General features: G+C 49.3%; 5 protein-coding genes and 1 non-coding gene across 12 annotated transcripts in view; 2 read left to right on the top strand and 4 right to left on the bottom strand.

Annotated features, from left to right (window-relative positions):
• Window positions 1–31,897: 31,897 nt before the first annotated feature.
• CD2BP2 (CD2 cytoplasmic tail binding protein 2) lies at window positions 31,898–34,449 on the bottom strand. Of its 5 annotated transcripts, none has more exons than XM_077760369.1 (7): window positions 34,356–34,449; window positions 33,701–33,804; window positions 33,263–33,401; window positions 32,973–33,130; window positions 32,430–32,865; window positions 32,236–32,342; window positions 31,898–32,147 (listed from the first exon to the last, which is right to left on the bottom strand). In XM_077760369.1, exons 2-7 carry the CDS (start codon window positions 33,776–33,778, stop codon window positions 32,037–32,039), a joined length of 1,029 nt encoding a protein of 342 aa, XP_077616495.1. In that variant the 5' UTR covers window positions 33,779–33,804; window positions 34,356–34,449; the 3' UTR covers window positions 31,898–32,036. The 5 variants fall into 5 exon arrangements, with proteins under 5 accessions (XP_077616495.1, XP_077616494.1, XP_077616497.1 ...); XM_077760368.1 differs by having other exon boundaries at window positions 33,701–33,905; window positions 34,356–34,447; XM_077760371.1 differs by lacking the exon at window positions 34,356–34,449 and adding an exon at window positions 34,203–34,317.
• Window positions 34,450–34,521: 72 nt separating this feature from the next.
• Window positions 34,522–36,279, top strand: LOC144228536 (sesquipedalian-1-like). 2 transcript variants are annotated; one of them, XM_077760375.1, is made up of 3 exons: window positions 34,523–34,891; window positions 34,997–35,139; window positions 35,451–36,279. In XM_077760375.1, exon 3 carries the CDS (start codon window positions 35,475–35,477, stop codon window positions 36,093–36,095), a length of 621 nt encoding a protein of 206 aa, XP_077616501.1. In that variant the 5' UTR covers window positions 34,523–34,891; window positions 34,997–35,139; window positions 35,451–35,474; the 3' UTR covers window positions 36,096–36,279. The 2 variants fall into 2 exon arrangements, with proteins under 2 accessions (XP_077616500.1, XP_077616501.1); XM_077760374.1 differs by having other exon boundaries at window positions 34,522–35,139.
• On the bottom strand, window positions 36,270–49,178 carry TBC1D10B (TBC1 domain family member 10B). Its single transcript, XM_077760545.1, has 10 exons — window positions 49,161–49,178; window positions 46,069–46,967; window positions 42,598–42,697; window positions 42,244–42,351; window positions 42,046–42,152; window positions 38,966–39,080; window positions 38,774–38,839; window positions 38,384–38,573; window positions 37,885–38,039; window positions 36,270–37,797 (listed from the first exon to the last, which is right to left on the bottom strand). Exons 1-10 carry the CDS (start codon window positions 49,176–49,178, stop codon window positions 37,153–37,155), a joined length of 2,403 nt encoding a protein of 800 aa, XP_077616671.1. The 3' UTR covers window positions 36,270–37,152.
• TRNAK-CUU (transfer RNA lysine (anticodon CUU)) lies at window positions 47,627–47,699 on the bottom strand. Its single transcript has one exon. It is a non-coding gene; the product is annotated as a tRNA-Lys (tRNA).
• Window positions 49,179–51,257: 2,079 nt separating the features above from the next.
• MYL11 (myosin light chain 11) lies at window positions 51,258–52,744 on the top strand. Its single transcript, XM_077760277.1, has 6 exons — window positions 51,258–51,333; window positions 51,584–51,659; window positions 51,860–51,964; window positions 52,071–52,149; window positions 52,456–52,504; window positions 52,594–52,744. The coding sequence occupies exons 1-6, from the start codon at window positions 51,298–51,300 to the stop codon at window positions 52,696–52,698; spliced, it is 450 nt and encodes a 149-aa protein (XP_077616403.1). The 5' UTR covers window positions 51,258–51,297; the 3' UTR covers window positions 52,699–52,744.
• Window positions 52,745–52,997: 253 nt separating this feature from the next.
• The window catches only part of SEPTIN1 (septin 1), a 3,715-nt gene continuing 712 nt past the window's right edge, over window positions 52,998–56,000 (bottom strand). For both annotated transcript variants that reach the window (XM_077760275.1, XM_077760276.1), the window contains exons 4-11: window positions 55,672–55,795; window positions 55,226–55,360; window positions 55,012–55,129; window positions 54,371–54,472; window positions 54,149–54,248; window positions 53,760–53,925; window positions 53,428–53,518; window positions 52,998–53,323 (exon numbers count right to left, since the gene is read on the bottom strand). In XM_077760275.1, the coding sequence (XP_077616401.1) occupies window positions 53,237–53,323; window positions 53,428–53,518; window positions 53,760–53,925; window positions 54,149–54,248; window positions 54,371–54,472; window positions 55,012–55,129; window positions 55,226–55,360; window positions 55,672–55,795 (923 nt within the window). In that variant the 3' untranslated portion in view covers window positions 52,998–53,236. The remainder of the gene's footprint in view (window positions 53,324–53,427; window positions 53,519–53,759; window positions 53,926–54,148; window positions 54,249–54,370; window positions 54,473–55,011; window positions 55,130–55,225; window positions 55,361–55,671; window positions 55,796–56,000) is intronic.

Here is a 56,000-nt window from a genome sequence, read left to right as displayed (position 1 = left end):
AACAAAAAACAGAAAAAAAAAAAAAAAAAAAAAAAAAAAAAAGGAAGGGGGATGATTATTCAAGATATAACGTAAGACACTCATTCAGCTGAAAAACATGCATCTTCAGACTGATATGCCCATCCTGATAAAAGACTACTTGGTTAAATTTATTCCTATGTATTTTACCCCTTTTGATTCAATTTATTTATTTATTTATTTTGAGGCGGGGGGAGAGAGAGGGAGAGAGACAGCAAGCAAGGGAGAGAGAATTTTAATCAGGCTCCAACCCCAGTGCAGAGCCTGACACAGGGCTTGCTCTCACACTGTGAGATTATGACCTGAGCTGAAATCAAGAGTCAGATCCTTAACTAATTGAGCCACCCAGCCACCCAATAAAAGAAGACTCATGCCCAGACATTTCACAGTCCCAAAGATACCACTGATGGCTTACAGCTTTCCTAAGGAATGAGAGGAGGCAGTTGAGTCCCAAAAACATAGATGAAACCAGAAATGAAAAAGGAGACATTAAAACTGATACTACAGAAATACAAAACATCTTGAAAGACAACTATGAAAAATTATATGCCAACAAATTGAACAACCTAGAGGAAAGAGATAAATTCCTAGAAATATACAAACTATCAAGATTGAATTGTGAAGAAATAAAAAATCTGATCAGACTGATCACAAGAATGAGATTGAATCAGTAATTAAAAACCTCCCAACAAACAAAAGTCCAGGATCAGATGCCTCCACTCCTGAATTCTACCAAGCATTTAAAGAAGAATTAATACCAATCACTCTCAAACTCTTCCAAAAAATAGAAGAGGAAAGAATACTTCCAAACTCATTTTACAAGGCCAGCATTACACCAATACCAAAATCAGACAAGGACACTACAAGAAAAGAAAATTATGGGTCAATATCCCTGATGAACATAGACACAAAAATCCACAACAAAGTATTAGCAAACTGAATTCAATAATACAATAAAAGGATCATATACCATCAACAAGTGGGATTTATTCCAGAGATACAAGGATGGTTTAACATACACAAATCAGTCAAATGATACACCGCATTAACAAAATGAAGCATAAAATTTTTTGACCATCTCATTAAATGTGGCAAAAGCATTCAACAAAATTCAACATCCATTTATGATAAAAACTCTCAATAAAGTGAATATGGAACATAATATCTCCACACAGTAAAGGCCATAGATGACAAGCTCACAGCTAATATCATACTCAATGGTGATAAGCTGAAAGCTTTCCTTCTAAGATCAGGAACAAGGTAAGAGTGCTCATTCTCACCACTTTTATTTAACATACTATTGGAAATTCTATACAGAGAAGTTAGGCAAGAAAACTAAATTAAAGCCATTCAAATTGTAAAGGAAGAGATAAAACTCTCTATTTGCAGATGACATGATATTATATGTAGAAAATACCAAAGGCACCTGGGTGGTTCAGTCATTCAGGCATCTGGCTCTTCATGTCAGGTCATGATCTCATGGTTGTGAGATCGAGCCCCACATTGGGCTCCATGCCGGATGTGGAGCCTATTTGGGATTCTCTCTCTCCCCATCTCTCTCCACCCATTAACTCTCTCTCTCTCTCTCTCAAAATAAATAAAATTTTAAAAAAGAAAATACTAAAGACCACCAAAAAGCTGTTAGAACTCATAAATGAATTCAGGCAAGCTGCAGGATACAAAACAAATATACAAAAATCAGTTGTGTTTCTTTTTTTAAATATTTATTTATTTTGAGAGAGAGAGATAGAGACAGAGAGACAGAAAGAGAGAGAGAGAGCACGTGCATGAGTCGGGGAGGGAGAGAGAATCCCAAGCAGGTTCCACACTGTCATCTCAGAATCAAACATGGGGCTCAATCCCACAAACTACAAGATTATGATCTGAGCTGAAATCAAAAGCCAGATGTTCACTGACTGAACCACCCAGGCACCCCAAATCAGCTGTGCTTCTATACACTAACAATGAATTATCAGAATGAGAAATTAAGAAAACAATCCCATTTACAATTGCATCAAAAAAATGCATAGGAATAAATTTAATGAAGTAGGTGAAAGACCTCTACACTGTAAATTATAAGACATTGATGAAGGAAATTGAAGATGACACAAACAAATGAAAAACAATGGGGTCTGGGTGGCTCAGTCAGTTAAACATCTGACTTTGGCTCAGGTCATGATCTCATGGGTTCGAGCCCCACATCGGGCTCTGTGCTGACATCTCAGAGCCTGGAGCCTGCTTCAGATTCTGCATCTCCCTCTCTCTGCTCCTCCCCTGCCCACACTCTGTCTGTCTGTCTGTCTCTCTCTCTCTGAAAAATAAATAAACATTAAAATTCTTTTAATAAATAAATGGAAAAACAGCCCATGCTCATGGATTGGAAAAATTAGTATTGTTAAAATGTCCATATTACCAAAACAATCAACAGATTCAATAATTACATTGAAAAAATTCCAATGGCTTTTTTCACAAAAATAGAACAAAGAATCCTAAAATTTGTATGGCCACAAAAGACCCCAAATAGCTAAAGCAACATTGAGTTAGAAGAACAAAGCTGGAGATGTTGCATCATGCTTCCTGATTTCAAACAAAGCTGTAGTAATCAAAATTATATATTGGCATAAAAATAGACACTTAGACCAGCTGAACAGAATAGAGAACCTAGAACTAAACCCACACACATATGGTCAATTCACTTATGACGAAGAAGCGAGACTATGCAAATGAGGAAAGGATAGTCTCCCAATAAATGGTATTGGGGAAACTGGACAATCACATTAAAAAGAAAAAATAGGGACACCCAGGTGGTTCAGTCAGGTTGAGCATCCAACTATTGATTTCAGCTCAGGTCATGATCCCAGAGTCATGGGCTTAAGCCCCGTGTCAGGTTCTTCACTGAGCATGGAGCCTCTCCTCTTGATTTCAGCTCAGGTCATGATCTCACAGTTAGTGAGATGGAGCCCCATGTCTGGCTCTGTGCTGACAGCGTGGAGTCTGCTTGGGATTCTCTCTTTCCCTCTCTCTCTGCCCCTTCGCCACTCATGCGTGTAGGTGCGCGCTCTCTCCGTCTCTCTCTCTCTCTCTCTCCCTCTCTCAAAATAAATACATAAACATAAAAAAAGATCCTCTGTCTCCCCCTTTGTCCCCTCACAAGCTCTCTTTCTCTCTCTAAAATAAAAATTCTAAAATAAAAATGAAAGAAAGAAAATAGACCCTGATCTTATACCATACATAAAAATCAACTCAAGGGGCACCTGGGTGGCTGAGTTGGTTAAGCTTCTGACTTTGGCTCAGGTCACAATCTCATGGCTCTGCTTGTGGGTTTGAGCCCTGCATCAGGCTATCTGTTGTCAGCACATAGCCTGCTTTGGATCTGCTGTTCCCTCTCTCTCTGACCTGCTCTCTCTCTTTCCCTCCTTCTTTCTCTTGCTATCAAAAATAAACAAACATTTTTAAAAATTAAAAATTTTTAAAAATAAAGAACTCATACAACTCAATAGCAAAAACAAAACAAAAACAATTCAGCTAAAAATGAATAGAGGAGCACCTGGCTGGCTCAGTCTGTAGAGCATGCAACTCTTAATCTCAGGGTCATGAGTTCGAGCCCCACACTGGGTACGGAGCCTGCTTTAAAAAAATGGACAGAGGATCTGAATAGACATTTTTCCAAAGAACATATACAGATGGCCAATAGATTCATGAAAAAGTGTTCAACATCACTAATTGTCAAGGAAATACAAGTCAAACCCACAGTGAGATATCACCTTGCACCTGTTAGAATGGCTATTATAAAAAAAAAAACAAGACAAAGCAAAACACCAAGAATTAACAAGTGTTGGTAAGGATGTTAAGAAAAGAGAACACTTGTGTGCCATTGGTGAGAACATAAATTGGTGAAGCCACTATGGAAAACAGTACAGAGATTTTTCAAAAACCTAAAAACAGAATTATCATGTGATTCACCAACTCTTCTTCTGGGTATTTATCTGAAGGAAATGAAGACACTAATTTTAAAAGACATCTGCACTGCCATGTTTATGGGAGCATTATTTACAATAGGCAAGACATGAAACCAACCTAAGTGTCTGTCCATTAATGGATGAGTGGGGAAAAAAAGTATTACATGTATCACACACACACACACACACACACACACACACGAATATTATTTAGCCATAAAACAAGAAGGAAATCTTACAATTTGTGGCAACACGGTTGGACCTTGAGGGCATTATGCTAAGTGAAATAAGTCAGACAGAAGACAAATACTATATGGTCTCACTTACAGGTGGACTCTAAAACAAAACAAAATAAAACAATGAATTCATTGATACAGAGAACAGATGGGTGGTTGCCCAGAGGTGGGGGAAGGAGGCAGCAGACTTGTGGTAGTTTCACAATATATACAAATATTGATTGACACATGATATTGATACAACTATGCTGTACACCTCAAACTAACATAATATTGTATGTCAATTTTGTTTCAACTAAAAAAAAGAATAGATGATGAGGTTAATGAGAGAAAAAAAAAACTGAGCCTAATAAAGCACTAAGAGAAAGACCAACAGCGCATTTGACTAGCAGCTTCCTGGGGCTAACCCAGGAAGGGACAATTTACATGATGAGATGGTTAATCAGAAAGGGGGAAACACAGTAGTTAGTTCCTCAGAAGAGTCCAGTGTTTTCCTGGTACTCACTTTTAAAATGAGTTTTCTGGGTGCCTGAGTGGCTCAGTTGGTTGAGTGTCGGACTCGACTTTGGCTCAGGTCACAATTTCACAATTTGTGGGTTTGAGCCCCATATAAGCTCTGTGCTGACAGCATGAAGCCTGCTTGGGATTCTCTCCCTTTCTCTGCCCCTCTCCCACGTGCACTCTCTCTCTCTTTCTGAAATTAATTAATTAATTAAAAAAATAAAAATAGTTTTCATGTGAGAACATACTTCATGCCAGTTGATGTCATGGTTGTAATGGCCAATGGACGATGCATCAGTCATGAGTAAGGGCCTGGGTTTTGGAGTCAGACAAACTAGCTCAAAGGCGACTCCGCCAGCCAAAACTGTGTGCACCAGGCACGTTTCTGGGTCTAAGTCTTCCTGTCCTTTAAAGTGGAAATAAAGGATCTATGTCACAATATTTGTTCATTTATTTCACAAATATTTGTTGAATACTAACCATGTGTCAGACATAGGGTATAGTAACGAACTAAATAAAGTGCAACTCACGTGTCTTCCTGGAGGTGACCTTCTCCTGAGGTGAGACTGACTCTAGAAAAATCCATACTGTTAGGTATTATGGAGGAACATAAAGCAGTAAAGGGGTGATAGGAATCACTTGTTTCTATAGGAAAGCCTCTCTGGGAGGGTGACATCTAAGAAGAGACCTGTGGGCAGTGGGGGTCCCAACCATGTGATCCCTGGGGAAGGGAATTCCAGGGAAAGGCAATGCCAAGTCAAAGGCCTTTTTTTTAAATATATATATAGTTTATTGTCAAGTTGGTTTCCATATAACACCCAGTGCTCACCCCAACAAGTGCCCTCCTCCATCCCCATCACCCATTTCCCCCTCGCCCCCACCCCCCATCAACCCTCAGTTTGTTCTCAGTATTTAAGAGTCTCTCATGGTTTGCCTCCCTCCCTCTCCTTAACTATTTTTCCCCTTCCCTTCCCCTATGGTCCTCTGTTAAGTTTATCTTGTTCTACATATGTGTGAAATANACAACTATCTTCTCCCATTCCGTTGGTTGCCTATTAGTTTTGTGGGATAAACCACATCTTCTTGATCCATACATCAGCTGATGGACATTTAGGTTCTTTCCATGTTTTGGCTATTGTTGAGAGTGCTGCTATGAACATTGGGGTACATGTGCCCCTATGCATCAGCACTCCTGTATCCCTTGGGTAAATTCCTAGCAGTGCTATTGCTGGGTCATAGGGGAGTTCTATTATTAAATTTTTGAGGAACCTCCACACTGTTTTCCAGAGCAGCTGCACCAGTTTTCATTCCCACCAACAGTGTAGGAGGGTGCCCATTTCTCCACATCCTTGCCAGCATCTATAGGCTCCTGATTTGTTCATTTTAGCCCTCTGACCAGCGTGAGGTGGTATCTCAGTGTGGTTTTGATTTGTATTTCCCTGAAGATGAATGACGTTGAGCATCGTTTCATGTGTCTGTTGGCCATCTGGATGTCCTCTTTGGAGAAGGTCTGTTCGTGTCTTCTCAAAAGGCTTTTTTAAAATTGGGTCATGCTTTGTATCCTCTGAGAACCCAGAGGAGGCCAGTGTGGCTTGAGCAGGGCACACCACAGATGCAGGTTAGGAGGGGAAGCCAGAGAGGAAACAGGGCCATATCCTGTGAGGTTATCTTTTTCTTTTCATTTTATTTACTTATTTTGAGGAGAGAGAGAGAGCATGCACACAGGCATGAGCAGGGGAGAAGCAGAGAGAGAATTCCAAGTAGGCTCTGCACTGACTCTAGGCTCGACCTCATGAAACATGAGATGAAACCAAGAGCCAGCGATTTAACAGACTGAGCTGACCAGGCGCCCCCTGTCAGGTGATCTTAAGGACTTTGCTCTGAGTCAAAGGAGAGATGTTGACAGGCTCCATCTTTGAAAAGGCCTCCTCTGGGGCGCCTGGGTGGCTTAGTCGGTTAAGCGTCCGATCTCGCGGTTCGTGGGTTCGTGCCCCGCGTCGGGCTCTGTGCTGACTGCCAGCTCAGAGCCTGGAGCCTGTTTCAGTCTGTGACTCCCTCTCTCTCTGACCTTCCCCTGCTCACGCTGTCTCTCTCTCTCTCCTAGAAATAAATAAAACATTAAAAAAAAAAAAAGGCCTCTGGCTACCTCGCGATGTGGGGTCGGAAGGGCTGTGGGAGCAGGGGCCAGTGAGGAGGCTCCTGCACCGGCCAGGAGACAGACTGCCAGGTCCAAACCAGGATGATGGGGGATGTGGAGATAAGTGGTCATTGCCGAATATCTTTTGAGTTAGAAGCAACAGGGTTATTTTTAACATAATGGATACGGGGGTGCAAGAGAGCGGATCAAGAACAACATCAGGGTTTTTTGGCCTGACAAACTGTAGGAATGGAATTGCATTTTCTGATATGGGAAGCCTAGGGTGGAGCAGGTTTGGAGGAGAAGATAAAGAGTTTATCCGGGAACATGTTAAGTTTGAGAAGCCCATTAGATATCCAAGTGGGGGGTATCAAGTAAGCAGTTCCAAAGCTCATAGAAGAGGCCTACACCGCAGATGTAAATTTGATGAACATAAGCATTTGTGTGGTGTTTAAAGCCATGATCCTGAACGAGTTCACCTTAAAAGTGAGTGTGGCTTAAGAGAAGGCCCAGCATTGACATGTGAGATGGGTACTGCTCCAATTACAGAGAGGATCATAGGGGCTCAGAGAGCTCATGTGATTTGTCTAAGGACACACAGCTTGGAAGGGGTAGAAGCTTTGGGGCTTGTTGCCCTAGGCTGGTTGTCAGGTACCTTCCACCCCCCAGATGCGTCCTCTGCTCTATTCCATGCCTCCAGGTTCTTTGGCGCTCTGGCTTCCATTTGGGTTTGGCTAATGGTAGGATGGGCTGGAGATTAGAGGGATAGCAGAGCAAAGACAGGACATTTCTTCCCTGCTTCCTTCCTAATTGAGTCACATCTCTGGCACTGGCTTCATCACCAACCCATGTCTAGCATCTGTCAGGTGGCCTCCTGTGATATTGGGAATTGTAATAAGGAATATATATTTAGTCTCCATCCCCATTTCTGGCACAAAACTCCCCAAACCACACACACACACACACACACACACACACACACACACGTGCGCGTGCACACACACACTGGAGTTGATGATCAGGATTTTACCCTCTCCTCTGCATCTCCAGCTTTCATGATTTCCACCCTTCCCAGACAGCCCTGGGGATAGTAACGGCTCTCCATTGTGACTAATCCCCGAATGCTTCCACATTCCTTGTAGGTTCTTCTAACTATCCCCACCTCTACATAGAGTCCTAATATTAAAGCCTCTAAGAACTGTGTTGCCCAATATGATAACCTCTAGCCACATGTGGGTATTTGAATTCAAAGGACTTAAAATTAAATACAATTTAGAATGTGTTTCCTCCATTGCACTAGCCACATTTCAAGTGTTCAATAACCAATGTGGCTAGTGGCTACCATTTTGTTTAGTGCAGATATAGACATTGCAGTCATTACAGAAGGTTCCGTTGGATGGCACTGCTCTAAAAACCATAGGAATTGGATTCTGTCTCCTTCTGGAACTAACTGGTACATGCCTCACGTCTGTCAAAACCAAGGCATTTTTATCCAGTTTACATATTTGCAAATCCACTTTCAATTGTCATTGACCCTCAACCATTCTAAGAGCTATTCAAGGCATAGTGTTTAATCCTCATACACTGCAGAAGGAACCTGTAATTGTCCAGCTGCTCAAAATGGTAAAACGTGCTTTCCTGTATGGTCATGACCATATATGACCCAAAAACTCCACTCCTAGGCATGCACCCATGAGAACTGAAAACATAGCAACTTATACACATATGCAAACTTGTTCACAAAGCAACATTATTTATCATTGCAAAAAAAGTGGAAACAATCTACGTGGCCATCAACTTATGAATGGATAAACAAAATGCAGTGTTGCCATACAGTGGGACATTATTCAGCTTTAAAAGGGATGAGGGGCGCCTGGGTGGCTCAGTCAGTTAAGTGTTTCACTCTTGATCTCTGCTCGGGTCTCTATCCCAGGGTCATGAGTTCAAGCCTTGTGTTGGGCTCCACAATGGGCATTAAGTCTACTTATAAATAAACAAACAAACAAACAGATAAACAAACTATAAAAGGAATGAAACACTGATACCTGCTACAGCATGTATAAACCATAAAAATATCATGACAAGTGAAACAGGCCAGGCACAAAAGACCACGTATTGTATAATTCATTCATTTGAAATGTCTCAAAAGGGCAAATCCATAAAAAACAGGAGTAGACTGGTGGTTGCCAGCGACTGGGGAGGTAGGAGAGAAATGGGGTACAGGGTTTCTTTTTGCAGGGATGGAAATGCTCTAAAATTATTTGGTAATGACTGAACAGCTCTGTGAATGTATAAGATAATCATCGAGTATACACTTTAAATGTGTGAATTACATGGTATGTGACTTTAGCTCCATAACATAATTATAAGAAAAAGGCACAATGTCTAAAAGCAATGAAGTAAAAACCAGTATCTTATTAGAAAACATGGAGGTGTGGGGCCCCTCGCTAACTCAGTCTGTGGAGCATGCAACTCTTGATCTCAAGGTTGTGTGTTCAAGCTCCACACTGGGTATAGAGATTACTGGAAAAAAAAATCGAAAGAAAGGAAGGAAGGAAGGAAGAAACATGGAGGTAAATACCAGTAGAAACAGCTCAAGAGAGTTTTGAGTAGTTGTACAGGAGGGAGATTGGTGGGAGAAAGTGCAAAGAATTGCTTTTTTCAACGTAAGCCTTGGAACGCTATTTGAATTCTTAAAACTATATGTATTATTATTTTGATAGGAAAACAAACTTTTTATTATTTTATTTTATTTTATTTTATTTTATTTTATTTTATTTTATTTTTAGAGAAAGAGTGAGCACTCAAGCAGGGTGAGGGGCAGAGGGAGGAGAGAGAGAATCTCAAGCAGGCTCCACACTCAGCGCAGAGCCTGACAATGGGGCTCAGTCCCACAACCCTGGAATCATGACCTGAGCCGAAATGAAGAGTCAGATACTCAACCAACTGAGCCACCCAGGTGCCGCAAAAACCATAATTTTAAAATAAAACAAGACTTTTAAAAGAGGAGTTTGCATCAAAAACAACTCCTTTAAGGAGTTAGCTCAGAAAACAGTATGGAGGTTACTCAAGAACTTAAAAATAGAATTACCATATAATCCAGTAATTGCACTCTTCAGTATTTATCCAAAGAAAATGAGGACACTAACTGAAAAAGACATATGTACCCCTATGTTTACTGCAGTATAATTTACAATAGCCAAGATATGTAAGTAACCCAAGTGTCTATCGATAGATAAATGGATAAAGAAGATATACATATATTTTGCTGCCAATGGCAAGATTTCATTTTTTTTAGCCATAAAAAGCAATGAAATCTAGCCATTAGCAGCAACATGGATGGATCTGGAGGGCATTATGCTAAAAGAAATAAGTCAGTCAGAGAAAGACAAATACCATGATTTCTTTCACTCATATGTGGAATTTAAGAAACAAAACAAGTGAGCCTGAGTGGCTCAGTTGGTGGAGCATCTGACTTTGGCTCAGGTCATGATCTCACGGTTCGTGGGTTCAAGCCCTGTGTCGGGCTCTGTACTGATGCCTCAGAGCCTGGAGCCTGCCTTGGATTTTCTGTGTGTGTGTCTCTCTCTGTCCCTCCCCTGTTCATGCTCTGTCTCTCTTTGAAAAAACAAAACATTTTTTTTAAAAATTTAAAAAAAGCAAAGCAAATGAACAAGAAAAAAAGAGGCAAACAAAAACAGAGAACAAACGGTTACCAGAAGGGAGGTGGGTGGGGGATGGGTGAAATAGGTGAAGAGGATTAAGAGTACACTTACTGCTATGAGCACCGAGTCATGTACAGAATTGTTGAAGCACTATATTGTACATCTGAAACTAATATAACTCTGTGTGTTCATTACACTTGACTTAAAAAAAGAAGAGCTTAGTTCATATCAACGCCCTCCCCTCCCTGCCGGGTTTAGATATCTATGTACCCAGGACAGTGGTTTTCACACAAATAACCTAATGTGAGTCAGTAGCCTGCCTTGTTTCCACTGAGGGACAAAACCATGCTCCATGAGCCTAAGAAAAGGTCAAATAAGTCTTCATCAGACAGGGCAGAAGGACAGTACGTGGGAGGGCTCCGTGGGAGAGCCTGGAGTGGGTGTTCCAGAGAAGGAAAGAAGCCTGAACACAGCAGAGGCAGAAAGGGGCCAGGGCTGGCTGGGCTGTAGCATGGGGTAAGGAAGGGGTATAAAGAACAGGTTGGAAACAGGCTGAGCTCAGAGCTCATGACATTTGGAACAAGAAGAGGCTTATTGAGATCCCTTGTATCCCAAATCTCAATTTGTCCGGTCCCTTTGACACCAGTCCTCAATTCCCTCCTTGGGGCTACTGAGATTCTGGGGCTCTAAGCAAGTGTGGTCTCCACTTCAAACCACCCTTCCAAGCTCTTTCAAAGAATATTTTTTGGGGGCGCCTGGGTGGTTTAGTCGGTTAGGCGTCCGACTTTCGCTCAGGTCATGATCTCGCGGTTCGTGGGTTCGAGCCCCGCGTCGGGCTCTGTGCTGACTGCCAGCTCAGAGCCTGGAGCCTGTTTCGGTCTGTGACTCCCTCTCTCTCTGACCTTCCCCGGCTCACGCTGTCTCTCTCTCTCTCTTAGAAATAAATAAAACATTAAAAAAAAAAAAGGATGCTTTTTTTTTTAATGTTTACTTATTTTTTACATAGCATGAGCAGAGGAGAGGGACAGTCTGAAGCAGGTTCTGTGCTCACAGCAGACAGCCTGATGCGGGGCTTGAACCCACAAACTGTGAGATCATAATCTGAGCTGAAGTCAGATGCTTAACCAACTGAGCCACCCAGGCGCCTTCAAAGAATAATTATTGAGCACCTACTGTGTGTGCCAGGTACAACACTCAGTACTGGGGACACACGGGCCCCCAGTTCTCATGGAACCTACTGTAGCCATTGATAAGGTTATGAAGGAGGAGCAAGGACCTATGGGACACATGACAGAAGCCTCTACTCAAATCCGGAGAAAGTCTTCCTAGGGGCACCTGGCTGTCTCAGTCAGTGGAGCATGCGGCTCTTGATCTCAGGTTGTGCGTTCGAGCCCCACCTTGGGTGTAGAGGTTGCTCAAGAAATAATAATAATAAAATCTTTTTTTTTTTAAGGAAGAAAGAAAGGCTTCCTAGAGGAAGAGAAGCCTATGCTGTTGCCTGAAGGTTAAATAGTAGAATAACTTCTACTATCCAGGCAGAGAGAAGAGGGAAGATGAGTCAAGAAGGTGGGAAGAGCTTTCGTAAAGGCCTAGAGGCAACAAAGAGCCTCTGATGTGGAAATTGCTGGAAGGAGCTCAATGTGGCTGAAGTTTGGGGGCTTGGGAAGTGGTGAAAGACGGAAACACAAGCCTGGAGACCCTTGTTGGGAAAGGTGAGAGCCAACCCGCCAGACATCCTGTTCTATGTCAGGCTCAGGGCCCACACGCAGGCTTGTCAGTAATGACACCCCAGGCAGCATCGTGCTGGTGCCTTCCTGCCTACTGCCCATGCTAGAACTTGCATAGCCCAGAGTCTTCCTGACGTCCCTACAGGAGTCAAGTTCATTTGGCATATACTCGTCTTGTTAAGATATGAAATAGTTCTGTGAAGAGCTCCTGGCCCAAGACATCCCTCCAGTATTCCCTGTGCTAGTCACTCTGGAGTTTCCTTTGGGAAATTCCAGAAAGCCTCACTTTCCAGGTACTGACAGGTTTATACCTGGAGAACAATAGTATACCTCATCCCATGATATCATGTAAGAAGCATGTATATTATGAATACATCTTGTATATAAAACTTAGCGAGGGTCACCTGGGTGGCTCAGTTGGTTAAGCATCCAACGCTTGATTTTGGCTCAGGTCATGATCTCCTGGCTTGTGAGTCTGAGTACCACGGCAGGCTCTGTGCCGACAGTGTGGAGCCTGCTTGGGATTCTCATTCAATCCCTTGATCTCTGCCCCTCCCCTGCTCAAGCTCCCTCACTAAATAAATAAACAAACATTTTAAAGAATAAATAACCAAGACTCAGCCTAGAGTCTAAGTGCACATCATTAGTGTTTAATAAATTTGGAAGTTTGGACATCTCCAGTGGGCTCCAGGTAGATGCCGCGTGACCAGTCTCCTCGTGGATCCTAGATTAGCTGGTAGCAGTAGGTTCACAGGAAGCCCATGGCTGTGACATTGACAACCGGGTTCTTGCTGCCTCTCACCCACACTGCTCATAAACACAGAGAGTAGTGCCCTCTGCTGACCTCCCTGGAAGACATCAGGTACCAGAGGCTGCTCACTTTCTCTACTGCCACTAATATGGGGGCACAAGATGAGGTTGGGTTGGGGCACAGCATCAAGTAATCAAAAAGCCTCAATGGCTTCTGACCAGAATGAAGTAATAGGTAGGTATACCTACCTACCTTAAACAAGAAAAAATAACTGGACAGCAAGCAGTGCGGGTTGGAGAGCCTTACAGCACCAGAAGAGGGGGCTCAGATAGACCCCAGCAGCCTCCCTGAAGTGAGGAAGCAGAGTGCTACAGGCAGGGTCCACAGGCCCAAGATGAGAGGCGAGAACTCTAGCGACACGTCTTCATCTGAGTATTGAACAGAAGAAACAACCCCCAGAGCTCACACACGGTGGAAATAGCTCATGGCCCCACCAGCCAACGTGAAAAGATCACCAAACGCACAGACATCTAGTAGAGGACTCAGAAGGGCATAGCCTCAGCAGTGGGGCCAAGTTAACCCCAGGCTGAAGGCTATTCGGGTCCCGCTTAACATGTAAAGCCAAGCCTCGAGAGGCTCAAAGTGTTTTCAAGGCATTCCGACCCTCCAAACTTCTTGGCCAAGTGGTAGAACTATTTCCTAGAACAAAGTTCAAAGCATTTAAAAAAGGAGAGTTCCACCCATGGTTGAGTGAGGAGGTCAGCAAGTCCTCTCCCCAAAAGCACCTATAAAGCTGCAAAAGATAAACAAAACAGCCACTTCTCTGAGATCCGCCAGAGGCATACTACAATCTGAGAACCTCGCTCAACTTGGAGTTTGAACAGGAATCGGTGATGTATTCATTGGGGCTGCTCTCTCTCTCTTTCTCCATTTCCAGCTTGGGAGGTGCAGGAGTTCTGCCCAGGTGGGGGCGGGGCTTGAGGACAAGCAGCTTCACTGTTGAAGGGGGTTTATTTGATTGGGACACCTGGATGATGCTGGTGCCCAGGATCTTGCCACCAGCTCAGTGGCAAGTGAGTGGGGAGAGCGAGGGCTCTATTAGCCTGATGGTGTGGTTGTGGTTGAAGGGAGCGTTTTCTTAGCTAAGGCTGTGTGCATTTGCAGCAGAGAGTCCACGTCAGCCGTACGTTCTTGGCTAAAACCCTCGGGCTGCATACACAGAGAAGGTCCAGAAGGGCCCAGGGAAAGCAAAGCTGCGGTCAACTTGAAAACAGCCAGGACTTTGTACTCTCCGACCCACCCATATATCCCCTGGCAGAGGACAGAATTCCCACTGGCTCAGTGTGACTGAGTACAACCTCTGTCCAATAATTAGCTGGCCATTAAGCTACACACACAGGGGTATTGCTAGGGATCCAAGCTTAAAAATAAAAGCAAGTATTATTTTTAAAAATTTTAAGGTTTATTTATTTTTGAGAGAAAGAGAGAGAGATCGTGAGTGGGGGGGGGCGGGGGGGGGGGAGCAGAGAGAGAGGAAGACACAGAATCGGAAACTGGCTCCAGGCTATCAGCACAGAGCCTTATGCAGGGTTCGAACTCACAAACTGCGAGATCATGACCTGAGCTGAAGTCGGACACTTAACTGACTGAACCAGCCAGATGCCCCAAAGCAAGAATTATTTTAAATGAGGCAGAGACATCAATGGCATCCACCATGAGTGAGGCAGATTTCACAGATTAAGCAGAAGCAAATTATTAAAGAAAAACAAACAAAAAACAATGATAGCACTGACCTGTAGGGGGCATCAGAATCCAATCTAAACTCGGAAAACAAGTAGACCCTCCCTCTGAGTGTCCCCAGATGTTGCATTTCACAAAGACTTTGAAGCAGCCGTTACAAATACGGTCAAAGAATTAAAATTAAAAAACTCAAAGGAAAGTGTGACAGAGAAATAGATCACCTTGATAAGAGGATAGATATTGTTTAGTTTATTGTTTTTTAATGTTTATTTACTTTGACAGAGAGAAAAAAGGAGGCAGTGAGCAGAGGAGGGGCAGAGAGAAAGAATCCTAAGCAGACTCCATGCTGTCAGCACAGAGCCTGACACAGGGCTCGAACTCATGAACCATGAGATCATGACGTGGGCCGAAATCTAGAGTCTGTCCTTAATCAACTGAGCCACCCAGGCGCACTAAAATTATGTTTTTAAACTTATTTTTATGTTTTAAGTTTATTTATTTTATTTGAGAGTGAGAGAAAGTGCGAGTCAGGTAGGGGTGGAGAGAGAATCCCAAGCAGGCTCTGTAAATCAGTGCAGAGCCCAATGTGGGGCTCAAATCCACAACTCATGAGATCATGACCTGAGCTAAAGTCGGATGCTTAACCAACTGAGCCGCCCAGGTGCCCCTGAGCTGCCATCTTTGATATCCAGGTCTGCCATCTTTGATATCCAGGTCTGGACTGGGACATGAGCAACCTTTCTCATTCGATCTGTGATCTCCTTTACGACTTTTTCTTCATCATCTATCTGTAGGCAGCATTGCTAGAGTTAAATTTTCCACAAACACCTCCCTCAGAAGCAAGCCGGTAATCTAAGGGCAAGCGATTTTGATAGATGGCATTGCGCATTTTGGTTTACTACTTGGCTGGTAAGTTAAGAACTCTGGCAGCTTCACTGGTTATAATTTCTACAACTGGTTGCAGTCTGATTATGTGGTTTAGCATGTAAATGGGAGTATGGTAGCCCCAGGACCCATCCTTTGCCCAGGAGGCAGGGCCATAATATTGGATTATACACTCGGGCGGCCACTCTTCATCTTTCCATTTGCCAATTTGCAAGGCACTACAGCTTTCTTTGAGTCTCTCTATCTCTGTACATTGAACTCTCAGCTGCTCTCCTCTTGCTATGGGAGTAGGAGGAAAGATGGATGGATAGTCCCCAGCACACATGACCCTGACCAGCCCCTGACCAGCCTGAAAGAAATACTGTATAGGCTGGTCTCCCAAAGATCCAGTATAATCCACCTGGGGCCTGCCATTAGATGGCTGCATCAATGCTGTCCCAGACGTCTCGGAGATGAGAAGTTAAACAAGGGCTGAGGGTCTGGCTCAGGGTGACCTGGGAAACCCCACCATTGGGTTTCCCAGGTGGCTGAATTCTAAAACCTTCGCCCTAAGCACGTTAAGTTTCCAACAGGGACGGTAAACCTTTTTCCTCATCAGGCAAGACAGTTCTTCCCAATGATTGAGGCTTTGAGGGGCCAAACCCCAGTAGTGGAACTGGGGTATTTTGTTCCATTAGAAGACTCGAGGGGATCTAATTCCCTGGCCTCCCATGGCCATTGATCCCCCATGTTGGCTGATCCCCCACATACATAGCAAGAAGAGATCTTTAGGGTCAGGGCTATAGCCTCTGCCAGGGCCAGAAACAAATTCCTTGCTGGGACTGAGACAGGAAGGGAACTACTTCTTATTTCTTCATAGAAGGAGTGGAAGACTTCATAGGATGTGGTTGGCTGGGTGGTAGTGACCCTCTTGAAATATGGCACAGTCCCTGGGTCTGTGCCTCGCCCATAGATTTGGATGTCAATTCGGGTGCCCCATGGCCACTTGCAGCCTTCTGAGTTCATGATGTTGAAATTAACAGGATTACAGGCTTTTGCTTGACAACCTGACGTGGCAGCCCCCTTCTGAAGGAGCGCTGCTGTGCCTTTTTTTTTCTAGGTAGCCCATGAAACACAGCTCCAACTGGGGCATAAAAACTCAGGTGTATAGGCACATAAACCATTTTCCTCACACAGGTATTTGTCACTGAGTCAGTACTTTAACTCCCAATCTAAGCCTCCACATGCTATATCAAGAGTCCTCGCGTCCTCCGTGACAAGTGCCCGCTCTTCTCATATGACAAATGCCTCTAGGTCTATACCTATAACTGCACATACATCAAATGGTATTGGCACCGGACGCTTAGGGTTAGTGATTTGTGTCCGGCTGATCAAGGCCCCTGCCTCCTGGTAGGATCGGACTTCTAACCAGTCTTCATTTGGGGAGTATTGGGGTCAAATCAAGTGCATGGACTCCCCCATTGGCAGATGGAATAGGTGGTCTTATTGTGCATGCATGTCTCCAGGGTCTTTCCCTGGTATAAGAAGTGGGTATAGTACAGTAACTCCCCCAACGTGACTCCCTGGCCTGACCTGGTTATGTGAATACATGGGTCACATGACGAAAGATCTAGATTTACAAACGGGGTCCAGATTAAAAGTAACCAATACAGGGGCACCTGGGTGGCTCAGTTGGTTAAACGTCTGACTTTGGCTCAGGTTTTGATCTCACGGTTCGTGGGTTCGAGCCCCGCATCGGGCTCTGTGCTGACAGCTAGCTCAGAGCCTGGAGCTGGTTTCGGATTCTGTGTCTCCCTCTCTCTCTGACCCTCCCCTGCTCACACTGTCTCTCTCTCTCTCTCTCTCAAATAAATAAAATATTTTAAAACTTAAAAAAAAAAAGCAACCGATACCAACAAAACATCCTACCCACAAGAGGAAAGTGAGTGCTAACAGCAACCTCTCCTCACATTTCCAGCTGCCTGGGGCAATCTCTGCCAATCTGATAGCTAGAAGTAGGGCAAAAATTACAATGACAGTGAGAGACAAGGTGTGGCAGTGCATCGCAGTAAGAAGACAGATACAGAAAACAAGGACAGTCTGTTTATTTCACCAGACCGGTGATTCCTCAAGCTTCTGCCTTGTGGTGTGTAGATTAGTCAGCTTCCCGAGTGACTAATGCAGGGCTGCGTCTCCCAGAGTCTCTGGCATTGCAGAGTGCTTCTTCCGTATGGTCAGCTTGCACGACGTGGATGGATCAGGAATGTACTCCCAGTCCCGGGATGCTGGCTTAACTCTGCTATGGTGAATTCAGGGACCCACTTTGGCTACTTCTACTGCAGTAGGGGTGGACAAAACTCAAAGGGGTTTAAGTGGTTGGATATTTCACCCCTTTACTCATACAGCATCTCCTGGCTCAAGGGAGTGAGCATCTGTGGTCAGACTCACAGGCAATCACTCTTTAACCCATCAATGTAGGGTGGTTAGAGTAGAGCCCAGAGCATCTCCTGCCTTAGGGTTACATTGCCTATCTCATTTATTTTTTTTTTTAATGTTTATTTATTCTTGAGAGAGACAGAGTATGAGCGGGGGAGGGACAGAGAGAGAGGGAGGCACAGAATTCAAAGCAGGCTCCGGGTTCTGAGATGTCAGCACAGAGCCAGATGCGGGGCTTGAACTCACGAGCTCAAACGACTGAGCCACCCAGGTGCCCCGAGATTGCCTATGTCACTTAAATCTCCCCTATGCCCTTGATTATTGGGGGAGGGTACCCATAAAGGATTTCATAAGGGGAAAGCCCTGTTTGCTTATTGGGGCTACACCTGATTCTTAACAAGGCTATTGGCTATTCTTAACCTGGTTCCGGTGCAGGTGGGGTTCTTGGCACAGTTTACTTAATTGTAGCTTCAGGAATTGTTCATTCATTCCAACTTCCTGGAGCCCTGGGATCCGTGTGCCGCGAGTAACTTCCCGGTGATCTTTAGCCCTTTTGCGACCAGCTGCACCACCTCAGCCCAAATGCTGGCCCATTAATCTGAACCCATAATGATAGGAATCCCAAATCGTGGGATAATTTCTTTTAGAAGAAGTCAGGTCACTCCATCCACCTTTTCTGTTAGAGTAGGGAAAGCTTGCACCCAGCCTGGGAAAGTACACACAAAGACCAACAGATATTTACAGCCCCAAGCCCGAGGGAGGTCAGTGAAGTCCACCATCACATTTTCAAATGGGGTTCCCCTGACACTCTGTACCCCAGGAGTGGCCTTGGGTCCCTGACATGGTTTCGGGCGCAGGTTTCACATGGCTCACATACCTCCCGGGGCCATGCTGGAGAGTCAAGGGAGGTAGAAATACCGGCTTAACATCATCTCAAGGGCTGTCCGGCCAGTGTGAGTTTCCTGATGGAACTGCTTAACAAAGACTGGCTCCAGGGTCTCAGGAGTGGCTACTCGGCCATCTTCAAATTTTCCCCGCCCACCTGGAAGGTAGTTTCCATTTTCAGTGTTAAACCAAGTACTTTCATGGTGTGAGTAACTAAGGTCCCATTGTGCGAGTGGGTTAGGGAACAGTCCAGCAGTTAAAGCCACTGATTCCGCTGCTCCTTTGGAAGCTGCTAGCTTTGCCTCTCTGTCTGCCTTACGGTTTCCCTGTGCAGCCATGGTGTCTCCCCTTTGATGCCCCAGCAAGGCACGACTGCCACACTTTTTAGGGGCCCACACAGCGTCTAAGAGTTCAAGGATTTCCTTACCATATTTTATGTCCTTTCCTCCTGAGTTTATTAGAGCCTCCTCTTTGTATAAGGCCCCACGTACGTGCAGGGTGGTGAAGGCATATTTAGCATCTGTGTATATATTAACATGTATCCCTGCCGCCATTTGGAGGGCTCCGGTTGGAGCAATTAGCTCTGCCTTTTGTGCCAAAGTCCCCTTCAGCGGGGGCTCCGCTTCAGTGACCGAGTTCAGGGTCACCACGGCATAACCTGCAAGATTCTCTCCCCTCTTTACAAACTGCTACTGTCAGTGAAATATTCTGACATCCTGGCGCTGGTGAGCCAGTATTGTCCCTTGTAATCCATTAATGTCAATACCGAATGTGGCACTCGGACTGTCAATTCCTGTCCCATAGTTAATTTGTCAGCCTCAGACACGAAGAGGACTTGTGGCTGCCAGTGCCCATAGGCAGGGGCCCAAACTTGGGCCAGCGTCAAGTAGCTTGGAGAGAGATGCCACCGGGTGATGCCACGATCCCAACATATGAGTCAGGACTCCCACCGCAATATCAATGCGCTCATGGACATACGGAAAGAAAAGCTTGGTCGTGTCTAGGAGTCCCTAAAGCAGGCAGACTAGTAAGGGCTCGCTTTATTTCCTCGAAGGCCTTTTGCTGTACTGAGTCTCACATCAGGGGTTCCCTCTCTCCTCACTTTGTAGCCTCATAGAGGGGTTTTGCCAGGACTGAAAAGTTAGGTATCCAGATCCTACAGAAACCTGCGGCCCCAAGAAACTCCTGAACCCGGCTTCTGGTTGTTGGGGTCGAGATCAAGCAAACGGCCTGCTTCCTCTCTGGGCCAAGCTGACGCTGCCCCTGAGACAGGTGGAAGCCAAGATATTTAACCTTCTCCTGACAGATTTGGGCCTTTTTCCTCAAGACCTTGTAACTAGTTTTCCCTAGGAGGGTAAGGAGCTGCCGAGTCCCTTCCATGCAACCCTCCTGGGACCTCCCAGCTAATAGCAAGTCATCCACGTACTGAAGCAGGACACAGTCATATTGATCCTCTGGGAAGACTTTTAAGTCAGAAGCTAACGCAGTGCCGAAGACCGTTTGGGAGTTTTCGAACCCCTGAGGCAACCTGGTCCAGGTTAATTGGCCCTTGTCACCATTTTCAGGATCCTCCTATTGGAAGGCAAAATCCTATTGGCTCTGGGGGGCCAGGCGGATGCAGAAAAAGGCATCCTTAAGGTCCAAACAGATGAAGAAGGTGGCTTCAGCAGGAATGAGTCCCAAAAGTGTATAGAGGTTCGGGACCACTGGGTGTATGGTGACAGTCACCTGGTTTACTGCTCACAGGTCCTGAAGTGGCTGGTAGTCATCTGTGCCCAGTTTTCGGACAGGCCAGAGGGGCGTGTTCCACGGCGACTGGCTCGGCCGGAGGACCCCATACTTTAAGTCTCTCCAGGTGTTTTTGGGTCCCGACCTGTGCCTTGCGAGGAAGTAGTGTGTCTGGTGGGTGGGCCCTGCCCCGGGCCTCAGTTCCACAGACACAGGGGCTATGTTTCGACCAGTCCCGGTGGGTTATCTTCAGCCCACACTCCCGGGACCTTAAAGGGAAGCTCAGACACCGGTTGTGGTTTCTCCTGGAGACGACAGAGATGCCACTCCTCCCCCTGGGGAATCGTGAGAGTCATAATCCTTGCTTCTGGTTTCCGTAGGGTCAGAGCAGCCTGTCCCTGAGAACTGAAAGTTTTCTGGGCTGCAGCCTTCCCAATAGGTCATGGCCCATTAGAGCCACGGGGCAGTCAGGAAGGTACAGGAATTCATGGATGACTTCACAGCCCCCTAAATTCATCACCAAGGCACCAGGAAGGGACGGTGTGCCTGACTGCCTGTGGCCCCCACGAAGGTGGCTTGTCTCTGTGAGAGGGGGCCACAGGTCGGGTCACTACTGAGTGTTCTGCTCCAGTATCTACCATAAAGGCAATGGGTCGGCCTCCCACATTCATTAGGACCATGGGCTCCTGGGAGCCTAACAAAATAGAGCCCGGTCTGTCCTAGTCTTCCTCATAGTCCTCCATGGCGGCTGGCCCCACAAAATTGTCTTTGGGGGCCCATGAGACCGTGCGGCCCTGGACCACATGGCCCCCTTTTTTTTCCCCCTGCCTGGGGCCTTACTGAGAATTATCCAGTCGCTGGGGGCACTCACTCTTCCAGTGGCCCCCCTGACGGCAGAATGCACACTGATTCCAGCCTATTTTTGGTCTAGGGTGAGACCTTCCTCCCCACCGCTCCTCTTTCTGGCCTTGGTCCTTTCCCTGAGGGGCACTCTTATGGGGGTGTCTTGACTGCCCCACCAAGGTGACAGCTAACAAGACTGCCTGTTTTTGCATCCTTCGGCGTTCTTCCTTCTGTGCCGCCTGGTCACGGTTAATGAACACCTGCGTCGCTACTTCTAGCAACTGACTGGTATTCATGCTAGTGAAACCTTCTAGTTTCTGCAGCTTGCGCCGAATACCTCCCTGGGCCTGACCTACGAAAGCCACATTAATCATCCGCTGGTTAGCGGGTGCTTCTGGATCAAAGGGAATGTAGAGACGAAATGCCTCACATAGTCTCTCATAAAACGGGCTCGGGCTTTCTTTGGGTCCCTGGAGCACTTCTGATGTTTTACTCATATTTATGGCACTCCCTCCCCCCCCCACCCCCGGCTTTCTTTATGCTATTTTTTTTTTAAATGTTTTATTTATTTCTAGGAGAGAGAGAGAGAGACAGCGTGAGCAGGGGAGGGTCAGAGAGAGAGGGAGTCACAGACTGAAACAGGCTCCAGGCTCCGAGGTGGCAGTCAGCACAGAGCCCGACGCGGGGCACGAACCCACGAACCGCGAGATCATGACCTAAGCGAAAGTCGGACGCTTAACCGACTAAGCCACCCAGGCGCCCCTCTTTATGCTATTCAGAAGGGCTTCTTGATATCGTTCAGTCCTTGCAAAGCCTCACCAATACGTGAGTCATTTGGGTCCCATTTGGGGTCCTCCCCAGGGAAGTGAGCCCGAGCGTAGGTCTGTGGGGTCTAGTGTCCCAGCCGGGGCATTTTCCTCTAACTGTTTTAGGGCTGCCTGAGTAATTTGGCAACACTCCTCCTAATTGAAGAGAGTCAGAAGAAGTTGGTGGCAGTCTGCCCAGGTAGGTTTGTGGGTTTGAATTATGAACTGCAATTAGGTCAATCATAGCCTGGGGTTTCTCGGTATAGGAGGGGGTATAGTGCTTCCAATTTAGGAGATTCACAGTGATAAAAGATGGGTACATAAAAACATGCTGGCCTCCTTGGATCTGACCTTCCNCCTTCCTGATCATAATAGATGAGTCGCCTGGTTTCCCTCACTGGCATCTATAGGGCTCGCTGGTGTGGCTGCAGGGAGGCGCTGCCTCTGCTGCCCTGATTCTCTAGTCCCCATTCAGGAGGCATGTTCAGGAGGCATGTGCGGAGTTAGGACTGGTGTTCCGGGGGAGTCAGTCACATTCGGGGAGGCCCATGGTGCTAGGGGTGGTGAGGCCTCAGGGCTGGGGGGCAGATTCTGATGAAGTTTCCGCAGTTAGGGCTGCTGGGGACACAGGTGGCAGTGAGGCATACAGTGGGACATATGGTGGGGTTTCTTCAGGTTCTCCGGACAGCATGGGCTTTTTAATTTCCAGCCGGTATTTGGAGGAAGCCGTAATGCAAGCCTTCATAACGTTACGGCTGTCTTAGCCACAGCGGCCAGGATAGGACCAATGTAAGGAAATTGGTCAGGGTGGCTTGAGTCCCCCACAATGACCCTGAACACTCAGCCAACTAGTTCCTTACCAAGTGAGCCCTTGGAGGGCCAGGCCACGCCAAATGATGGCCAATCAACTTCACAGAATGTCAGGAGCTTTTCAGGAGTTAATTTCACACCATAATTTCCTGAATATCCCTTTTGGAAATTTCTCAACAAACACTCTAGGGGAGTCAGTTTAATCTGCTTTCCACCCATTTCCTCCCCCTAACAGATGACTTTCACGCACACGAGGTGGGGAAAAAAAGGAAGGAGGGTGACTAGTTTGGAGAAGACTCACACTCGCTTTGTCCATTTCCAGCTGCTCTCCTCTCAGAGATATTTCAGGTGCCTCTTAGCATTGGTGGGTTCCGTTTCAATCCTTGACCCGGATCAGACTCCCAAGGAAGTCTGATGCCACCTTAGGCTGTATGAGGTCACCACAGAACCGTGGATCAGGACTCAACACTCGCCTCGTCCCGTGGTCAGGTTGGAACCTTCCCGAGGCTCGTACCCAGCGGCAAAGGAGGTGGAAACGCATCATCTCTGAATCTCAGACGTGAGCCCCCAAGCAATGTAGCAGGATTCTCTCACAGAGAGTCGTGACACTGAGGCTTTTTCATTTCCAGGAAGCAACTTTATTCCTGCTGGCACCGCTCAGTTGGGTTCATACCCGAAGAACTGAGCACCGAACATCACGTGGCATCGTTTTTTATACATTTTCTATTTCTTCATCTCCTTTATATGGTAACACACACAAACATGTAATCTGATAAAGTAGTCTCAGTTTACAAGATCATGAGGGATGTTGTCATGTAGGCGCATTGCCAGGTTACCTTGAAGTTTTCTTTCCCTTTTATCTCTCTCCTTAGGGAGGGGACCCTACCATAGGTTAAGCGTCCAACTCTTGATTTCAGCTCAGGCCATGACCTTGGGGTTCCATGGGTTCAAGGCCCGCGTCAGGTTCTGTGCTCACAGTTCGAAACCTGCTTGGGATTCTCTCTCTCTCTCCCTTTTTCTGCCTCTCCCTCTGTCTCTCTCTGTCTCTGTCTGTCTGCCTTTCTCTCAAAATAAAGATAAATAAGCTTAATTTTTAAAAAGTGTCTAATTCTTGATCTTGCTTCAGGTCATGAACCAGTGGTTCATGAGATGGAGCCCCAAGGCAGGCTCTGTGCTGACACCATGAAGCCTGCTTAGGATTCTCTCTCTCCCTCTCTCTGCTCCTCCCCAGCTCATGCTCTCTCTCTCAAAATAAACAAACAAACAGAGTTTAAAATGACAATAAATAGGGGTGCCTGGGTGGCTTAGTCGGTTAAGCATCTGACTTCAGCTCAGATCATGATCTCACAGATTCTGAGTTCAAGCCCCACGTCGGGCTCTATGCTGACAGCTCAGAGCCTGGAGCCTGCTTCGGATTCTGTGTCTCCCTCTCTTTCTGCCCCTCCCCCGCTCATGCTCTCTCTCTCTCTCTCTCTTTCTCAAAAATAAATGAACATTAAAAATAAATAAATAAATAAACATTTTTAAAAATTTCTTAAAAAGGACTCAAAGCATGAAATGACTTGTCCAGGTTCACGCAACTAATAAGTGATAGAGCTGGAATCCAAACCTGGGACTCTGACTAATAAACCAAAATCTTAAGCATTTTGTCACAGAATATGTCACCAGAGGCATTCATAGAGTACTTTCTCAGGGGAAAAGGAAAATATAAAGAGAAACAATGGCCCAAAACTTCCCAGATTTGTTGAAAAAATAATCTACACATCCAAGAAGCTCGGGGAATACCAGGTAGGATCACCGGAAAGGGATTCACGGTCAGACACATCATAGCCAAACCACTGAAAGACCAAGAGAAAATAATAAAAGCAGCAGTGAAAAAAGACTCATCACGTGCAGAGAAGCCTCAACACGGATCCATACAAGCTTCTCACCTGAAACAATGGAGGCCAGAAGTCAGTGAGTAGAATGACACATTCGAAGTGCAACAGACCAAAAATGAAATTAAGGGAAGTAATTCCAGGAACAACTTTGGGCCTGCGAATTCAATCACATGGATGAAATGGACAAATTCCTTACAAATAACAAACTGCCAAAGCACACTCAAGAAGAAACGGAAAACTTAAATAGCCTCACATATAATTAATGAAATTGAATTTGTAGTTAAATCTTCTCATAAAGTTAATTGCAGCTCTGTGCCTAAAACAAAAACATTCTCTTTGGAGCCAGCACAGACCTCTAGGCACTAAGAGATAAGGTTTTTCTCTTTCAAGCCCAGAAATGCTTTCTCATCACACAATTTTATTTTATTTTATTTTTTTACAATTTCTTTTTACATTTTATTTATTTATTTCTAACTAAACTCTACACCTAACGTAGGGCTTGAACTCATGACCCTGAAATCAAGAGTCGCCCGCTCCACCGACTGAACTAGCCAGGCGCCCCATACAAAGGTGTTGTTGTTTTTCAGGAACCAACTTTCCAAACATTTGGAAGCAGAAAGAATTCACTCTCAGGTTTCTCATTGTTGCTTTGCTGGTGAACTTGATAAAACCAATAGAATTCCCCATAAGCTGGGAATAATAAATGGAAAAATTCAGGGGGAAAAATTTCCCACAAAGAAAATTCCAGGTACAGAGATGGCTCCATTGATAAATTCCACCAAACATTTAATGAAGAAATAATATCAATTCTACACAGATTTAACATTGTTCATTTCAAATCCCAACGAGGTTTTTTGAGACATTGACAAACTAATTCTAAAATTTATTTAGAGATGTCAAGAACATAGACTAGTCAAAACAATTTTTTTTATTTTTTTATGTCTTTATTTTATTTTGAGAGACAGACAGAGAGCAAGTGGGGGAGGGGCAGAGAGCGAGGGAGACACAGAATCTGAAGCAGGCTCCAGGCTCTGAGCTGTCATCACAGAGCCCGACGCAGGACTCGAACCCACGAACAATGAGATCATGACCTGAGCCGAAGTCGATGCTTAACCGACTGAGCCACCCAGGCGCCCCCAAAACAATTTTTAAAGAGAAAAAAGTTAGAAAATATTCACTACTTGATGTCAAGACTCACTATAAAGTTACACAGTTATTAGGGTGCCTGGGTCGCTCAGTCGGTTAAGGATCTGACTCGATTTCAGCTCAGGTCATGATCCTAGGGTCGTGAGATTGAGCCCTGCATCAGGCTCTGCATGCCTGTTTAGGATTCTCTCTCCCTCACTCTCTCTGCCCCTCCCCCTCGAGCATGAGCACACGTGCACTCTCTCTCTCTCTCAAAATAAATAAATAAACTAGAAAAAAGAAAAAAATAAAGTTACAGTTTTCAAGACAGTATGGTATTGGGGGGCACCTACCTGGCTTAGTCAACGAAACATGCAACTCTTGATATCAGGGTCGTGAGTTCAAGCCCCATGATGGGCTGACTTAGAGGTTACTTTTTAAAAATGAGAAGAAAAAAGGGGGCACCTGGGTGGCTCAGTCCATTGAGCATCCGACTTTGGCTCAGGTCATGATCTCGTGGTTGGTGGGTTCAAGCCCCACGTCGCGTTCTGTGCTGACAGCTCAGAGCCTGGAGCCTGCTTCGGATTCTGTGTCTCCATCTCTCTTTCTGCCCCTCCCCCTCCCACACTCTGTCTGTCTCTGTCTCTCAAAAAATAAATAAAATGTTAAAAAAAACAACTTGTTTTAAAAACAAAAATATAAAAATGAGAAAAAAAGACAGTATAGTATTAGTATAGAGATAAATATAGAAATCAATGAAACAAAATGTGTAACTCAGAAATAGATAGATGAACATATATATGGTCAACTGATGTTTTGGAAAGGTGCCAAGACAATTTTTCAATGGCGGAAAGGGGAATCTTCTCAACAAATGCACTCACACAACTGGCTAGCCACACACAAAAAAAGTGAAGGTCATACAAAAGTTAACACAAAGGTATCATAGACCTAAATGTTCAAGCTGAAACTATAAGACTTCTAGAGGAAACAGAAAATGTTGGTGACTGCATATGATGAAGATTTCTTAAGTAGGACACAAAAAGGCACAAACTGTAAGAGAAAAAAATCCAAAATTGAACTTTATCAAAATTTAAAACTCTCACTCTTCAAAAGATACTGATTAAAAAGAAGTTCAAAAACAAGCCACAGACCGAGAGAAATAGTCGCAAAATATGTATCTGACAAAGGACTTGTATCTGGGATGTGTAACTGTCTATTACAAACTCAATAATAATAAGACAAATAATCCGATTGTATAATAGACAAAAAATAGGAACGGGACGCCTGGCTGGCTCAGTCAGTGGACCATGTGACTCTCGATCTCGGGGCTGTGAGTTTGAGCCCCAAGTTGAGTATATAGGTTACTTAAAAACTACATCTTTTTTTTTTTAATTTTTTTTAATGTTTTCTTTTTAGGAGAGAGAGAGAGACAGCATGAGCAGGGAAGGGTCAGAGAGAGAGGGAGTCACAGACTGAAACAGGCTCCAGGCTCTGAGCTGGCAGTCAGCACAGAGCCCGACGCGGGGCTCGAACCCACGAACCGCGAGATCAGGACCTAAGCAAAAGTCGGACGCTTAACCGACTAAGCCACCCAGGCGCCCGAAAAACTACATCTTAAAAAAGCCCCCACTTGGCCAGAGGGAGATGTGTGCTGGGATGGCCCCCTGGCGGGGTCTAAAGGAAGTCTGGTGGCTGCTGAACCTCCCACAGAAAAGCATACCCTTGAACCTGGGGGATGGCCGAAAAGGACCAAGGGGCAAGCCTGGCCTCCGTGTGGAGTTCAGAAGTGGCTACTGACCTGAAGAAACATATCCATCCTTGGGCCTCGTCCAAAACATCAGCAAATCCACCCTTGAAAGAAATTCCTCTTGGGTCTCAGTGTCAGGAAGAGCCGGGTATCTCCAGGACCTCAACTTGGTTCTGGCCGGGAGCAGAATGGAAGGCAAGCCGCTCAGTCTCAGGCCTCCCCGCTGCCCGGGAGCCTGGCATTCAGCAACCCTGCAAAGAGGCATCAAATCAGCCAGGTGGGTCTGGAAGGGGTGACAGACGTGTCAAAGGCATCTGTCCCCCTTATGTGGAGCCTGACTCTGCTTATTTTAACTCCTTTTTCAAGTCCTCCACGGTTCTTGACTCCCCCAAGACCCTACCAGATGCCCAGGGCAGAGTGTGACAGCCTTAGCCTGGACTCGCCTTCGCCCACTCTTGCTAGTCTTCTGGAAAATGGCCTGCCAAAGGCAAAAGGCTGCATTTCAGAGGCTCTGGTGTCCCGGATACAGTGATGACATCTGCAGCTTTGACCTTGAGCCCTCCTGTAAATTTGCCCATGGCCTCAGTAAGAACAACCCTACTCCTTCAGCCCTGCTCCCTGAGAGATCATTGGGTCTAGACAACTGTACACTGCCCATCCAGGTCAGACCTCACCCCTTCTGGGACAGCAAGGACAAATAGTCCCACCAGCCCCCCCAGTTTCTGGTCTTGTTCAAGAGTTGGGGGTGCCTGACACACAGGACCAGGAAAGACTTGGCTCATTCCCTATTCATTCATCAGAACTGAACCTGCCTCAGGCTTCCTGATGGAGACAGACCAGCAAAAACTGCTCTGGGTATGGAGTCAGACATCTGTGCTACTGGGCACAGGGGAAGAAACAATGACCAACCAGGGGAGTGGGGAGTGGGTTAGGAAGCCTGTAGGAAAAGGAGACCTCAGGGCGCCTGGGTGGCTCAGTCGGTTAAGTGTCCAGCTTCAGCTCAGGTCATGATCTTGTGGTTCAGGAGTTCGAGCCCTGCATCATGCTCTGTACTGACAGCTCAGAGCCTGGAGCCTGCTTTGGATTCTGTGTCTCCCTCTCTCTCTGCCCCTCCCCTGCTTGTGTGCATGTTCTCTCTCTCTCTCTCTCTCTCTCTCTAAATAAGCAAATAAATATTAAAAAAAAAAAATGCCTAGAACTAAGTACAACAGATCTATTAATTGGCCTTTCCTGGACAGAGAAGAGAAAGGCATCGCTGGCCAGACCTGGAGAAATCAAATTGCCCTGTTCTGGGAGAAGGCTGGAGCTTGGAGTCAGGGAAGAAAACAGAGTAGAAAAGCAACGGCAGATGTGTAGCTGGAGGGGTTGGTCAAGCCAGGCCCTGGAAGACCTTCTCAGTCAGCTTCAAGCTTTTGAACTTTATCTCAAGTGAAATGAAGCCATTAAAAGTTTTCAGTAAAAGGGAAGGGACTTCACCTCCATGGCCTTCCTTCCCAAAACCGTAACTCAAATCTAATCATGAGAAAAATATCAGACCCAAAAAAGCACCGAAATTTGAGGAATATTTTTACAAAATACCAAACCAATTCTCCTCAAACTGTCAAAGTCAGCAAAAACAACTCTGAGGAACTGTCAGACCAGAGATTAAGGAGACATGATAATTAAATGTGAAAGGGTGTCCCAGAAGAGATTCTGGAACAGACAAGGGACATAAGGGAAAAATTAGTAAAATGCAAAGAAAGTGTGAGGTTTAGTGAATGGTAATATTCCATACATTCATATGGTGGAATATTACTCACAATAAAGATTACTATTACATGTTACATGGCTGAATCTCAAAAACTAAGTAGACACAAGGAGACACAAAAGACCACATATCTTTTGAGTCTATTTGTACGAAACGGCCAGAATAGGCAACTCTACAGAGACAGGAAGTGAATTAGTGGTTACCAGGGACTGGACGACACAGAGGGTGGGGAGTAAAGGGAGCAGTTTCTTCTATGGTGGACAGAAATGTTCTAAAATTGGATTGTAGTGATAGCTCCACAGCCTTATGAATATTCTAAAAAAAACTATTGAACTGTACAAACGGGTGCACTACATCTCAGTAAAGTTTTTGGTAAAAATAGTANAGAGAACTTAAGTCATGTTTGTGGGAGAGGAAAGGCATTCAGCTAGGTGGGGTATGTGTTAGTTTCCTATTGGGGCCATAATAAATACCCACAACTTGGTGGCTTGAAACACTTTATTAGATTCTAGAGGTCAGAAGTCCACAATGGTTTTCACTGGGTTCAAATCCTCAGTAGGGCTTTTTTCTGTAGCAGCTCTGGGAGGGCTGTTCGCTTGCCTTTTCCAGTTTCTATAGGCCACCGCATTCCTTGGCATGTGACCTGGTCTTCCATCTTCAAAGCCAGTAACTGTGTTTGACCCTCCTCTCTTTCACTTTATAGGACCTTTGTGATGACACTGGGCCCACCCACCTCCATACTCCAGGATAGCACAGCCCCCTGCCCACCTCAGTCATTAATCACATCTGCAGTCTCTTTTGCCACGTAAGGTCCCATATTCACAGATTTTGTTGAGGACATGGACATCTCTGGGGGACCATTCATCAGGGAGGTGACCACAGGAGGTGGCTGTGAGGGGTAGATGGGGTGGGACCTGGATAGGTGGAGCCTGAGATGCCAGTGGTACATCCAAGGGAACTGCCCCCTTGGCTTTCATCTATTCACCCAACAGTACACACCTCCCATGAGTCCGTCTGTCACTGGGATTATAAAGGTGACCAGCTGTATTGCTTTTCACTTCTGAAATCCAGATGAACCATTTAATCAATGACATCTTACAAATACAATTAGCAGGGTTTTCTTAATGACACCTGAAGACTTACAACTGAAGACATCTTGGAATCAACGACTACCAAGTCTGGGCTGGCACCGGCACGGACCCAACTAATACAGAAGTTGGAGGCCTCGCTAGAGCGTCAAGGGTCCCCACTCTGCTGTCGTTCCTACTTCCAAGCCTGGCTCCTTCCACCTGCGGCCCTGGTGCCCAGCAATCCTGTAACAGAACGACAGAGCCCTGGCCACCACATGCTCAGCTCTGCCACCACAGCAGGATCTGGGAAGTGGCCCCTCCAGGTGTAACCTCAGTCCTGAGTCATGCCCAGTGGTTCTCCACCTGTCCACACACTGGAATCACCTGGGAGCTTTCAAAAAGCCCCAACCACTGAGCCACTCTCTAAACTAACTCACTTGGAATTTGAGTAAATTTTATAGCTCCCCGGGACTCCAAAGGACAGCCAAAGTAGAAAAGTGGAGGGTTCAACCTAATTTGGTACAAGAGGCATAAGGCAGCACTGGTGAGAGGTGGGAGGTGCTAGGTGCAGACAATACAATTATACCTGTCCCCTCCCAACCATACTCCCCCAAAATCTGAATTCCTGGAAGAAGACTAATCCAGTTATCCGGTTCCTTCACGGCACCAGCCTGTGCACACCGGGAGCTCAGGAAATGTGATTTCAGAGAACTTCAAGGGTGCCAAGAAAGGTCTGGGAAAAAAGCCCGCTGGGTCTGGGCCAGCTCTCCAATTCACTGTGTGAGCTCCAAGGAGGCACTGCCCCTTTTTGTGCCAGTTCAGTGGCTGCCCAGATGGCCTTGAAGGGCCATCACTGTTCCCCGAAGAAGCCTGAGACAGTGGGGAGTCTGCGGATAGCAGGCTTCCTACTCCCTCCAAACAGATGTCCCAGCCCCCAAGCCCTAAACTCTCCACTTCTGGTGCTCTACCTACACTGGCTGTGAAGACAGAGGCTCTGAGGTTCCAAAGCCCCCTCCGAGAATACTGGAGGACAGCATGTGAGTGAAAGGGAGTTTTAGATGGTGAGCAGACTCGAGGCCACCTGACAGCCCTGGTTCCACCCCAGGAATGATAAACAAAGGCGAAATGGTTTAGGTAACCAGAAACTTCCACTCATGAGAGGAGTTCGAAGGGGTTATGAAGGTCCTTGGCTTCTGGCCATTAGCACAGCCAAAGCCCTAAATATACAACCAAAGGCTTTTATTGGGAAAGGGAAATTGACTGAAAAATGGCCCCTAAAGTCCTCAATGCCTGAGGCAGCTGGGGCCTCCTCCACAGAGTTCAGGAAAGAAGGGGCCGCCAAAACAGGGCCCTGAGCAGGCTCAGGTATAGAGGTCAAAGTCAATGCGTTTGGAGTTGTAGAACTGTCCGCCAGGAGGGTCCAGCTTCCGGCAATAAACACCATCTGCGAAGTAGCCTTCATTCACCCAGGTCTGTAGGAAAAGAGAGCAGAGCTGGGAAAGGACTGATACGGGTGGGGGGAGGGAGAGAAGCGGCAGAAGGAAGTAGAAAGGGACTTACCTGCATCTGGGTGCTGGTGAAGGGCCCGTACAGCTCAGCATCCCCCGTGTTCTCCCACTTATATTCCCACATCACGTCCACCAGTCCATCTCCTGGCAACTCTGCTTCTAAAACAACATGCAAAGCCATCTGGGCCTCAAGTTCCCCGGCCCCTGCCCCTGCCCACAGCACTCCTCCTCTGCCTCCAGTCTTACCTCCCCTCTGCGTAGGGGTTGGGGTCTCCAGCTCCCCCTCTGCCACTTCTTCAGCAAACATGTCCAGAGAGGGTGGCGGTGTGGGCTCAGGGGGTCCCTGGGTCCGGGACCCCAACCCCTTCAGCCTCATGGCTAACCGTTCCCTTGTCTCCTGATACACGCCAAGGTTGCCCCGGGCTACCATCTGGTCGGCCAACCCAGAGAGCCGATCCAAGCGTTGCGGGGAACTGGGCCGCCCACCCCCTTTGCTGCCCCCTTTGCCTCCTCCTCTGGCTCCCAGACGCCTCAGCGCGCCAGCCACTGTCTCTCTTGGCAACAGCAGCTCCAGAAGGCCCTCCAGAAGGGCTTGGGCACTCATTGGTGTCTGGCCCAGGCTGTCCTCTTCCTCTGAGTCTGACGGTGGGCGCTGATCAGGAGGCCGCTCCCTGATCTTCACCTGTGATGTGAAAACAGGGACAGGTTATCTCCTCCAAACTGCGGGAGGGCCCAGGCCCAGCACCTGCTGCCTCCAGGCCGCCCGCCATGTCAGCCCCTCGGCCACACCCAGTCAATGTTGTCCAGCCAGCTGTCTCGGATCTGAGCATCCCGGTTCAGGAAGTAGTTGCCATCAGCATCAAAGTGGCCTTCCTCCATCTCTTCCTGTAGGTTGAAGGGTGTGATCCGCACACCTCCCTCACTGGGGAGCGTGGCTGCTTCCTGACCTGCGTGAAAGACACAGGCATCCCATGCTGGGTGCGTGCACACACACGCAAAAGACAAAGAGCTTCCTTGCCCCACGTTCCTAAAAGCTCGATCTGTTCATGCAGCTGCATCAATTCTTGGGTTTAGCTCACCTTCCACATCCTCTGAGGCCAGGATATCATATTTGCTGGACCCCTCATCATCATCATCATCATCCTCGTCACTGTCCAGAGAGTGTTTGCCTTTGAATCGGCTCCCAGGACCCCCTGCCCCAGCTACAGGATCCACCAGCTGTGAGGAAGGGCCGGCAAGTTGAGAGATGCAGATTACTGGTTATTCCTCAAGATACTTGACGTAGATTTTTCTTCAAAACCTTCCCCAACTGAAAATTCTAGGTAGGTTCTTCTTCAAAACCCTCTCAAACTGAACCTTCTCCAAACCCATTTCCCAGAGCACATGGAAAAGCTAGCCCTCTCTCTGCTTTCTTTGCCACCTTCCCTCCCCTCCCGCCCCCCTCTTTTTCTCTTCTGGCTTCTAGTTCTTTCCCTCCCCTCCCTCCTCCTCAGAATGCATGGGTCTGGCCCCCTCACCTTCTTCTTGGGAACACTGATTTCATCCTCATCATCTTCATCTCCCACACCTTGGAAGGTCACTTTCCTCTTCGGCATGACTGGACTGAGGAGCCTTCCCCAGGCTGGGTCGAGAGAGGATGCAGATTAAGGGAAGCGGGCGAGGCTACTCACCGCGGAAGTGCCCCAGCACAACAAGCCATCACCTGGTACGCACTAGATCCAGCTTGGGGGGAGAGGGAGCACACAGTGAGGGGCCGCGAGGGAAGCTGGCAGCCAGAAGGCCCCCGGGACTTGGCTCGGCCTCCAACAGAGTTGCTGGAGCGGGGGCGGACAGGCGGTCGCGCGTAGGGGCTCCCCACGGGCAACCCCCATCCTTGACGAAAAGAGACAGGCTCCCCTCCCCCATACCTCCCCATTCCTGGCCCCGACAGTTCTGGCTGCGACGGGGATCTGCGGGCTGACACCCTCTCCTCCACCCCCAGTCCCCTCAGAGCCCGCAGGGCCTGGGTGGACCCAGGACCTGGCTTGCTGGCCACTCCCCTCCGGCCCGCGCTGAACTCCCAACTCCGCGGGGTGACCGCCAACTGTCCCGGGCTAAGTGTACAAATCTAAGTGTACAAAGAGAGGCGGCAGAGCCGCGGGGATTCGAGCAGCCCCACTGGCGCGCGCTCACCTCAGGATCCACGGGAGGCCGTGGGGGAAGAAAAAGAGAAAGACGCTCACGAGGACTACATCCGGGGCACCGGCCGCCATCACCCGGAAGAGAACTGCGGAAGGCGCCAGAGAAGGCCGGAAGTGGCTTCACTCGGGTTAGACGACTAACTGGAAAACCGGGCGGAAGTACGCAGAGAGCGGGGAAGACAACCCCGCCCTCCCCTGAGTGACGTGACCAGTGTGGGGCGACAATGGCGAGAACTGGCGACGTATAAATGCCTGGACCCTGATCAAACGACAGGGATGGCCGGCTACGGTTTAGATTCCCTCCTACAGCAGTTAGAGGCTCTGAAGAGAAAGTGAAGCACACTACTTAAAAGGGCGCCCAGGATCATGATGGAGGGGCAAAGTGGGACAGCGGGTTTCGGCCCGTTTCCCTTTACAGAGTTAAGCCACCATTCCCCAGGGTTGGTCAAGGGCTTTGCGCCCCTCACCATCTCCTTAGGAATCCTGCCTTCCCACTCGGCGTCCAGTTCTGTCCTCTCCTAGTCCGAGGTGCGACCTTGCTCTTCTCCCTGAGGAGAGACCCAGTTCTGATGATGGCCCGCTTGGAGCCCCCAGCAGGCTTTGGGGGCACTTTACGAATCCGGCTCTCTTTAGGACCCAGGGGAAGTCATTCACCCCACGCCTATCACCTGGTTGAGTTCCCGGTTTCCAGAGGTGGGAAGAGCCATCCCCGCAGAGGTGACAGTGGTACCTGTGCCCAGTATCCAGGCCAGAAGCTTCCTGTGCCCCGATCTCAGGTAGGCTGGAAAGGAGCAACAATGCCTCTCTCTCAGACCACAGCCTCAGGATAAAGCCCCTCTCAGCAAGTAGGGCCCCAGTCCAGCGGCCCCAGACTAGAGTCTGTAAATTGGCCCAAGGAATAGAGCTAAAGCGGGGGAGGTATGGGTCACTGTGGTATAGGGACAAGACCTTTAGCTCTTCAGGACAGTCTTGAATCCCACTAGACTAAGGCTGTGCCCAGGAAGAACCTACTGGAGTCATTGGAGGGCGGCATGGGGTGCCCAGCAGAACAAGGAGATCACCCCTCCTCTCTCCTGCCTGCCCCCAGGGTTCACGCTCGGATTGGACTACCATGAAACTGCACCGAAAGTCCGTGCTCAGTTTCTTCCACGGATACAGAACACAGGCTCCAGACCGGGAGGGCATCTTGCTAAAGAAGGGAGCCCGAAATACCAGCTATCAACGCCGCTGGTTTGTCCTCCGGGGGAACCTCCTCTTCTACCTGGGGCACCAGGCCGACCGCACACCCCTGGGCCTCATCCTCTTAGAAAACTGCCAGGTGGAGCCACGCCTTGGGGCCACAGAACCCTATGCTTTTACCATCTTGACCCCCGGGGTTGAGGGCACAGAAGGTGGGCGGGCCTACAAGCTGGCAGCAGAAAACCAGGAAGAGCTGGGAGCGTGGTTGAGGGCACTGGCTGGGGCGAGCTGGAGGCCGCTGGTGGTGCTACTACCCCCACTGGAAGCCCAGTACCGGGAGCTGTGCCAGGCAGCTGGCCAAGAACCCAGCTCACCCCCAGAAGACTGTGGCTTCCTAGCCACCCTCGGCCCCCCCTCCAGCTTCCAGGAGTTGCACGAGCGCTTTGGGAAAGAGATCCGGGTGCTGCAGGTGGTGTGTAGAGGACTCCAGTCCAGTGACGACAGAGGCGGCAGATCCCAGGCAAAGGGGGCGCAGGCGCTCAACAGTTGTTGATGAGTGACTGAAAGATGGACCAAAGGCCAAAAGGTACCTCCCTGCCAAGACCAGCTGAGTGCTTCAGCAGACACCCAGGCAGATCCTGGCCTGCTCCATTGTTTTCCCCCCACCCCCACCTGGCCTAGCTTTTATTCTAACTTCCTTTACCAAATAACAAGGCAGGAGACAGGCCCAGGTACAACAGCAGGTTCTCTTCTGATTCCGTGAAGCGCCGCACAGGGTGGGAGCAAAGAGAATGTAAACATTGGGTTCCACCCCCTGGAGCTCAGGGGAAGACCCCTTACCCAGATAGGGGCTGGAGGGGAAACAAGGTGACAGGCGGGGGCCCTGGTGAGACAAAGCAGGAGAGGCCTGAGAACATAGAGGAAGGTAGGTGAAGAGGAAAAAGAACAAGGAGAATGGCAGGTGGGGAAGGGGGAGACATTTCCTGTTCCAGTGCATGTCCCCTTAAATAAACAAGTGCAAGAACATTATGGAAGGAGAACCAAAGGACAGAAGATAGAGCGAGCACCCCCACCCTGGGCCGACCAGGTCCTCTGTACATAATTACAACACAGAGATGTCCAGAAGTAGAGCAAGGAGAGCCCTGGCCCCCGACCAGGAAGTGGGGGAGACCAGCAGGTCTGAAGAAGGGAAAAAGGAACCCAGCTCCACTCATGGATAAAGGGAGCAACTGGAGTGTAAGAATCTGAAAACTGCTGATTCCCATTGCCAAGTCACCCCTGAGGTGACAAAGGCCAATCAGGACTGCACCTGGGAAAGAACCCCAAAGGGAACTGGGGCAGGAGTGACAGAGACCCCCGGTGGGCCTAACTGGAGGCGAAGGGGCTCCAGACTTGTTCACACCTGCCCCGAGGAAAGGCAGCTGCCCCATGCACTGTCACTGTCCCAGCTGTGTAGGGATCAGCAGCTGGCAAGGAGATGGGGGAAATCAAACCACGCTCCCCCGAAGGACAGTCTGTCCAGGAAGCTCGGGGCAGCACCCCAGGCCAGGCCTGCTCCCGACTGAGGGGAAAAAAAGGGAGGCCATGCAGTCCAGCCCCGGGGACAGAGGTCAGAAGTAGGCATCCTGCCGGGCCTCAGACGCCGAGGGCCCGTCCCCACCATCCTGGGGCGCTGGGGGCCCGTCTGCCTTCCGACGCAGCGAGAGCTTCCTGCCTTGGGCCTTCTTTTCCTGCTTCTGCCGCTCCTTCTCCTGCTTCTGTTGCTCCTTCTCCTGCTCTTTTTCCCATTTCTGCCGCTCCTTCTCCTGCTTCTCCCGTTCTTTCTCCTGTTTCTGCCGCTCCTTCTCACGTTCCTTCTCCTGTTTCTGCCGTTCTTTCTCCTGCTTCCGAGTCTCCTTGGTGGGACCCAGTGGGGTGCTGTTGCCAGTAGGTGAAGGAAGGGATGGATGCAGTCCCTCAGCGGTGACCACTGGCCCTGGGGCAGGCCCAGCACTGGCCCTGCGGGCAGGAGGGGGTGGGGAGGGGGCCCCTCCGGCTGCCCGGGAGCCTCGGCTCTTGAGGCCAGGGAGGCTAAGGAGGCTGGAGGAGGGGCCCAGGGGTGGCTGCTGCCGCCGCCGCTCCTCATGGATGGCCCGGGAGCCATGGAGTCGCCGAGAGGGCCGATACTGCAGCTCCCCCCGGGTTTCTCGCCACTTCTTGAGCTGGGCTGTGTTCTCTCGCTCAATCAGTGCTTCTGTCACTGGGAGGTTGGTCACCTAGACGGAGAAGCAATGGGTACCAGAATGAAGGTGAGGGCGGGTATGGCCTGAAGCAGGTGTGGGTGTGCTCAGGCCACAGCCTACCTCATGCACCAGGAAGTCCTCCTGCATGCACTGCTGGGGCAGGTTGCGCAGCTGCTCCATGGTCTCATACATGCCCTGGCAGGAACGAAGCTTCTCCACCGAGCCCAGTGTGTGACGCAGCAGCACCAGGGCCACCCGGAAAATGATCTTGACGCCTGCAAGGTCAGAAAGAAGAGAGCATGGGTGATCAGGGCTGGGATCTCAGTGTGTCCCATTCAGAAGGGACTCATAGGCTCCATCCCTGTCTTACTGCCACCCATACAGATAAGGAAACTGAGGCCCCATGAAGGGAAATGAGCTGCCATGGGTTTCAGGTTCCTGAGAGGAAGAGTAAGCTCTGGATTAATAGCAGAGTCACGACTAGGCCCCAGTTTCTCCAGCCCCCAGACTGCTTACAGGGAAGCCTAGGCCCCAGAGGTACCTTCTGGCAGCAGGCCACTCTCTGGCAGCCACCAGGGAAACCCTGGCCCCCTCGCGGCCTGAATGGCTACAGAAGTACCTTCACAGAAGAACATATCCCAGACACGTAGCACTGAAGCCCAGGGCAGGGTGCGGGCAAAGATGCACATGAACCATTCTGTCATGTAGAGCACGGGGTCAATGCGTTGCCGCCGCAGGTGCCGGTGTGCCAGCGGGGAGGCCCGGCGCAACAGCGCAAAAAAGATTTCTCCGTCCAGCTGAATGGCCTCCTGGAAGTGGGATGAGCCATGAGAAGAGGCCTACTGTGGCCCCCGTCAGGCAGGACTATCCCTAGTGGGGGATCCTCACCTCCAGGGGAGAGGCCCAGAGCAGAGGGACTAAAGGGCAGAGGGTGGGGGAGGACAAGGACCTCCCTGCAGCCTCAGGGGAAAGTCACAACCTTGGGTGCACTCAGCTCCCAGACACTCACCAGCCCTGCACTGTAGTAACCGGGGAGGTACTTGTCGCAGATCTGCACCAGGCACCAAAAAGCTTGCTGAGAAGAGCGAGAACAAGGAGGGAGGGATGGGGCCTGAGAAACCAGGAGCAGAGAGCTCCCCCATCACCACTGTAGGCCAAGGTCCTCCCAGTCCCTCCCCAACCAGGACCAGCGTATGCTGACCTCAGCAGGCATGTGCATGAGCAGCACGGCGGCCACTGGGGCCTGGGCCTGGCAGTAGCCCTCATCGGGCCGGTAGATAGTGTAAGCCTTCAGGATTCGATACAGGTCCTGTTGCCTGTGGGTATTGGGAAAGACCATGAGGGCAATCACAGGAGTTGGGGGCTCGTTGCCCCAAACTAAGCCTGCCCCCCACAACCAGCCCCAGCCCAGACCCCTCCTAGATCCAGTTCCAGGTTAACCTCAGAGGTTCACCACCACACACCTCCACCGACCTTCCTAGCACTGCCCATCAAGGTTAAGCCAACAACTCAGACCATAATCAAAGCATTCCAGGCTCCAGCCTGAGCTCCCTACCCATTCCCCAGCACAGGCTGTGTGTTCTCTCCCTCCTTCATCTGCCACCATCCCATAGACCTTCAAGGTCACCTTCTTCAGAAAGCTTTCACTGTCCACAACATCGGATCTCCTGTAGCACTGTCTGAGTGCTCTGATCACCCCAGAGCAGGGCCTGCCTTATCGGCCTCAGGGGATTCCATCAGTTCTCTGCCAGCATGTCCACTGGGCCCTGGTTCTTGGTGAAGGCCTGGGAAGCCAGCTGTGCCTCAGACCTTTCTCTTGTCTCTGTATCCAAAAGAATAAAATCTCTGCCCTAGACCTGCTCCTCTTTCTTAAGGGTGCCCATCGCTCTGTCTGAGAATTCCATTCACTTAGCCCCACACTGGAAAGGCTCCTCCTCATGGCTAATCGCCAAGTTATCAACACTACATCTTGAATTTCATTCATGCCTGTTCCTTCTCTCTACCTCCACAGCCATTCTGTAGCTCAGACATTCATTTCTTACGCAGAAGAAAGTAAAAAGTAATAATCTCTCACATCCCCAAATTCAGTCATTGAAGTGTGATCTTGTCCTGTACCTGCATACCTCCCCACTATTATTTACTGAATATTTTCCCCCACTTTGCAATAGCATCCATCAAATGACAGTTTTGATATATATTAGTTATTTTATCTAATACCTATGAAACATACAACTCCCACAAGCTCCCATGCTATTTTTACCTCCCTACCTGCATCTGAGTTCCTGCTTTCTCCTCCCTGTTGCTGTCGGTGAACTGTCTGTGGTCCTGGCCAAACAAAGCTTTCCCACTTGAGTACTGCATCCCATCCCCTCTGCCCTACACAGGCCATCACTCCAGCAAGCCAGCCACCTCTCCTGCATCATCAGTTTTTCTCTCCCTACTAGATCATTCTCATTGGCATACCAACATCTGTTATTTCCTCTAGCTTACAAAAAGTCTCTTGACTACCCCCCTTCCCCTCCAAACACTATGCCATTTCTCTCCTTACCTAGTCAGCAAAACTTCAGAATACAGACTTGCTGTCTTTAATCTCTTTCCTTCCATTCTCCAGTCAGGCTTAACCCTACTGCCCCTCACAAACTGCCTTTATCAAGGTCACCAGTGACCTCCACTGTGCTGAGTCCAGAGGTCAATTTGCAGACTTGACTTTACTTGACCCATCAGCAGCATTTCATACAACTGGTCCCGAAACCCCTTTGCTTCCAGAAATCACACTGCCCTGGTTTTCCTTCTGCCTCTCTAGTTTCTCCTTCCTGAGCTGGTTTGTTCTCATCTTCCCATTCTTGAAATGTTAGAGCTGCAAGGCTCAATCTCTGAGTTTTCTTTTGTATCTACACTTGCTGCCTTGATGATCTCGTCCAATCCCACAGGTGAAATTCAGTTCCATCTAGAGGCTGATAACTCTCAATCTCCAGCTTACCTCCAATTTAAACTTCTCCCCAAATTCCAGATTTATAAAGGTCGTACATTCAACTTTCTTGACATCTCCATCTGGATGTCCAATTAGCATTTCAAATTTCACATTCCAAAACTGATCTATTAACATACCCCTCTAACCTCCTTTTCCCATCCAAAACAGTATACAATATATAAACAACTCCATTCTTTTAGTTTCTCAGGCTCAAAACCTTCAGAGTCAGCCTTGATTCCAATCTCTCTCTCTCTCTCTCTCTCATACACACACACACACACACACACACACACACACACACACACACACACACACACACACAGAGTCCACATCTAACCCATTGGCAAATCCTTTTGGCTCTACCTTCAAAATATAGCTAGAACCCAACCATTTTCCCCCATAGTTCCACAGCTACCATTCTATGGATAGCTATCATCGTCTCTCTCCTCAATTATGGAAATACTCTCCTAACAGGTCTCTCTGCTTCTGTCCTGGTCTCCTTATACTATCCTCAGCACAGCGGCCAGAATGATCCCTTTAAAACACAAATCAGTTCACTGTAACCCCATCCCCATTCACATTCTCTATTCCCCTTTCTGGCTTTAAACTCCTCTTTAATACTTACCACCTCTTCACATACAACATACTTTCCTTCTTTGTCTTATTTACTTATTGTCTACCTCCACTAAAATATACTAAGCCCCACAAGGGCAGGAGTTTTTGTCTTGTTAAGTGCTGTCATCTGTGACTAGACCAGTTCCTGGCAGATAGCGGTGTTCAGTTAAATATTTGCTGAAAAGATGAACTGATAAAAAATGTGCATCTGAGAGCCACCTAATACCATCTTTCATGTTACTAAGGAGTGATATATATATATACATCTTGGGGAAGCCTAGCATACAGAACAAAAGTACAAGTGCTTGGAACAATTTTTAAGGGCCTCTGGTGATCTGGCCCTAAATTGCTTTTCTAGCCTCAGCCACCCCACCCCACACCCCAGAGACGGCTTACATAAACCCCCAGCCAGGAAAAACCTGCCCCCAGCTCTGCTCCCATCTATCCTTCAAGACCCAATTCAAATGCGGCCTCTTCAGTAAGTCCTTGTTGTGCCTCTTGTCTCCCCTCTAACAGCCCCCGGCCCCAAGTCAGAATCTCCCTCCCAGGACAAGTCCTTCAATACGGCTTGACACTTAATCCATTAAGGACCACTCTCCTAGGAACCCTGGACGACGGTAAGAACAGATTCCAACCCAGCTCTGTATCTACCTGGAGCCTTCTACAGACTGACCCACATGATCAGGCCATCTTACCCATGCCCTCCTCGAGCAGCAAACATCTCATGGAAAGGGAACTGGCGGTGCAGGTCCTTCTCAATCACATCCAGCCACTTGGGGTCCCCAGGAGCCCGTTCCAGCTCCTGTAGTGGGACAGCAGGAATTATCTCAGGATCTAGGGGGACTGATGATACCCTTCACACAATATCACATGTCCCCATACCCTGGACACACCTCAAACTTGCCAGGGTTCTGCTCCAGGAGTTCCTTGCTATTGGACAGGTACTGCCAAGCTTTGGCTCTGAGGGAGGAGGGGATCCCCTTCCGACAGCGCAGCTTCACCTAAGGCAGAGTGGCAGGCGGGACGACAGCTTCAGGGGCTGGCAGAGCCTCCAGGCCTTCCCTAAGCAGTCCTCGGGCTTCCTGAGACAGCCCTCCCACATCCCTTGGCTTTATTCCACTGGACCTGGTGTGGCCTTCTATCTTTANAGAGAACAAATACTATCGTGGCTTCCCTGGAGCACATGAGCCCACCCTAAGCCCCTCCCAACTTGTCCATTGCCCTGCCCACCACTCAGCCTTCCAAACCTTCTGGAAACGCCGTGACAGCCACTTATCCCAGTTACTGAACATCTCCAGCCATTTGAGTTCACGCTGCCGAGCCACATCTACAGGAATGGAGCTCTCTCTGCAGGATGAAGAGAGCATGGAAGGGGTCAGTAGCAGTAGTATAAAACATGGATTACTGACAGAATCCACCTCCCCAGGCTCAAATGAGAGACTGGCTGTAAAAGCATTTTGTGAGCTACCAAATATCAGGATATCTGGCCACTTAGGCATCAAAGGGCCTAGTTCACCACACTGAAAGGACATCTTCCCCTTGGAAGGAATCTCTGCCACAGAGATGGTGTTCTCATGTTCAACCTCTATACATGTTGGGTGTGTTCAAATCCTGCTTATGGCGCTTACAAGTTTGGGGAGAGGGTACAGAATATTTAAAAGCCATATTCTGCATTAGACCTGGGTCCAAGTTCTAACTTTACCACTTATTCATTGTGTGACCTTGTGCAAGTCATAAAATTCCTCTCAGCTTCAATTTCCTCATTTGTAAGATGGAGAGAAAATAGTATCTACTTGAGAGATTATATAACAAATAGCACTTGCTATTAAAAAAAATACAAAACAAATAAAAATATACTTCTCTGCCTCCTTAGAAACAACTGAGTTTCCTCCTATCAGACTCTTGAGATCCCCTGAGCCACCTGCAATTCCCTCTACCTCCTCTTCCCTGAAGTCACCCTAGATTCCCAAGCAAATGAAGTTTTCCTTGCACTGTTTGCCCATTGTTCCGTCGCACCTTCACACTCAAGATACCCCAAGAGTCTTGAAAAGTGTAGGAACCAGTACCGGGAAATGAATGGAATGGAAGAATGAGATTGAATTTCCAGACAGACCTGAACTCAAATTCCAGTTCTGTCCATTAGAAATGGAGGGATCTTGGCAAGTGATAACCTGAATCTCTTTCTCATCTGTTAAAAAGGGATGCCACCACCTACATCACAAAGGTATGAGAGGACTACTGAGAAACTGCATATAAAGGACTGGCAAATGGATGGGCTCATTAACTATTAGCTTCTTTTGTCTTAGAACCACTTAATCATTGCTCATTAGTTTTTTTTAACGTTTATTTATTTTTGGGATAGAGAGTCAGAGCACAGGTAAGGGAGAAGCAAAGAGAGAGGGAGACACAGAATACAAAGCAGGCTTCAGACTCTGAGCTGTCAGCACCGAGCCTAACTCAGGACTCAAACCCAAGGACTGCGAGATCATGACCCAAGCCAAAGTTGGACGCTTAACCAAATGAGCCACCCGGGCGCCCATAAAAATATTTATTATTTTATTTTTGAGAGAGAGAGACAGAGAGTTAGCAGGGGAGGGGCAGAGAGAGAGAGGGACAGAGAATCTGAAGCAGGCTCCAGGCTCCAAGCTGTCAGCACAGGGCCCGACATGGGGCTCGAACTCACAAACTGCAAGAGCATGGCCTGAGCTAGAGTCAGACGCTTAACTGACCAAGCCACCCAGGCGACCCATCACTGTTCATTAATTTCTACCATAAGTCACTTTCAAACTCTAAGGATCAGGAAGAATAAGATAATCCCTTTCCTGCCATCAAGAAGGTCACAAGCTTGCAAGGGAGAGGACTGCAATGTGGTGTGGGAAATGCAATACCAAAAATGCACAGGGGAGGCACAGACTGGAGTAGAGGCAGTGGATATCAGGAAAGGCTTCCTGGAGGAGGAGACATCTGCATTATAAGCCAGGAAGGACTGAGTAGAACATACCAAGACAGGAGGAGGAGAAAGGCATTCCTGGCAGGTGAACAACCGGAGTATGAAGGAGGAGAGACTACAATCAGTTCAACAGGACCACGGAACTAAGTGCATGGTGAGGAATGGTGGGACAGAAGACCAGAAAGGCCAGCAAAGCCAGATAATGAGTCTATGTGCAAAATAAAGCACGTGGGACTTTATCCGGTGGCCAGTGGGGAGCTACTATAAGCTTTTAAGGTAACATGGGCCCCAGTCAGCCTTGCCTCAGAAGTATATTCTTCCAGCATGGAAGACAGATTTTAGAGGGACAAAATTACAAAACAGAGAAACAGCATTGACCACAGTGCCTGGCACACAAGAGGGGCTCCCTGAAATCCAATTCAATCCAAGTTCCTTGGGGACAGCAGAGTATTGAGAGGAAGCCACTGGTGGCACAGATACAGGTGTGAGTGTGGCAATTCATTCAACTGCTCTAATCCTGTTTCTTCGCCTATAAGTTGGGTACAAAAATGCAACCTTCTGGCATGGGAAAACACCAAGGTCAAACTTCAGTTGCCTTCCTAGGACCATGAACGTTGGTGCTCAAAGGTTTTCTGTCTTTTGTTGGATTATAAAACACCTAGACTACCTTCCCATAGTGCTTCCCCCAACCCCAGGCAGGCGCCCCCCACCCCAACACACACATACACTATTAGACAAAACACTACTCATTCTTCAGGTTTTGGACCAGACTCAGTTGAATTCTAAGCGGGCAAAAGATCCCCTCCCTGGGTACTCACAAAATCCTGTGCTGATCTCTAGGCTAAACCTAACATATATGGAAACCAACTGGTTAAGTGTTTGTTTCTCCCTCTAGATGACAAGCACCTTGAAACAACGACTTTATCCCTAGTACCCAGCACAGGGTCTGGCACTTGGGTGCTCAGGTGATGCTGTAGGTTGAACTGACCAGCAGGTTAAAGGGGTACAGGAACAATGGGCAGGATCCTTCCCAGAGAGAGGGAAGGAAGAAGTCAGAGGCAATCACACCCCCACATCAGGAGTGACTCAGGCCCCTGGAGGGAACTAGGAAAGAGTAAGCCCGGCTGGGGAGATGAGGAAATGGGGAAGAGGCCTCCCCCAACCCCTTCCTTCAGTAAAAACACAAGACTGCCCTTCTGTTTTGCAAAGGAGCCTTACCTGCAGGGTCTCCCCTCCATTGACCAGCCCCCCCCCCCGCCCAGGTCATCACCCCATCAGACCTAGGGCTATAGGGGAAGGAAGATGACTGTCTCCCTCCCAGACTCCTCCTTCAGGGACCAAATATCTCTACCAGAATCCCTCCCAGCCAACCTTCCAGAACATCTGGCCCACAGTTGAAGTTTTTCACATCAAGGAGCTGGGACGACCTTACTATCACCTCATTCAACCTTTCACTGTGTAGAGAAGGAAACTGACACGGAAATAGGGAAAACACTAGAGCAAGGGCACACAACACACTAAGAGCAAAGCTCAAACCCAGAACTCCTGACACCTGGTCTGCACCTGGTTAGAGTAACATGCAAGTGCCACCAAAACCTCAGGATGCTCTAGGCCTGACAGGGATCAGCAAGTGTCTCACTCCTGCTGGAGCCACTCCCCTGGAGCCTCAGAGGAGGATGAACTGCCAGGATCTGGGCAAGGTGTGTCATTTCCTCCTCCCCAACCTCTGCTTCCCTGAAGCCCCACTGGGTGCCCACTGGGTACTCACAGACTGCCCGAATACTGGCTGCCCCCAAGGAAGCCATACTTGTCCGTCTTGCGCAGGGCCAGCCCATTTATCTCCGAGTCTGAGCCCATGGAGCTCACATCATCTGCCAGGGACTCCAAGGTCCCAGACATGAGGCTTACAGAGTCCAAGTAGCTCAGAGTGTCCGGGGCCTGCCCTCGAGGCCCAGAGATGCCAGGTCCCAGGCTGGACGTGGAGCCTAGGTCCTGAGAGTTTTCAGCAGGCTCCGGAGCTGGGGTGACCGTCACGACAGTTACCAGAGCCTCACATGTCCCTGAAGGGTCTGTGCCAGACCCCGAGGGGTCCTCTGGAGCCTGTGCAGTTGATGCTGATGTTGCTGCTGCAGCTTCATGTCCACCTGTCACCTGTCCTGATGTCATTGCTGCAACCCGCGCGGTCACTCCTGAGGCAACTGTGGTTCCCGGCTTGGGGGCAAGCGGGGGTTTGGCGGTCAGAGCCCCAGGAGCTGTTCTGGAAGGGGTCCTGGTGGGGGTACCTGGTCCAGGGGGGGGTGAGGTTCTAGCCTCCTCCGTCTTCGGAGAATCTGTCCCTGGGCCCAAAGCCATGGACATCTCGGCTCCTGCCACTGCCGCGGGCACCAGGGGATCTGGGTCAGCGGAGACCTGCGCCCTCGGGGCTTCGGGTGAGGCCTCCAGAGTCAGTACCACCACGGTGCTGCCCGTGACAGCCGAGGCCGGGGCCGAGGTCTGGGTGGGCCCAGGGACCCAGGCGGGCTTCGCCTCCCCGGGGGCCANCAGAGTGTTTGAATGAATAATAGGAGAGAGGGAACTGGGTTTCTGCCAATCGTTGGAAGGGTGGGTGGGGTTGGAGGTGGGAAGGGGCTGGGTAATTTGGAAAGAGGAAATGGAGCAGGCGGAGGGCTATAAGACAGACCAATGAAAGGGGGGAGTGAAGGCAGGAGGAGGTGGAACGAAAGAAGTACCTAATAGAAAAACGGGAGGCTGAAGTCCCTGCCCAATAAAAATGGCTACAGAGCGAATGACCGCGGAAGGAGGCGGGTGCTGTGCGAGCCTGGCCAATAGGAATAGTAAAATGGGAGCCAATGAAAAGGGTGAGTAGGTGGAGGGCAACTTGACAGACAGTGGTGTCTATTTGGGCAGTGACAGACAGCATCCGCAGTCAATAGGAAGAGCTGAGGAATTCTTAAAGTCTCCCAAGAAGGTCACGAAGGAATGACAGCTGGGGAGGGCGGGACAAATTTGCGATTAATTTGCATTGTCAGCCAATGAACGCCTTTCCTCGCTTAAGCAACTGGGGAGGAAGATAGACGGCTGTCTCAGCCAATGGAAGCATCCAAAGGGTAGGGGTGCTGCCAGCAGGCGGTGCCAGCCCCGGGATATCGGTGACAACCAGAGACAAGCGCAGAAGTGGGGTGACAGTTGGGGATAGCGCTGTGAGGGGGCGGGAGCCAGGACATTAATGCAGCCCTTAGCCAATAAAAGTGCGGCGCTGCTTTGCTTGAGTCCTTTCTGGGCTCCCATTCTGCCTGTCTCTCTCTCTCTTTTTTAAGAAGGCTCCACACCCAACGTGGGGCTTGAACCCACGACCCTGAGATCAAGAGTCGCATGCTTTACCAACTGAGCCAGCCAAGCTTCTCCTAGGCTCCCATTCTCCATCCAGCTCCAGAGCCACCTCACTCTCGTGGTCTGTGAGATCCCACCACAGATCCAATGCCTTGATCAAGTACTCTCAACCTCCACTCCGTCTCTAATTCTCATCTCAGTCTCACAACCAACTTCAACACTCAAAGCCCAGAGCTCCAAAATCCTCTAAACGACCCATTTCTCTGGATCCTCCATTTCCTATGAAAATCCCAAGCCCTAAGTCCCTCTCATCAGCTCCGCATCTATCCGAGCTCCTCCCCAAAATCTAGGCTCTAACTCCTTGGACCTCATCCTCTGTGTACCCCTCCCATTCTAGTGGGCATCCTAGACCCCAAACTATGAATTCTCAGTAACAGGAACTCCCATATCTGTGTTCTTATTATTTTGGGGATCCAGGACCCTCACTGCCACACCTCTCTGTACTCCTCATTTTCTAAGAAACCAGACCCCAATCTCCTGAGTCCCCCCTGAGCTACCCTAGACCACAAACACAAAGCCCTGACTTTAAGAGCCTCTCCTCTCCCTGACCCCCATTCTTCTGAGCCTCCGAGTTAGAAAGCCCCAATTTCCATACAAGAGTCCACCATCCTGAAATTTCAGTCAGGCCTCGCTCCCAATGCCCAGGTCCTCCTTGGTTTCTGAGTTCTCTTAGGCTACTCACTCCCAGCTCAGACTGAGATCCTGTGTATTCTCACTCAGTGTGTGAGTTAGACATACAGCTCCCGATCTCCTCCTCGACTTCCCCACTTTTCATTTGACCCAAGCTACCTGAGCACTTTATCCTCTTCCCCTCTTTGGAGTTTTCCACCCCTCCCAGAATCCAAGAATAAGGTTCCTCCCTGGGCCTAGACCCCCATGGTAACCTTATAAGGTGAGGCAGCTGTCGACTGAGGCAGGGAGGGGCCCGTGCAGGAGGCCAAGGGCAGCTGCTAAGTTTAGGGTGGCTCCTTCTCTCTTCTTAGAGACAACAGGTGGCTGGGCCCCAGTGCCCAGAAAAGAAAATGTCTTAGAGGCATTGGCATGAGGCTGGAGGAGGGAGAAGGGAGGAGGCATCTTCCTCAGGACACTGGGTCCTAGAGGGAGCAGGAGAAGAAGGAGATGGGTGTCCTTGCCAACCATGGCCTCCTGGGGCTTCCTCGGCCACGATTTCCCCAGGAGAACATACCTCAAAGTCACACAGTCAGCCAAGCTGGTTCTTGCCCGGAATGGAGAAAGGGGCCACTGGCCATCCCCGCCCCCCAGGAGGAGGTGACCAACTAGCATCCCTCTTGGTGCTTTGACTCCCCTTCTCTTGGTTCCAACTTTCACAATAGGATCCAAAGAAGAAATGATTACAGACTCACATTCCATTATGTTTTTCCTGTTTCAAACCTTTCCAAGGCTCCCAAGTTCTCAACCCTCAGCCTGGCATTGAAGACCCTCCAGTCTCTGGTCTCCAGCCCCTTGCACCCTCTGCTCAAACCCCATTACCAATCTGGCAACCTGATCTTTCACTTCTCCAGGCCTTTGCCCATCTGTGTTCTCTGCTTAGCATACCTGCCCCTCCACGTCCACCTGACCCACTTCTCCTGGCCTTCATAAAGTCATCCCCATACTTCCAGACATGGCTGCTATGCTCTCTACTTCTGTGCTCCTAACCAGCTGTGAAGTCATTCTCTGCATTTATCCTGTCTCCACAGCTAGACTGTAAGTCCACCAAGACAGGGCCTAACTATTAATTGTAATGATTATATTTCCCTAAACTGTTTCCAAATCGTGTTCATATCCACAAGTTGCCCATTTTATAGAAGGGGAAAACAAGGCCCAGGGAGCACAAAGCCCAAGATCACAGAGCAGGCTTTCTGTCTAGTGTCTTTATACCTGGTCATTCCATGCTTGGCATCTTTTCTTGAACCACCTCCCCACCCCCATGAAGGGGATGTAGAAGACTTTCTTGATTCTTCAGCTTCCCGCCTTTCAACTCTGCCACTACCCTACATGCATACGTACACTTGACTATGAACTCCAAAATGGGAGTGGGGGAGGGGCACCTGGGTGGCCCAGTTGGTGAAGCATCCGACTTCGGCTCAGGTCATGATCTCACGGTTCGTGGGTTCGAGCCCCACGTCGGGCTCTGTGCTGACAGCTAGCTCAGAGCTTGGAGCCTGTTTCAGATTCTGCATCTCCCTCTCTCTCTGACCCTCCCCTGCTCTCTCTCTCTCTCTCTCTCAGAAATAAATAAAAACATCTTTTAAAAAAACCAAAATGGGACTGAGGGATTGTGCTTACCAAAATGAACCCATGAAGCACAGCCCAGTGCCTGGCACACTGTAAGTGCTCAATAATTTTACTGGGTTTAAATCTGGAGGGGTGCCTGGCTGGCTCAGTCGGTAGACCATGAGACTCTTGATCTCTGGGTTAAATTCAAGCCCAACATTGGGTGTAAAGATTACTTAAAAATAAAAAATATTTTTTAAAAAATAAGTAAAACCATAAAAAATTAATTTCAAAATATGGGATGTTTTAACAGTAAATAAATCTGGACCCACCCACTCAGGGGTACAGGGGCCTGGTTCATATATTTCCCAGTACTGTCCCTCGGTTTGGGTCCTCTCTGAACTCTGGCACATTCCAGCCCCCTTTGGGGAAAAAGAACATCCCTTCCTGCCCAGGTCCTAGTGAGACATGCATCCCAAGACCCACTCCCTCCTCCCTCCCTGGGCTCCAGCTGCTGCTTGGCCCTCCAAGAAAGGAGAGGCCCTGAGCTGGGCTATTTTGGTATCTGGGGTGGGCACCGACAGGGCTAAGGTTACCTTGGTATGTTGAGGGCTCCCTGGGGCAGGACTATATAACCCCAGAGGGACCGCCCCAGGCTGACTCTGCTCCTCTCCAGCCAGAGCCACTGCCTTGCCCCCAGGAGACCGAAGACATGGTGAGTGAGAATCCCCAGACCCCCCAGACCTCAGGGCAGCTTCACTTTTTAAAAGAAAGTAGCTGATTCCCAGTCCAGTAAGAGAAAAAAGATGAATCCTCCCTTTCTCGTCATTACTAATGGGGATCATACAGAATGATGGCCTAAAGGACCCAACCAAGGATAATCTGCCCAGACTCTCCACTCACAGACCTGTCCCTCTCAAAGCATGTTCTGTACCTTTCTGCGCTCCCTCTTCCTAAAACCCTCTGGGACCAGCCAGGCAAGAATTCCAACTCCCATTTTATAAATGAGGAAGTAGAGGTTCAGATAATCTACTATCAGAGTAGATTAGGGTCACAAAGCAAGTCTAGGACTCAGAGGAGGCAGGCTCAGGGCACCGAGAAGGGACTTGCTGAGAAGTCCCACTTGTTGCGTAGGATGGAGGACAGGAATTTGGGGATACAGCTTTAACTAAGTCCTCTCAGCAGAGGTCATAAGGAAGGGCAAGCCTAGAGCCAGAACAGTTGCTTTAGAAAAATGACCCAAAGAACCCTGAATCTAATCCACTGTCTCCAGAGAGGAGTAGGGATTGACCCATAGACCCCTTTGCCCATCCCTCACCCCCCCCCCCAGGCACCCAAGAAGGCCAGGAGAAGGGCAGCTGCAGAGGGCGGAAGCTCCAATGTCTTCTCCATGTTTGACCAAACTCAGATCCAAGAGTTCAAGGAGGTGAGAGGAGAAGGGAGACTGAAGGCTGACTAAAGGCACTCCCTGCTGCTCCTCTCCCTGCCATAGCCCCTCCCTGGAATGTGCACCTGTTTGGGTGGGGGAGGGGAAGGGTTTAGAATTCCTTGCTCCCCTCCCTGCTTGGCATGTAAGAAGACAGCTGGCCGGGGGCCAGAATCTCCTCTGCCTGGGGTAGGGATGCTGAAGCCTGGCCATAAGGGACCTAACCCCTCCCTGCTACTACCTTTCACAGGCCTTCACGGTAATCGACCAGAACCGTGATGGCATTATCGACAAGGAAGACCTCCGGGACACCTTCGCAGCCATGGGTGAGCCCTTTATCCTACCCATAAAGATTCAAGGCTGAGGAGTCCTAGGAATTCAGAAGCCTTGGGTTTCAGCCCTGCTGGCCCCACCCTGGGCGGCCTCAGTCTGCCCAGACGAAAAATGGGTGGGATGATCTGAACTTATGGGAAGGATCAACCGTTGGCCCCAGGACCCCACTCCAGCTTCCCCCACCCTGCTCCAGGGCGCCTCAATGTGAAGAATGAGGAGCTAGATGCCATGATGAAGGAAGCCAGTGGTCCCATCAACTTCACCGTCTTCCTGACCATGTTTGGAGAGAAGCTCAAAGGTGAGTGAAGTGTCTTGGGTCTAAGCCCCCAGCTGCTCCTCCCCACATCTTTCAAGGACAGACCCTTCAAGGCCCCTTCCGCTTCACATGCCCTCTGACCCTGCAGGTGCCGACCCTGAGGACGTGATCACCGGAGCCTTCAAGGTCCTGGACCCTGAGGGGAAGGGCACCATCAAGAAGCAGTTGTAAGTGACCCTCTCCAGCTGCTCACACACAGAAAGCCTCCTTAAATTCTTACCAAGGGTTAGGTGTAAGGGAGAGAATAAGGGAAAAATTAGGACTATGGAAATGGGCAATAGGAGTACATTTTCATAGCACGTATGGGAGGGGAAAAGCAAAAGCAGGGAGACCAGACTGGGAGACCAGTGACGGATCTACAGTGACTTGGGTTTTGAAGATGATACTAGGAATGGAAACAAGGATGAGGTGGAAGGGAGTGGAAAGGAACCACGAAGCCCAATCTCAACTCCCCATATGTCACCTCTCTCCAGCCTGGAGGAGCTGCTCACCACGCAGTGCGACCGCTTCTCCCAGGAAGAGGTGGGTTGGGGAGGGGCCCGGGAGACGCAGAGGGAAGGGGGAGGGGAGAGTATGCAACCGGTAGGAGACGCCCTTGAATCTTTCCCCAGATCAGAAACATGTGGGCAGCGTTCCCCCCCGACGTGGGAGGCAACGTAGACTACAAGAACATCTGCTACGTCATCACGCACGGCGACGCCAAGGACCAGGAGTAGGAGACCCTCTTAGGCCTCTGCTGGCCAATGCCTCCTACCAGTCCGACCCCCCACCCCGACTCCTAATAAAACTCAACTGGTCTTTGTTTCTTAGTTGCTGCGCCTTCGGTGCATTTGTGGGAGAGGGACTCAGGTGGGATGCCCCGCTGAAACACGGCCTGGCACCAAGGCAGCGTCCAACAAATGAATGAGTAAATAGTGGCCCGGAGGCGTAGGTGGGGCGGTTTCACCCGCTTACACCGCTACTTATTCCCGCTGCGAAAGCGAAGACTCGAGTGGCTTCAGGGGAACTTTTTATTGAAGTTACAACTTGGGTGAAGAGGGGCGGAGGTGGGAGTCATGGGGCGGGGCGGGGCGGGGCCAAAGGCGGGGCTACAAACTCAGTGTGCAGGAACCTGTTAGCCTTCGAACCCCGTGCCCGGGCGGACTTCTCAGGCTGGGGCTCCGGGATTAAGCGCCTGGCGGCCAGAGGCTTGGGGATTGGACAAAAGACGGACTGAAGGCGGAGCCGAGGTAAAGCAGGGCCCGGGCAGGGGCCTCAGAGAGCGTCCGACTGCTCGCCCTGAGTCTGGCTCTGTTGCATCTGGGCCTGCATCTTCTCCAGCATCTCTTGCATGCGGCGAAGCTGTGAGGGGCAAGGTTGCAGGCGGTGGGACCGGGCGAGGCCAGAGAGGGACTTCGAAGAAGACTTGGGGCCTTGGTCGGGGGGGAAGCGAGGTACTTGCTCACCTCTTCATCTTTCTCGCGGATCAACTTCTCGGTCTCGGCCAGAGGCAGCATTGGCAGCGGGATCTCTGTAGCGCTCTGGCGGGAGAGCTTACTAGAGGGCGGGGGGGATAAAGGGACAGGGAATCAGGGACGCGACCTTTGGTTGTGGGTTACAGCCGCAAAGCAGGGCGTGGGGCGAGGTTGGGGTCTAGGAGGCGGGGCCGTGTCTTTCGTTGCGATCAGCAAAGTGGGTGGGGAAAGATCCTGGGGGAGCGGTCTGGATGGTGAAGGCGGGGTCCGGGATAGGGAGGGCCGGGCCTTGGGAGCACCTAGGACAGAGCTCGGGCTCTCACCTGCGGCTGGCTCGATCACGCGCCCCAGGCCGGGCCAGGCTCTGTAGGCAGCTGGCCCTGTAGCCCTCATAGAGAATATCGTGGGTCACCTCCTTCAAGTCCTGCAGGTGTGTCTGCACCAGCATCCGTCGCAGGTTCAGGAAATCGCAGTGGTGTGGGTTCTCCACTAAGGGGCGGACCGGCGAGCGTCAGGGGGCTTCTTGGCCGGGTCGGGTCTGCCAGGAGTCCTGCCCCCTCTCTGAGTGAGGGTCTGCAGTTCAAGGACCCCTCTTTTGACTTTAAAACCCGCGGGACCAGAGATCGCCCCAACTTCCTATGTTGGGTGCTGTTAACTCAGCGGCGTTCTGGGCTCCCTGTTGGCCTCAGAAAGCGTGTCCCACCTTACTCACCCTCCACAGTACCCCAGGAGTAGCGGCGCCCCCTCACGGGACGGGTCCCGCCGTCCCTCACTACCTCGCAGGAACCGACGACTGCGAAAGGGATGCTTTCCTGGAGGGCAGGAGTCAGGGATCACCACCGCTGGCCCCTCCTTGCCAGAAACCTCGTTGTCAGCCTCCACCTCCATATCCGCCTCCCCTGCTTCTCTGCCCCTTCCTCCTTTGCCTTTGCACCTTCATCTCTGCATCCTGCCTCTTGAAGTCCTCATCCTCATCAGAGTCACAGTCAGGAAACTGGTAGATGTTGATCTCCTCCTCCTTCAACTGGTCCCGGATCTGGGAGCAGACACAGAGAGAAACACAGAGGCTGTGAGCAGCAGATACTGCATGGTGGGAGACGGTAAGATACAGGTACCAGGTGGTCAGAGACAGAGAGGAAGACATGAAAGACAGAGATGGTGAGAGGTGGACATACAGGAAACCCCAAACCAAAATGTCGGAGGGGTGCCTGGCTGCCTCAGTCAGGGGAGCGTGTGACTCTTAATCTTGGGGTTGTGAGTTCCAGCCCCATGGTGGGTGTAGAGATTACTTAAGTCACTGGAGTGGAGGTCATTATCCTGGGGCGGGAGGGCTATCAAGAGTCATCACAGCTTTGCTGCCACTCGCATCCAGCCCAGGGATTCTATTCTGAGCCTCCAGAGACATGGCTCCTTCCTCCAGCTTACTACCCATCTTTTTCAGAAACTTTCTCCCACAGACTAACCTGAAACTAGCCAAAAAGCTACCCCAAGATCAAAGAAGTTAAAGCTGAGTTCAGGTTTGATGACAACTTGTGGTTTCATGTAGAGCCAAAGATCAGAGGTCACCAAACATACCCTCTGCTTGAGGGCCTGGGTTTCCTTGGGCATTAGGGCATCTGCTTTGCCAATGACTGGGATGATGTTGACCTTTTCGTGCACTGCCCGGAGAAAGGCCACATCTAGGGGCCGGAGCCTGCACAAAGGGATTGGTCAGGGTTCAATCTTAGGCCACAGAAACCCTCCCACTCCCCTCCCCAAATACCCCAACCCCCCAGGGTATCCCCCAGACCCTCGGCCAAAGGGTGAGATGAAGTAGAGGCAGCAGTGGACACGGGAATCCTGAATGTTCTTCCGGTTCAGGCCACTCTCATCCCTAAGATACTGCTCAAATTGCTCCTCAATAAAGCGCACCACAGGCAGCCAGCTGGGATGTGGGAGGAGAGAGTACAGTCAGAGATGAGGGGCCACAGCATAGGGAAGGGGCCAAGGCTAGCCAGGACTGAGGGTAGGGACTGGTTTCTTTGCCTCCAATCAAAGACATCAGAAGAGATTGGCAGTGTGTAGGTCAGGTGTCCGGGGAGCACAGGGCACTTTGGGCTACATGGACACCAGAAACAGGCCCCACCTTTTGGAGAGGGCAGGGGCAGAGCAGACCAGCCCTGTAACTGATCCCTCCGTCTTCATAGATTAGCCACATCGGGAAGCTTAGCCCCCGTTCCTTCCCCTGCTCCTCACCAGTCTGAGCAATCCACGGAGTCCCCAAAGCCAGGTGTGTCCACCAGGGTCAGTTTCACCTTTATACCCCCCTCCTCGATCTCCACGCCCCTGCGCTCAATGGTCAGCGTTTGTGTCAAGCGAGCTGTGGGGACAGGGAGAGGTCAGGGAGCTGGGTAGGGGTCTGAGACAGGACTGATAACCATTCTCAGAATCACAGTTGCCCCACCCGTTTTTCAGGGGAGTCTCAGAAAAGCAGCAAGCTGCCTGAGTTCCCCAGAAAGTCATGGGAGACCCAGATGAAAAGAAAGAGAGGGCAGGCCGGGGATCGGACAGAGCACCTGAAGGGG

This window comes from Crocuta crocuta, unplaced genomic scaffold, assembly GCF_008692635.1.
Source record: "Crocuta crocuta isolate KB4526 unplaced genomic scaffold, BGI_CrCroc_1.0 scaffold73, whole genome shotgun sequence".
Taxonomy (NCBI): Eukaryota; Metazoa; Chordata; class Mammalia; order Carnivora; family Hyaenidae; genus Crocuta; species Crocuta crocuta.
The sequence above is the reverse complement of the archived record's forward strand: the minus strand, read 5'-3'. Positions and strand labels throughout refer to the sequence as shown.

What these genes read in the sequence shown, in the direction of transcription:
- MYL11 (XM_077760277.1), top strand. Translation starts at nt 51,298, where the DNA reads ATGTTTGACCAAACTCAGATCCAAGAGTTCAAGGAG. An exon ending in AGATCCAAGAGTTCAAGGAG is followed by an intron (nt 51,334 to 51,583) that starts GTGAGAGGAGAA and finishes TACCTTTCACAG; the next exon opens with GCCTTCACGGTAATCGACCA. An exon ending in GGACACCTTCGCAGCCATGG is followed by an intron (nt 51,660 to 51,859) that starts GTGAGCCCTTTA and finishes ACCCTGCTCCAG; the next exon opens with GGCGCCTCAATGTGAAGAAT.
- CD2BP2 (XM_077760369.1), bottom strand. Translation starts at nt 33,778, where the DNA reads ATGCCGAAGAGGAAAGTGACCTTCCAAGGTGTGGGAGATGAAGATGAT. An exon ending in TCAGTGTTCCCAAGAAGAAG is followed by an intron (nt 33,402 to 33,700) that starts GTGAGGGGGCCA and finishes CCTTCCTCACAG; the next exon opens with CTGGTGGATCCTGTAGCTGG. An exon ending in AACCCCTACGCAGAGGGGAG is followed by an intron (nt 32,343 to 32,429) that starts GTAAGACTGGAG and finishes ATGTTGTTTTAG; the next exon opens with AAGCAGAGTTGCCAGGAGAT.
- LOC144228536 (XM_077760374.1), top strand. Translation starts at nt 34,933, where the DNA reads ATGATGGCCCGCTTGGAGCCCCCAGCAGGCTTTGGGGGCACTTTACGA. An exon ending in TTCCTGTGCCCCGATCTCAG is followed by an intron (nt 35,140 to 35,450) that starts GTAGGCTGGAAA and finishes GCCTGCCCCCAG; the next exon opens with GGTTCACGCTCGGATTGGAC.